This window comes from Rhinopithecus bieti, unplaced genomic scaffold (genome assembly GCF_001698545.2).
Source record: "Rhinopithecus bieti isolate Rb0 unplaced genomic scaffold, ASM169854v2 scaffold_64229, whole genome shotgun sequence".
NCBI lineage: Eukaryota > Metazoa > Chordata > Mammalia > Primates > Cercopithecidae > Rhinopithecus > Rhinopithecus bieti.
Genome location: NW_016825370.1, coordinates 1221113 through 1293201, shown reverse-complemented (window position 1 = coordinate 1293201; position 72089 = coordinate 1221113). Strand labels below are relative to the sequence as shown.

At 36.4% G+C, this 72089-nt stretch overlaps 1 protein-coding gene across 1 annotated transcript; it reads left to right on the top strand.

Annotated features, from left to right (window-relative positions):
• Positions 1-23772: 23772 nt before the first annotated feature.
• Positions 23773-68327, top strand: DAOA (D-amino acid oxidase activator; the record flags this gene model as incomplete). The annotated part of the gene is given in 8 exon segments (XM_017862988.1): positions 23773-23800; positions 24521-24550; positions 24553-24616; positions 30344-30487; positions 46822-46871; positions 46874-46980; positions 54416-54538; positions 68199-68327. Coding segments are annotated over 8 exon segments (675 nt in total), but the record flags the coding sequence as incomplete, so codon positions are not given.
• Positions 68328-72089: the final 3762 nt, after the last annotated feature.

Below are 72089 nucleotides of genomic sequence, written 5' to 3'. Positions count from 1 at the left end.
GTAAAGAGAAAATATTAAATTAAACAGAAACTAACTTCTGTGTAGACACTTTCTTCTCTTCTCACTGTGTACACATTTTATCCATTCACTGAGCTGCAAGGCCCATTGCCAAGGTGCCCTCCACAATCCTGGTCTCACTAATGTTTTTGAAGGTGGGAGGAACTATTTTTCTTGTTTTACTTAATTCAACACTTTAGTATTTGCTCTCATTTCTCTAAAAATCATTTCCATGTTCTTTGGTGTATCCTCTCACTATTAATCTAACTAACCTCTTTGTGGAAAAATATACCTTGTAAAGTTTTTGTATCTACCACAGAAACTACAGAATATCTGATCCACGGTGAATCCTCAGAGAATGAATGTTGTGAAGAAATAAAATATCTGTCACACCAGACCACATTCTATCTATAATTGTTCCAGAAAGTTTTTGTTAATATCACTTTTCCCATACTAAAGTTATGTAGAAGTATGTATTGGGGAGAACAAAATCACAAGGCTTACTGGCATAATTTTTTCACAGGTAGGAGAAAGTAAAATTGTCCCCAGCATTAAACAAACTGAAAATTAAATAGAACATCTAATACTTAGTAACATTCCATAGGTTCAGTAGACTCTACCTTATTCTTTACGTGCTAGGTTTCCACAGATATATGGAAAATATGGTTTTTAACGTCATTACTTAAAAGTAGTTGGAGTTTGAGCTTGGAGTTCAGCAGGCCACATACTAAAACCTACCAGATAACGAGTCTTCTCCTGCATTTCTCCTCTCTGTAGTACAATAGCATTGGTATTAACTCAAGCTTGATGATCACCAGCACTTGGTAGTAATTCAAGGTATTCAGTATGACTCAAGTCTTTTAAGAAAGGTTCCACCCAAACTAATGGAAGCAGGGATTATCTCAGCTTTTCTGTATTACCAGTCATCTAGAACTGAAGAACTATAAATAATTCTGTGAACACACTGCATAAAAACATCACTGTAGTGTACGAGAATAAAATTGCACTTTCTCTGTTGATACAGTGTTGATCATTAAGGTCTCCTAAGGGTAATTAAGCAACACTAAAATAATTTTTTGGAGAAAACCAAGGAATGTCCTCATTTTTTTCCAACCATCAGATAATAATGATTTAGTTTGGCCAACAGCAGACAGAATCCTGACTTAAAAGATGCACACTATTAAGATTATATTTCACACACATGCTGTTCATGCCTTCTCTTCCTTCTTCTTTTTGTCTTCCTATTGACTTGAAATCTGATGAAAAAATCTGCTGCTTCTCTGGTCTCTTAGTCACAGGATTATCTCTCTTTCAACCTGTATAACAAGGCCCTGCTATTGGGGACATCTACCAAGAGAGGCCCTCCATAAGACAGTGACCCATACTTAAAGACTGGCAACATTTGAATTCTAGTGATCTTTTAAAAACTGAATATATGGCTCACGCCTGTAATCCCAGCACTTTGGGAGGCTGAGGCAGGTGGATCAACTGAGGTCAGGAGTTCGAGACCAGCCTGGCCAACATGGCAAAACCCCGTCTCTACCAAAAATATAAAAATTAGTCAGGCGTGGTGATGTGGGCCTGTAGTTCCAATCACTCGGGAGGCTAAGGTGGGAGGATAACTTTAGCCTGGGAGGCAGAGGTTGCAGTGAACTGAGATTATGCCACTGCATTCCAGCCTGGGTAACAGAGTGAGACCCTGTCTCAAATAAATAAATAAATAAATAAATAATAAAATAAAAACTGGATATGAACAATTTTAATACGTTAAAGATGACAATTAGATTGTCGTATTTTAAACATAAAAAATTATACTATTGAGAAAAAATTTAAAAATATTATTTGAGACTTAATTCTTAACTATTTGGTCAGAAGAATAATAAAGGAAGTAAGTCACCTTAGCCTTCAGATATAGGGAGTATTTCTTAGTGGTGACAAGTTGGCACTGAATGCATTTTCAAAATAGAAATCCCAAAATATTGAACTATGGCAGTAATATGGAAAACAGAACACAACTTCACAATCTGTTTTGATAAGATACACTCTCTTACATATAGTTTAATCTAGTTTGCATGGCTTCTCATAAATGTGTATTTAAAGAATCAATTTAACCATTTTAATATAACCTTTTATTTTGATTTCTCTTTCTCTTTTCCCTCTACATATTTCTTTAAGGCATGTGCTATAATATATTCTCATATATTAAACAAAAGGCAAGTGAAAATAATAATATGCTAAGATATATTTTATGGTGTAATGCAGAAAAGAGAGAGAATGCTTTAAAAGTATTCAGAAACCAAACCACTGCTGAGTATTTCAGTAATGACACACAATATGTTTTTTCAGACATAGTCCTTAAAGCAAATTGATGACAGAGCACAGGCCCATGGAATTTGGAAAGATACACGAACCGTATCAACATCAATCTTCTCCACACCAGACCATCCTCTAAAGTTTCTTTACATTTTAACTTTGTGAGTTTCTTGACATTGTAGCAGCCACAATTAAGCTGGTGATGGTAATGTTATTAAAGTTATGGCTATGGAATCACCTCTCAACTAAGTTGAGAAACAAAACTGGGGAGTTAAGTGGCTATGAAACTCAAATGTCTATGTTTATTTATTCCCAATGTCATCTTCAGTCATGATCAAAAAGAAACGAAGCAACTGTATGCGGACAACCAAGTAAGTCCACTCCTATATCCATCCAGCTCACACTCTACCTCTGTCTCCACTCATCTTGAAGAATGTTTAGATCTAGAAGTGATAGCTGTGGTCTTCCTGTCCAAGTATTATTATTATTATTTATTTATGCCTTTATTTTTGAGACAGAGTCTTGCTCTGTCACCCAGGCTGGAGTGCAGTGGCATAATCTCGGCTCACTGCAAGCTCCGCCTCCCGGGTTCACGCTATTCTCCCGCCTTAGCCTCCCAAGTAGCTAGGACTACAGGTGCCCGCCACCATGCCTGGCTAATTTTATTTTTTTATTTTTTTTTATTTTTAGTAGAGATGGGGTTTCACCATGTGAGTCAGGATGGTCTCGATCTCCTGAACTCGTGATCTGCCCACCTTGGCCTCCCAAAGTTCCAGGGTTACAGGTGTGAGCCACTGTGCCCTGCCCTAAGTATTAATTTTTTTAGGAAAAAAACACAACCAAACAAATAAACAATCCCTTCACAGTTTTATAATCCACAACTCTTATGAAAAAGTGGTATTTAAATATAATACTAACAACATATAGACTAGTCAAGATATATAAAGAAGGCATTTGTTCATTTATTCATTGTTAGCTCATACTTAGTCTGGGTAGACAGTGGAGAATGAAGGAGTTATTTCCTCAAAAACTTTGCAGTCTGGTGAGGAGTAGATGAAATGATCATTAATACACAGGATAGTAAGTGATGAGACACAGCCCTGAACTGGGTTCTATAGAAAAACAGAGGCGAGGATTTAAATCACCACATTGACATTTAATATGAAAGGAAACAAAGCCATCTCTTTTCCAATAATGCTCTAGGTCTTCCATAGAAAATATTAGTTCTCCAATACTGCCTCAAGTACAGTGAGAGCAGTATCTATAGGTAGACATTGACCCAAACATTCTTAAGTGACAGTTTACACCCTGCTGAAAAACGAGCATTTGATCTGGTAGATGGTGCACTTGATCTAGTGTAGACATGTAATTGAGGGCAAAAAAAAAAAAAAAAAATCAAGCTAAGATACATGGAAGACTCAGAGAGGGTTAAAAATTATTTTGTAAGAGTTTTCTTAATCACAATCACTCTGTAGGGGTAGCTAGTAGTAAAAGTGTAAGTGGTTAAAATATGCTTCTTACATTGCTGCTTTTTTGCATTTCTCTCCCAGCTTTTGAGGTCCCCTCTCCTCTGCTCCCCACAAGTTCTTCTCTCTGACAACTCAGAGCTGTCTGCTCTGGTATTCCACCCAAGCACATTTTCCTTTTATGCCAAAATAACTTCTCTCCATCAATCACTATAAAGACTTCTATTTCCTTAATGGAAATTATATCTGATGTTTGAAGAAAAGTAATCTGATTTTTAAGCCACTTCATGCTAAAATAAAGGTGACTTTTCTGTGAGGCTTAAAATATTCCACAGGGTGGTTGCATTTTAAAGAGGATGCTTGTGGACATAAATACATTTTTAACTGGAAGAATTTCTTCACAGAGGTCAAGAATGACTGCATTGCAGTGGCAACCTGATGTCTGTAAACCGGCTTACATTTGGCTACAGGGAGGGCACGTGTGTGGCCCTGCCAATGTCCTCCAATCCATGAGCTCATGATGAGACAGCGCTAAGCGTTCACTCAAAACTTGTTATGTATTGTTCAAACTAGGGTTGGAGTTTTTTGAAAATTATAAAGCTTTTGGTCTTTGTAAGGAAGTCAGCATTTCTGAATATATTGGGCCTGGCCACATGAATGTCCCTGCTGAACAAACTCTAGATTGTCTTTTTTAGGGGTGGGGGGTCCTAACACAAACATCAGATTCAGTGAAAGCTAAGAGGACTCAAAGAATTTAGAAACACTAATACACTCCTAGTAATGGTTTATTACAGTGAAAGGCTGCAGATTAAAGTTAGCAGTGGAAAAATGTACATAGGGGAGGGTCCAGGAAACAGCAGACACAGGCTTTAGTTCTCTTCTTCCATAACATGTAAGTGAAAAGACCCAAATGCAAGTTATAGACTGTCTTTTAAGATGTTTTTCAGATGCCAGCTGCTCCCACAAAGTCACCATAGATCAACTGCGCCAGAGTTGATTGTTCTTTGAAATACGGAAGGAAGCTTTCACAGTTTTAAACGTATGGCCTTTGATTATAATTATGTATATTCTTATTTTTTATCCTATGCTGGAGTGAAAGGTCCTGAAGGCATGAAATCCAATTGATTCATCTTAACTTGCTACCATCTCTGCCCTTATTCATGGCAGGGGGTCCATCAATATATGTTAATGAATATAAGAATATAATTATCCTAATTTTTTTTTTTTTTGAAACAGACACTTGCTGTGTCCCCCAGGCTGGAGTGCAGTGGCACAATCCCAGCTCACTGCAACCTCCGCCTCCCGGTTCAAGCGCTTCTCCTGTCTCGGCCTCCCGAATAGCTGGGACTACAGGTGCATACCACCACGGCCGGCTAATTTTTTGTATTTTTAGTAGAGATGGGGTTTCAGTGTGTTAGCCGGGATGGTCTCAATCTTCTGACCTCGTGATCCGCCCGCCCTGGCCTCCCAAAGTGCTGGGGTTATGGGCATGAGCGGCCTGGTCCCCTAATTTCTTTACACCAATCTGTTAATAGAAGCTCTATTAAACATACAGTGCAAGCTGTTAAAATCTATCTGTGACAAAAATCAAATGGATGATAGAAAAGAAAAAAAAAGGACTAGAAAATAAATAAATAAATAAAATAGTAAGGAAAAGGAAAATGCTAAAATGAATGATGTAGAAGGATACTTTGATTGAGGAAGTCAAGGTCAATCAGGTAGTTGAATTGCAGCAAAACTTCTTTCAATGCATTTCTTCCTCTTCTACTTACCTTTCATAAAGAAAGAAAACTTAAAGCATAAGGAAGTCCAAAATGTAGGCTAAGGTCCTCCCTGTGACTATATAAATGCCCTGGGAAGAAGGAATACAGTATTCGTGTCCTTAATAGTAAATGGTCAGCTCTTACCAAAAGAAGGTGAGCAAGTTGGAAGTTGAAGACACACAATTTGAAAAGATTTTACCTCTAAACCAGGCTTAGAGAAAAGATGGTGACAAGTAAAAGTTATACATAGTTTAATAGTATACAAGATTTTATTATTTAAACTTCACTTAAGATAAATAATAAACATGTTTGATTACTTCCATCAGTCTAAGAAAAGAAGATTAACACATCTTCAACTTTTTGTATATGTCATTCAATACGAATGTTTCATGTCCTTCATGAAATACACTAAAAGTAGAAATCTAAATGATAAAATACATGGGGAATTAACATTAATTAATTATGGTATGTTCTTCAGAAACAACATTATAATAACATCATTCTAACTAAAGGATAAAGCAATAATATCTTCAAAATTTGGATAAAGCCAAAGTGAGTGAAATTTGTTTCAACGTTTTAGAAAATTTGGTTTAATACCCTGAGATACAGCAATTTAAGGATTGGGTTTTCAGTTTAATATATGCCAATACTTGGCTTTAAAGATTGTCAAAATAAGAATTAATAGAAGAAGTTAATCAGTAACTACAATTATAAAATCCCTGTGTTAATTTTCCATTGCACTTGGCAATTTTTCAACCCTGCTTAACAATTTCATTTGTTACTTGGCTATCAACTTTTAATCTTTTTTGATATTAAACTGTCATTCATTTCCACTGATCTTAAGTTGTTATTTTTTTAACAAGAAGCTTCAAAACCCCTTAATGTTTTAATTTTAAGAATTTTAAGCAAGTTTTAAATATGGACATTTGAGAGTTTTATAAATGACGCATGCTATTTTATAGGTCTTGAATTAATAACCGTAATATTAATTTGGGGTGATAGGGGGTGCCTGCACATCTGTGTTGCAATATCTCTCCTGGATAGCATATAAATTATAACATAAATGACTTTGGTGTATTGAAATGTCTGCAACTATATCCTAGAAAGTTCATTTAAATTATGATTATTAAAATTAATAAAAGTTTGTCTTTACATAATGGTTACATAGTTTTAGGCAGCTATCTAAATACTCTACATTAACCAACTTAGTCCTCATGAGTTCTCTCTGAGGCCAGTCCTATCATTGTTCCTGATTTACAGGTGGAAAAACCACAGTTTGAACTCAGAAAGTTGGCCCCTCAGTCTTGCTAGCATCAATAGCACCCACTGTCTCTAGTGCTCCAGATGAAGCAGTGACACCTTCAGGGTCGCATCTTGTAGTTACCTCCCCTGCTCACCAGGTGCCTTGTGCTATTAAGCAAGTCATTTGTGCCTGGAAACTACTTTCTTTAGCATTTGTTTCCTTTAGTGTTCAACGAATTAAGGATGCTGCATTTATTACCAGTCATATCTTGCAAAAAGCCTAAAATAAAATATTCATTGAATAATTTCGACAAAAATCGAGTGAGTTCCTACGGTGTGGTAGAGGCTGTGTTAGATGCTATCATTTAACTGAACACAAGAGATACAAATCTCCTCTGAGAAAATTATATTCTACCAGATCTGCTTTTAAAAAACCCACATGTCTAGCAGACATCTCACACTATGTACTTTGTTTTATGATTTTTCCTACAAATCTTCGGCAAGGCCTGCTACACACCCGCCAACATAGTTTCTTGGCAACATAATGCATTTAAGTTCGTAGCCATATGCTTATTATGTTCTATTTTAGTCACATTTATAGTGGCAGACAAAAGAGAATGTTTCCCCCAAAGTACTCAGTTTTTGAACTTTCTCTATTAAGAAGGATACCCATATCCATCATAAAGTTTAACACAATTTTGTAAAGTCCTCAATTGAACGTAACAAAATTCTAAACATTGTGATAAACTTGTCAAGGTTTGCTTTACTCGTGATGACTGCTTGATCTTTGCGGCTGTTCCTTCAATCTTTTGGTCACCCCTTTCGGTCCTGTACTCTTTGGAAGGAAGTCACTCTGTGCTGCCCAGGAATGAGAGTTAGGCTCTGCCTCTTTGAAGGCAGGGCATCCACATAGATTATCTGGATTCTTCTGCATGCAAGAATAAACTCTCCCCCATTGACTTATGTGTTCTGTCATTCATTTAAATCAAAATAAATTCAGAAACATTTATTTTGTATTTGGGGTTATAATCTAATACTACTGGTTAATTTTGTTCTGAAAATTTTCCAGTTTTGACTATTTGGAGCTCTTTCAGTTGGCTACTATGCCCTGTGACATACCCCATGTCACAGGGGTGGCAAAAATGTCAAAATATAATAAAATATATTGTTTTACTCTGTTAAGTTGGTAAATATAGTAATAAATACATTTTATATTAATAATATTAATATTTACAAAATACTCTGCTTTGCATAATCCTACTACAAATCAGAGATGGGGGCAGATATACTATCTACTTTGCAAGTTGATTAAGGAGTTTCTTTAAGAATGTTAAGTGATTCATCTCTAATCATGCAGAAAGACCACAAATCTCAATGCATCTTTTAATGAGATACCTTTCCCTAATAATTTTAGAATGAACTCCAGAAACAAGAGACAATCATGCCTGTATTCTCTTGTTATGAGATTCGATAACTCTTTTCTGAATATTTTCAAAAGTAGCTATTTTCAATATTAAATGCATACAAAATAAATTCCTAGCTTACAAAAAGCTATCAAAACAATTGTTAGACATAATTTTCCATGAAAGTTCTAGAGCTAGACAAAAACTCAAGTGTTGCATAATATTTTTAGTTGTATCAAGATTTCAAATCAATAATGGGACTATTATTAGTGCTATACTATATTTTAAACAGAAAGCAGAGACCACTGAACATTTTGATTTTGCTATTATGGAATACATTCCTTCTACAGAAAGGTCTTCTGCATCCAAAATGAGTTCATTTTACCCATTAGTGGAGAAAAACCCATTTTGCCTTTTTTTTGGGTTCATTTTCATCTCAGAGACATAATACAAATCTTGGCCTGCAACATTTCCTGCGGCTTAATAACCAGCTGGACCTCAAGCCATCACCTCCTCTCAGGCAACCATTAGTTCCCAGGAAACACTCTGCCTTGATCATTATTGCATAATTAAGACCATTTTGTATTCCTTTAATGTAGCATATCAATTATTGAGAAGAAATATAATACAGGGAAAAAAAGTGATGGCATTGCTTTATATTTAAAAGAAGAAAAACGAAAATGAGTAATCCTAGAAGTTTATTTTAATAACTGTCCTTCAAAAGAAAACCAACATCCAAAGTAAATTGCTAAAGAGCTTCTTATTTCGATATTTCTACTTGCAGATAATTTGGCAAAATGGATAAATAACAGATAATACAACAAAGGGGACATTTATCCTCAAGGAAATTTTACAGAATGTTGCCAAACGTTGGTGCATGTAAGCTGCAGTGTCGGGAATAAACTTCAAATTCAATTTAAGTAGGCAAGCTAGCAGCCGATGGAATATTCACATAAAATCCTGAGCCCTTTAATTACAAAAATTCAAAGTAGACCTCTTCCCCTTTGATTTCCTCTTCATTATAATCAGTGGCTTTATTTTGCATAGAAAAGGTGAGTAGAGAAAAGGGGCCCTATTTACCCACACGCATCCTGTACAACAACCACCTCTGATGATTCACCCCCCGCCCCAACCCAGAGGAAGTCAGAGAGCAGGTAGATAAAATATAGGCGGTTAAATTATTCACATACTATTCTTAAGCAACAAGGGATATGAAAAAGTGTGAATAGTCTGTTTTGTTGTTGCTGTTCTTATTTGGGTTTTTGTGGATGTTTTTGTTTGTTTGCTTGTTTTGAGAAGGAATTTCACTCTTGTCGCCCAGGCTGGAGTGCAGTGGCGCAGTCTCGACTCACTGCAACCTGCGCCTCCTGGGTTCAAGTGATTCTCTTGCCTCAGCCCCCCAAGTAGCTGGGATTACAGACGCTCACCACCACATCTGGCTAATTTTTGTATTTTTAGTAGAGACGGGGTTTCACCATTTTGACCAGGCTGGTCTTGAACTCCTGACCTCAGGTGATCCACACTCCTCCGCCTCCTGAAGTGCAGGGATTATAGGCGTGAGCCACTGCACCAGCCTTAGTAGTCTGTTATTGTAACAGGCTCTGTAACTATCTCCTTTCATAGTTCCCTGGAAATCTTCCTCTGTCAGATGTCTTCCCTCCCTCCCTCTATCTGAACAGGGAACAGGTTGGGAAATGGGATGTCTCCATATGGGCCAGAAAAAGGGGGAGTAGTTGTAGACTGAAATAAGAAAGGAAAAATAAAAAAGAAAGAGAGGAAGACAACCAAAATGATTCTTTTATTTACAAAAGCGGGCATAAGCTTCAAATGAACAGTCTCATTAAATTATTCGATGAGTCAATTCTGGCAACATATACAGTATACACTGTGCATGTTTATATTAAAAACTCACACTCATAAATGTAAAATTCTGGTATTTTTGCTTTGAGTACTGGAAAACAAAAAGGAATTATGGAACAGTGGTTTAGTGTGTTACCAACAAACCATAGTGCTAATGAAAGTTACATAGACTTTTTGCACTGGAATCATCTCAATATTGGCATAGGTAAGGTTACATCCTGGGGGCCTTGGGCCATTTCCAATTGTGTACTTAATTTTTCTGGCAGCTTAAAATTATAAAAATATCTAGAATTAGCTGCATCTTCAACAATGTTTTAAGTTTTATCTAAAACAATCAAAAAATGTTTTAAATGGGACTACACTTCGAGTAGGCATCTGTTAGGTGAAACAGAGTTGCAGCCGCCATTCATGCAGAAAGAGGGCTCCTTTCTTTCCTGTGCTCCACTCTGTTTCCTGTTGTCTCTCTAGCATCTTCCGGAAGGCCACATTTATTCATTTATGTTAGAGCTTGGCCACTGTGCTTTTGTATTTAAAACTGTTGGTGTAGTGTTTAAAGCAGTTTTGTTACAAATCCGTGCAGTAATGGCTATTAAACAATGGATTCTTAGATGGATATTTACTTGTATTATTGCGGCACAACACATTACCTTGTTGACTATTACCGAAGTGTGTTAAATAGACTGTAATTTCTTAATATTTTTATTGATAGCTCATCTAAAATTGCTTTGGTGTTAATACATGTGCTATGAAAAGTAGTAGATAGTTATGAATATTCTTATTTGTTACTTTCTAAATGCACGTGTATTCCTCAAAACTTGGATGCTCAATGATTCAGCAAAACTGTCCAAGGATTCAGTAAAACCCAGTTCCAGGAATGGTAGCCACACACCTTTCCTGCTGGATCAGATTCCATCAGGTGCAATCCAGCCAGTCATATGTGATGATTCAATTTTACCTTTTCCTATCAGTTTCTTTCAAACATAACTGTGAGTTCAGCAGGCAATTTACTTTGCCCTCTTAAACTCCAAAATCACAATCTGAATATCCCCAGCCTATCTCTTAAGACAGCAGAATAATCTACAGCAATCACATGTCCCTCACAATATCTGATTGGATATTCTTGGATCATCTTGACAGCACTTGCTACTTGATTGAAACTTAAATGCTTACAATCACAGTCTCTTCATACTTTCACATTTAACCAGAATAGATAATTTGAGATGTATCCTCCCAATGGTCAATGCTATATTTTAATCAAATGACATAAACAAATAGATATAAACAGATCCATATGGAGCTATCTGTATTGATAAGAATATAAATTATAGGCACCAAAATACATTGCCTAATATTAATGCTTTTCTTTTCTTTCTTTTTTTTTTTGACCCATTATTGGAAGCTTACTATATCCTTCATCAGCATCACAACTTATATTGTGGTGTGCAACCTGGCTTGTCCTGTGAATGTTTTTGGTACACTGTGTTGTCCACCACTGGTGATTCCACCATGTTAAAGTCCAACTCCTTCCTTGAATCTCAACCAAACCCAACATCTTCCCTAGCTCATACACAAATATCATTGCAATTTTATAGTCAACTATGTTTAAGAAATAGAAAAATAGAATTAGAAAGATTCACTGTACTCTTCCTAAAGGGGGCAACCTGTGCATACCCAGACAAGCTCAACGTGTCCAAATCATTTAATTATCAGAATAGATGTGTTGTCAAGACCCAACACTTTCTAAGCACCAATAAGGATTAAGAAAATAGTTCCCTTTGCTGTGCAGCTTTGTGGTTTAATAGAGCCCCATTTATCTATTTTTGTTTTTGTCCTCTGTGCTTTTGAGGTCTTCCCCATAAAACGTTTGCTTAGAACAGTGTCCTGAAGTGTCTCCTCTGTTTTCTTCTAGTGGTTTTATAGTTTCAGGTCTTAGATTTAAGTCCGTAGTCCATCTTGAGTTGAATTTTGTGTATGGTGAGACGTAGGGGTCCAGTTTCATTTTTATGCATATGGAAATCCAATTTTCCTGCACACATTTTTTAAAAAGGATATCCTTTCCCCAATGTATGTTCTTGGCATTTTGTCAAAATCAGCTACCTGTAAATATGGAGGTTTATTTCTAGAATCTCTGTTTTGCTCCATTGGTCTCTATGTGTCTTTTATACCAACACCATGCTATTTTTGTTACTATAGCCTTGTATTCTGAAGTTAGGTAGTGTGATGCCTAAAGCTTTGTCCTTTTTGCTCAGGATAGTTTTGGCTATTTGGGCTCTTTTTTGGTTCTATGCAAACTTTAGGTTTTTAAATATTTTTTCCATGAAAAAATAATGTCGCTACTTTGATAGGGATTACATTGAATGTGTGGATTATTTCAGATGATAAGATCATTTTAATAATATTAAGTCTTTTCACCCATGAGCTTGGGATATCTTTCCGCTTGTTTGTGCCCTCTTCAATTTCTTTTGTCAGTGTGTTTTTGTGTACCTTGTAGGTATATTTTACCTGCTTAATTACATTTATTCCTAGGGTATTTTTTATGGCTATTTTAAAAAGAATCTCCAAACAACCTGTTGAATGGGAGAAAATATTTGCAAACTATTCATCTGACAGGTGACTAATATCCAGAAAATACAAGGAACTCTAAGAACTCAACAGTAAAAGAAAAAAAAAAAAATCTCACAAATCCCACAAATAATCCTATTAAAAAGTAGGCAAAGGACATGAGTAGACATTTCTCAAAAAAAAAAAAAAATGCATAAAATGGCATAACCACTAAGTATATAAACAAGATGCTCAACATCACTAATTATCAGGGAACTGTGAATCAAAGCCACTATGTGATATCACATTACCCCAGTAGAATGGCTATGACTAAAAAGCCAAAAAAATGACAGATACCGGTGAGGGTACAGAGAAAAGGGAACTCTTATACACTGTCGGTGGAAATGTAAATTAGTACAGCTATTAGGAAAAAATACTATGGAGATTTCTGAACAAAATTAAAAATAGAAGTGCCATATGACCCAGAAATTTGACTACCGGGTATTTATCCAAAGGAAAAGAAATCAGTGTTCCAAAGGGAAGCCAGTACTGGCTTGTTTACTGCAGCACTATTCACCATTGCAAAGATATAGAATCAGCCTATGTCTCCATCAATGAACAAACAGATAAGCAAAATGGAATAGTATTTGGGCACAAAAACATTGAAATTGTGTCATTTGCAGCAACATAAATGGAACTGGAGGTCACTATGTTAAGTGAAACAAGCCAGACACAGAAAGACAAACACCACATGTTCTCACTCATATGTGGGAATTAAAAACGAAATGTTGATCTCATGTAGGTAGACAATAGAATGAGAGATGCCAAAGACTGGGAAGTGTGTATGGCTGAGAGTGGGGAATGAAGAAAAGATGGTTAATGGGTGCAAGCATAGAGTTAGTTGGAAGGTATAAGTTATTATTATTATTTTTTTCTTTGAGACAGAGTTTCACTCTTGTCACCCAGGCTGGAGGGCAAGCGCACAATCTTGGCTCACTGCAACTTCCGCCTCCCAGGTTCAAGCTATTCTCCTGCCTCAGCCTCCTGAGTAGTTAGGGTTACAGGCACCCACCACCACGCCTGGCTAAATTTTATAGTTTTACAAATACAAACATTTCACCATGTTGGCCAGGCTGGTCTTGAACTCCTGACCTCAGGTGACCCACCCACCTCACACCCACTACAGGTGTGAGCCACCACGCCTGGCTAGAAAGTACTGTAAGTTCTAATGTTCAATAGCAGAATAGAATGACTAGTTAGCAGCAATGTATTGTATATTTCAAAGCAGTGAGAAGAGAGAACATGAAATGTTCTTAAAACGTAAAAATGCTAAATACTGAAGGGAATATCCCAAGATCCTGATGATAATTACACCTTCTATGCCTGTAACAAAATATCACACGTACTTCATAAATATGTAAAATATTCTGTATCAATAAAAAAATGGAATGATGCAGATAAAAGAAAGAAAATAGTCTGGGCGCGGTGGCTCATGTCCCAGCACTTTGGGAGGCCAAGACGGGCAGATCACGAGGTCAGGAGATCAAGACTATCCTGGCTAACACAGTGAAACCCTATCTCTACTAAAAAAAAAAAATACAAAAGAATTAGCCAGGCGTGGTGGCACATGCCTGTAGTCCCAGCTACTTGGGAGGCTGAGGCAGGAGAATCGGTTGAATATGGGAGGCAGAGGTTGCAGTGAGCTGAGCCTGGGTGACACAGACTCCATCTCAAAAAAAAAAAAAAAAACAGAAAGAAAGAAAATAAATGTATTAACTTGATGCTCACAAAGTTGTGTAATCTCAGTTAATCCTTCTTCATTTCAAATATTGTATGAAAATATTTTCATATACAAATATATTATTTGCCATTTATCTCCTAAATTTGAGACTTTAAACTCTCCAACTGTGGTCTTTTTTTGTTTTTGTTTTTGTTTTTTTGAGGCGAAGTCTCACTCTTGACCCCCAGGCAGGAGTGCAATGGCGTAATCTTGGCTCACTGCAATCCCCGCCTCCCAGGTTCAAGGGATTCTCCTGCCTCAGCCTCCTGAGTAGGTGGGATTACAGGCGCCTGCCACCACGCCTGGCTAATTTTTGTATTTTTAGTAGAGACAGGGTTTCACCATATTGTCCAGGCTGGTCTCGAACTCCTGACCTCAGATGATCCACCCACCTTGGCCTCCCAAAGTGCGGAGATTACAGGCATGAGCCACCGTGCCTGGCCTCCAATTGTAGTCTTTAAAGACTTACTTGTAATATGCTTCCCAGGTAAATAACAGGGAGAGTTTAAAACAAATTCCTACCAGTAAATATTTTTCTAATCTATAAAACGGCATAGCATTTCTTAACTAAAATATAAACGGATCCTATTTGAGCACAGAAGGGGAGAACATATCATTCAGTATATTGATTAGATATTGCAGAGATTTTAGTAAAATTGAAGTTTATTAAAAATATATACAAAATATCAACTTGAAATACATTTAAATGAGATGTACTCTCTCTTAGATAAAAACGATGTTTCTTGCACCCCAAACAGCATTTCCTCTGTTTTAATGGTTATTGATTTCATTAGTGGTGCTGGTCAGTTACATTACGACTATAGCTGAGTTATGGCAACTCATAAAATAACCATAATTGAGAGACAATGAGCTTTCCAGATATTCAGTGAGATGCTTCCTCTTGGCAAAACAGACAAAATTTTCCGGGTTTGGCTGCACTGTTCTTTGTGTTTAGGTATTGACGTTCTGATAACCCTAACTTGGCCTTGCTTAGTAACAAGAAAAAATATCATTTGCCATTTTAATGTAATGAGGTTAGGGGAAGAAGAGAAAACTACGATTAAAAGCAGACCTCATCAAACTACATTAAAATATAAACTACTAAAAGTCTGACTATCTGATAACCAAAGGCGTAAAATAATCTTTTAACATTTTTACTTTGTTTACATAGATATGAAAGGGTGTTTTAAAACCATACTACTATGCAGAGCTGATGTTCATGCACGTGCTGGAGTATGTTCTGATTCGTCAGTCTCCCATGATATTTGCTTGGTATTTATTCCTGTTTCAGGTGTTGAATGTCTGTAATAGCATTCCTGCTTTGAAATATTTTTCAAAGTATAAGAAACAAAGCAACAAATAGGGTGTGATTCCCCCACTTCTTCCCCAGACTCCCCTTCCTCACACAGTTCACGCCACATGCCACTCTCCTGGACTATTGGAAGTACCCTGGACCTTGCCTCCCCACCCCACTCTGGGCTCATCCCGTCATCTCCCATGCTGCAACCTGACAGAGAGTTGCAAGTTGCAAATCTGATCTTGTCACCACCACTCTCCACACTAAATCCCTCTAATGCCTCCCCCATTCTTTTTGGATAAATTCCTTCTGCTTGCATAGCCACATGCTTGTCTTCTTCAGCTTCACCTCACACTGTGGTCACCTGCCTTCTACTCACTCGGGAACTTCTCTCCATTGAAGAAGTTCTTCTCCCCTGTTCCAGGGCTTTCCCGCTGACGGTTGTATCTCCCCCACACCATGTCCAGGTGGCCACCTCATACCACAGATGTCTTCCAACTCCATCAACAATTATTTGGAAAGGCTTCCTTGATCCCCCAATTTAAGCCAGTTCTCTTGATATAGGTGTCTTTCCTTCAGGATAATTATTTACATTTGAATCAAGATATATTAATTAACGTAATTATTTCATATTATCATTTTCTACATAGCATTGTAAGCTCTATGTGAGCAGGGTTCTTGAAACCTGTAAATAGTTTTGATCATTACCGTAAACTCAAAGCCTAGGACAGTGATTACATGGGATAAATACTTAATATGTTGTATCAAATAACAAATGTTTGCCCTTATGTAAGGAGAGTAACCTCTGCTTATAAGTTTTGTAACCTCTTCATTAATTATATGTTTCATTATAAGGGCTGACTCTTGTTACAAACACATTTTAAGTTGTGTCACTGTTGGTTAATTTATTCAATTAAATATATTAATTTTGAAATTTATTTAAAATCAGAAAAATCATGATAATATTTATAAATAACCAATGACTCATAAAAACAAACAGAGTGGTATCAAGGGAATATATCTTCCTGCAAAAAAAGAGCAAACAAATAAAATCACATTTATCAGCTTTTCTATAGAGAGGTTTGTTTTTAAATCTAATTTTAAATTATGATAATAATGGATTTTGAAGTGTTAAACAGAGATCCAAATATAGGTGGTATTTTCCATGCTCCTCAACTACAAAATTTAATTTTAGAGATGGCTAACCATCTATGAAGTGTTATTGGATTAGCATGGTAACAATATTATGAAATAGAGTTTTTCTCACTTAAAATCCCAAAAGGAGCCCTGAACAAGTCATTTTAAAAAACAAAAAAAAAATTACTGAATAATATTTTCACAAGAGTTAAATTAGATATTAAGTATAAATGAAAATCTTCAAACATGTAATATATTAAAGTAACTTTTGTTATTTAAGGATTGCCAATAACATGTCAAAATTATTCTGACTTTAGATTTTAGAAGAATTAAGTAAAAGAGATCAGCCAGGAGTTCTGTGTAACTTTGTGTAAGTTAAATTTCATCTGTGGTTTCCATGTCCAAAATAGAAATTTGAAAGATCCAACAGACCTGAAGACACACACCTTTAAATGGAAAAATGGTTGCTATTTGTTTAATATTTGGTAAGATTTCAAAGTATTGTTTTTTCTTACATCTAAGTATGAAAGATTCCATCCAGACTTTGAAATGTCCTTTGCCCTCATATATGAAAATGTGCACGCATGTGCATTCATGAAGGGGAGAGAAATGATCGATGCTCTAATGAGAGCTGGCACCAAACCCGGAGTAGGCAGCTGCTGTGAGCTTTGTCATTACAATTTTGACGTGACATATGATTTGGGAAATGCTGGGAGCATTCGAAGGCTGCCCCGTCTAGGCCCCATCATGCTCAGCTCCAGACATTACCCCCACCAAAAAAGCATCACGCAGTGCCACATAAACTTATTCAGATGTGTCCAACCTCTTCCATCACGTGGTTACTCCATACAACCTCAATAGATTCTCCGGCACCTGATCAATTTTGAGGCATTCTTTGTCAGTCTAAAGTGGTCAAGAACATGATGGTTACAACCCCTTGCTGTTCAGTTACTTGTCTTGTATTCAGATAGTTTTTCAAAAGAATGAACTATTTTAAAAGGTTATGTTTTATAAAAAGTCACTTGAAAGTGGGATAAGATTTTCTGTCTCAAACCGTTCCTCTGCAATTATAAGTAGCAAAACCTGAAGAGACACAGGTCTTTATACTGACTTTAGACTCATTCTGTTTAGATAACTGTATCACAGAAGTATTAGATCAACAAAGGTTCAAATCATTTCTTCACGAAGTTTCACCCTCCCATCCAAATCCAATGCTCAGCTCTCAAAGTCAGCAGGAGATTTCAATGTAAGCAGAGCAATGATTTTTGTGCCTACAGGTTTTCTTTACTAAGGGAAGAAAAAAATGGTAACTGCTAATCAATAGAAAATCCACCACCAGTGGAACACACGTGTGCTTGCTACAGCAGCATTTGCAGAACCCACATTGAATCTTGAGCACAGAAGCAAAGTGCCTGTGCCCAGAGGCTCCTCCAGACCTTGTGCATTCCTAGAATCTTACGGAGCTATAATCTCTTTTCCATAAATCCCAATTCCAGAAGGTCTTTATTCCTGAAATTGCGTTACAATCTCTTTAAAACCAGATTTGGAGAGATGGTATGTGGAAATGTTTCAGTGAATCCTTGGCTATCTTTACATTTGTTATGAATGTTCCCTATCTTTGATATTTAACACACAAATGGAATTTATTTCCACACATTTGGCTGGCTTAATTCTGGGCAGAATTATTACAAGTGAGAGCTTAAGGGAACTATGGCATTAAAAATGTTATTGGTAACATTTTTGTGTAGACTCTCATGAAGAGGATGTATAGTCTATTTGTGGATGAAGAAGGTGGTGAATGTATGCCTGAATCAATAAGGAGAGAGATACAGAAATGGTTAGATGCTCACTAGGGCACTGTTCATCTTGGGAGGAAATAGCAACAAATTAAATTACTAGCCACTTAGGAGTGATTAATTGACACACTGAAATATTACATACTCATTTAAAGAAATGAATGAATCTGTGTACAACGATATGAAACAAATACATACAGGCCCAGAGACAGACCTACTCGTATGCTGCATAAGCATAGACAAGCATTTAACACAATACACATCACTACTTAATTTCAGAGAATAAGATAATATTAGAATCTATTAGTAACATTTGAATTTGTTTTTAAGAGTATATCATAACCATTTAAAAATAATGAAGGAAAACGAGGAACACGCTATGTCAAGGACAGCTTGTATATTATACAAGCACGGACCTGGTGAACAGGGCGTCTAAAAAGTTAAGGTAGCAGGTGGGAGGTAGAGCCCTAGACACAAGAGAAGAAACTTCTTCTACTGAAGTTTCACTTGATCTGGTCTTGCTGCATTTATAATGTACAATTGCACGATGTAGTTAAAATATTCCCTTACAATGAGAAGATACAACCTTTATAATAAATACAAAATCAAGTCTACTACCATGTGTTAGCTGATTGGCAAATAACACCGCCAAAAGTAAAATAAAATAATGGATAATAATAGTAATAACAATGTGGTTTTTTCTTCACTCAAACTAGCTTCCAATCATTGGAAAATAATCTGTTTGTCTTTGGTGTTGGTAACAAAATACTAATATTGTCTGAATAATTATCCTTTTATAATATTTCTTACATTTTCTTTAACATTTAATGTTTTATTCTTTTCTTAAGGGAAAATGCCTGTGGACTTTAAAAGTCAAGAACTTCAGATAAATACCTATTTTTTAAATCTCAGTTTTAATCGTATCTTTTCACTGGTTTTTTGACTGCTGGCATTTATATTTGCTTTTTGCCTGGAATAATTGCTTCTTATTTAAAATCCTCTGAATTTCTAAATCGAAATATTGGATTACTGCTCACAATGACGGTTTGGAATTTTCTTCAAGATGCACATTTTTCTTTCTTTAACCTTTAAAGAAACGAGTTGAAGCATGTCATGGTATGTATTTCTACAGCAACCACTTTGCTTCTGCAATTTCAGACACTTTACACTGTCTTTCAAGAATAAATATTATTTGAGAAAGAGTGGCGGGGGTAGCACATCTCTCCAGCCTCAAACTATTCCTTCCTCAGGGCAGAATTTCCCCGTCCGGCTCTCTTGTCATTCTCACCTTCTTCTTGTCTGAACTCATCAACATTTCAGCCAAATTACTGTGCTGCTAAGTCACTGGGAAGATCAGGACCCCACACCAAGATGATCACCTTAGAAATGCACAAAACCCTAGAATGGGTAAAGAGAGATCAAATATTTCAGATAGAAAAGTGGGATGTTTTTGTAGATAGGTAGCCTAAATGTCTACTCTGATCAGGAAAACTATCTCAAGCAGAAGTTATAATTTGCCTTAATAATGAATCAAAAAGTGAACGCCAAAGTATCTGCCTTTAGTCAATTTAAACGTAGCAAATGAAATATGACTTAAAACAGGGTCAATCTTGAATACAAAATATCAACTTTCTGAACACATACAAATGTTTCCATAAATATATAAAATGTATTTGTATTTCATAGACAATTAAGGTACAATGTAAACTACATTTGTTTTTGCAAACACCTAAATTTCATTATCTGCCATTCTTAAGAAAAGGAGGTGAAAGAAAAAAAACTTTAAACACTAATGTATAATTGCAATTTTGTTTTAGGCAACTGTGGAAATGGCATTTTTTTTTTTTGCATATTTGTATAACACAATATATGTGTAGCCCACAGCCAAGGGGATTGCATAAATTTTCCCCTGGCATAGCTACTATTTCCAGTCACACCCAAGAGGATATTTTATCTGCTTTGTGTATATATATACACACACATATATATATATATGCACACACACATCTTCAACATTTGTTAACATTAACATTTATTTTGTTTCCTGTTATGCATGTGTATATGTGCTTTTATTTAATAATGTTAGTTAACATTTCCTTTTTCTGTAAATAATGATAGTATAATTTGAAAAGTCTGGCTCAATTCCCAGACTTAGGTCAAGCTAATATACTAATATATTTAGACCAGTTTACTGTTTTACTGGACTTTGATGTTGAGCTATATTTTTTGAAAGAGTATTTTTATGTTGCAAGTTCCAAAAAAGATCCTAAAAAAGACAAAGCCTTGTTTTCTTTTATCTTTAACTGTAATAAGAAGTTGGATCTAATTTTGAAACTCCCACAATTTGCAGCACATATATTTTGGATTATGTGGGAGGCTAAAATTATATTGGGCATGAGAAATTGTTCCTATCTTATTTTCTGGCATAAAATCTTGTTTTCTTTATTGTTTTGTATGTCTCAGAACTTCAGAAAAGGAAGAGCATGCATCCACAATTAAAGAAAAGTAATTATAAATTTATAACATCACAAGTGAACCCAACTTACTTCTCCTAATATTTTTGGTTTGGATATATATAAATATATATATTGGATATATAGCATCATCGTTCTCTTAGACATGAGGTTGAAAATTTCTGGGTTACTGTTGACTTCTATCTTATTCCTACTTTTTGAAGTCCTTTTGTTTATTTTTATTCTTTCTATTATCACAGATTCTACTCATTTTTGTTCCTCTGTAACTATTACCTAAATACATTTGAGTTTCCTAATTGTCTTTTATAATTTACCTTCTTTCCTCTCCAATCTGTCATTAATTTTGAAGCCAAAACAATCTTGATCATAATATTTACTTCATTTTAATGATTTCTCATTGTCTAGTGTGTTGAGTTTGAGGAAGAATGCCGGTGTCCTCTCTGTTACTGCTATATCTTAAAATGACTTCAGGGATTTTTAAATACAGCAATCTCTGGACCATAACCTCGAGACTCTGATTCATTATGCAAGAGTGGACATGGCTCTTTGAATTTCTAACAAATGTCATTGTGTTTTAATTGTGCTAATGAAACCCTGCACTGGCAACCTAATAAAGTAGCCTACAAATAACTGGTACTCAATAAACATTTGTGGAACAAATGAATTATTGATTCTTTGTATGAATAGCTCATTCTCAAGTAAACACCTGAACATCAACCTCTCCCACCCCACACCCTTTTGAATTGTTCTTCATAAAACTTACTCCTGTGTGAAAGCATCTTCTGTGTGTGAATTTTTACTGTCTGCATCACCACACGGAATGTGAGATCCCTGAGAGTGGAGACTTGTTTGTTTTGTTCACCAGTGTCTCAGTGCCTGCAATAGCACCTGGTAAATCATAGGGTCTTCTGAAATAATTTCTGAATGGATATATGAGTGCTAGGAAAAGCCTGAACATGGTAGATAAATGAGAAGTCACCACCAGAACACCAAGTTCCTGACATACAGTTTCAAGGTCCAGCAACATAGTTTCTAAGAGCTAGCTGTTCTCTAGATCAGCTATACAGATTAGCAAGTCTTTTAACTAAGTGTTGAGCAGAGTACTGCTCTGAGATTTAGCACCTCAGTTTTTCAGGGCCCTAAAGACCGTGGATTGCTTCTAGAGATGGACTGTCAATTAGGAAGACTTTCTGCAGTTATGGAAATGGTCTATGTCTGTGCTGTCCAACATGGTAGCCAAGTGTGTGTGGTTATTGAGTACTTGGAATATGGCTAGTGGCACTGAAGAACTAAAGTTTTAATTTCAATTAATTTAAATAGCCTTAGGTTGCTAGGGCTTACCGTATTGGACAGTGCAGTTCTACAGTTATTCTTGTCTCCTCATACTCAAAATTATCTTATGATGCTATCATAACCTAAAGATTAGCCAGGGACCCTATCATGGCTATGGTAGTCATGTCCTGTGAAAAATTCCATTAATGGCATCCACGTTTTGTGATGTGTAGAGCAAAATCTCAGTTTCCCTGACTAAGGCCCGTTCCATGTGGATACCTGGCTTTCTCCCTTGTCTACCTCCCTCAGTGGAGAGTCCGCCTGCTGACAGTGCTCTCCTTAGGTGCCTGTCTCTGGCTGTCCTGGGCCATCTGCACAGAGTCGTGCATGAGCTCCACTGTGGGAAGTCTCTAGAGATGAGCTGAGCTTACCCCACACCAACTGAAGGAGTCTACCTTAGTCCTGAAGATCCCAAGTCATCCTCATATCCCCATGAATGTGAATGGAAGCTGGGCCTGCTCAGAGAATCATCAGGGCTCTTCATTGTGGCCTGGAGCTGACTGCCAAGGAACGCCTAGGAACACAGTAAGAGTGCTGCCCCCAGGCCAGACCAGACTTGAACCCTGCAGAGAAATCCCGTAGGTATGTCTGCAATTGCTCATTTGGGTGCTGCAAACTTAACGTTGTGAAAAATATAAAGACTTACGTTATCTGGTCTCTCCTGGGAAAATATGTAGGTTTAATCATTCCTGAATTTTCCTTAGTTCACACAGATTTATATCCTAAAAATTGGCATTGGGTAGGTATGTCAAGTTATCATTTTAAAAACATAGAAGCTTGAACAAGATATATCACTCCAGTCTAGAATGTCTATATGCAGAGTATCCACAAAAGAACCCAACTTCAAAATTCTTTCATGTCTGTATGTCTTCAACATTCTTTATCTTCAATGTTCTTTCATGTCTAGAATGTCTATATGCAGAGTATCCACAAAAGACCCAAACTTCTTTCATTTAAAGAACCAAACTTCTTTAAATAAAAATGACTAGCAATAATGTAATATTTTACCATTTATGAAGAGTTTAACGGTGACAATATTCATCTTGAGTCAATTTTTCATGAATAACATTTTCATTTCTTAAAATTTGCTGAATGGAAAGCCAGAAAGTAGAGTGAAGCAAGTAATGCGTGTGTGAGTAGTCAGTGGATACATGCATAACAGTGAGCAAGTTTATCAGCTCCTGCATGGGGCAGTGTTCTGATTGTCTTTTGCTGCATAAGAACTACACCCCAAATTAGTGGCTTCAAGTAAAAACTTACTATTGTATATGATGATCCTGTTGCTCCGGGATTTGGAAAGGGCATGGCAGGAGGTCTCATCTCTGCTTCACAAGGCCTATAATTTAGCTGGGAGGACCCAAAAGGCTGGAAAAGCTGATGGGTGCTGATTCTCTCCAGCCTTTTCAGGTAGGCAGCTTGGGGTTTCTTACAGCCTGGTGGCCTCAGTGCAATCTGACATCTGTATGGCAGCACAGAGCCCCCACAGTGAATGTTCCTAGAGACAGGAAGTGGAACATGTCAGCGTTGGAAGCCTGAGCCCAGTATATGGTTCAGCCTTACTTCTGCCATATTCTGTCAGTCAAAGGAGAACCTAGCCAAGGATCACTCACGTTAATGAGGAGGAGACCCAGGCCCTCACCTCTCCCTGGGAGGAGGATCAAAGAGTTTGAATCTTTAATTCCCAGCAGGCAGACAGCTTTCCATTGTTATAAACCACCTCCCCCTCACTCCATCTGCCTGTGCTAATTGTTTGCTCACAGGAATTTGTTTTGCACTGTGTAGAACTGGGATAACTTTGTGCTTATTTTGCAGTTAAAAGGGAGAGGCGCTAGGTTGGAAATTTTTAAAAAGCAAAGGTTTGAAAGCCAGTAAGACCTGGAGTGAACTGTCCTGTCAGTTATTTGCCAACTGTATGACAGCCATTTATAAAAAGAAATGCAAACCTCAATATCCGCATCTATAAAAATAAAAAAAGAAGACTTATCTGGCTGAAGTATTGAGATTAAAAATATGACAAGTGCTAAACCCCACACATATTATGTGCTCCATTGATGTTGCTTATGCTTTCTCCCTTTTGCAGGGTGTAAAGGAATCTGAACACGACTGATTTTTTTTTTAATTTTCAGATCCAGATATACATTGGGTAAAATGTCATAGGTTTTCAAAGGAATAGTCTTCTGAGCAAATCTGAAAACCCTCTAAACTCCATTGCTATGTTAACTCTTTATCTTTATATGAATTTAAATTCCTCTAGAAGTTAGATAAAACTGTGGTAAAGCTACAAAATACTTTTGACATATTTTCTTTTTTTTTTTTTTTTGAGACGGAGTCTCGCTCTGTCACCCAGGCTGGAGTGCTATGGCCGGATCTCAGCTCACTGCAAGCTCCGCCTCCCGGGTTCACGCCATTCTCCTGTCTCAGCCTCCCGGGTAGCTGGGACTACAGGCGCCGCCACGTCGCCCGGCTAGTTTTTTGTAGTTTTAGTAGAGACGGGGTTTCACCGTGTTAGCCAGGATGGTCTCGATCTCCTGACCTCGTGATCCGCCCGTCTCGGCCTCCCAAAGTGCTGGGATTACAGGCTTGAGCCACCGCGCCCGGCCGACATATTTTCAAGAGTAGACAACCTTCAATTAATTTGTAAGATACAGGAATACAATTTTTCCAATTAAAATGCACCTCTTGGTTTCTGGAGTGTTAATAACCATTTACACTTACAGTTCAAACAATGCAACCTTGTAAAACATACAGAACTTACGAAGAGATACATAACTCTTTTTATGAAGCAAACAAGTAAATTATTTTCCTCAATCCCATGATTCACTTTTGTGTAGTGGGAATTTAAGGCAGTAGTTTTGCTTTCAAGTACCAACTTTTCAATACCTATAGGTGCAAACCCAAGGTAGGTCTCACACAGCTCCTCACTCAATAATCTGTTAATGTTTAATTCTTTATTTTTATTTATTTATTTACTTATTTATTTATTTTGGAGACAGAGTCTCAGTCTGTAGCCCAGGCCCGAGTGCAGTAGCGCCTCGGCCTCCCAAAGTGCTAGGATTACAGGCATCAGTCACCACACCCAGTCCGTTAATATTTCATCTCCTAGAAGGTGATCTTTTTTTTTTTCTTTTTTAAAAAGAAACAAATTGCAGCTCCTTCTCTGAGCTTTTCTAAACTATAGCAGACAACTTAAAATCTGACGTGCCAAGATATAACCTTTCCTTAGTTTTCTATCACTGCTATAACAAATTAACACAAATTTCGTGGTGAAGAAACCCACACATTCATAATTTCATAGTTCTCATCAGGCCGACAGACGTCTCACCTGCCTAACAGCAAGGAATGGGCAGCGCTGCACGCATTCTGGAGGCTCCAGGGCAGAGTCCATTTTCTCGCCTGTCCCAGCTTTTGGAGGCCGCTTGCATGCCTTGGTTCGTGGCTCGTCCTCTGTCTTTAGAGCCAGCAATGTTGCTTCTCTGACCACTCTTCTTCCAGCATGCCCCTCTCTCAGCACAGCAGGGAGTCCTTCACTGATTCTAAAGATGCCTGTGATTACACTGGACACACCAGGGTAACCAAGGTCACTCTCCACCTCCAGGTCCTTAACGTTAGTCACATCTCTGAAGTCCTTTTGTTACATAAGATCATATATCCACAGGTTTTCAGGATTAAGAACTGGACATCTTTGTGGGGTGGAGCAAAGAAATTTCTGCCTACCACAGCCCTTGACAGCATAATTAAAACATTGATTTTCAAAAGGTTTTCCTAAACTGAATTTTATTTTGCCTCAAAGGTGCAGATGGTCAGTCTTTGAGTGCCAAGTTTAGATGCTCATCTTATTTTTAATTTCTGACCAAGACTGATGATTACTTGAATATGTTGGCTACCCAAGTAATTTTATTTACTTTTACTAAAGAGGATAATTGTATTTCAATTAACAGATTCTCTTTAACAACAATAAAAAATTACAAATGTTAGCTGAGAGTGACAGATATGAAATAAATTTTAAAAGTCTAATCAATGCCTGGTGGAATAATTTGAGAAGCAAAATAATTAGAAACAATTTTCATTGAAAGGCATGCAGTATGTTAATTTCTTCCACTTAGCCTTCAACAAAGCTAAGGATGTTGGAATGAAAACAAGTTTATTGTCTTCTAATGATGACCATGCCTTGGAACACTCTTCCCTTCAGAGATTTGTCCCTGGTTTGTGGAATCACAATAAAATATTATGAAAATAATTCTGGGTAAACAGGGAGAAGCCAGACATGAAAAGAAGCGAGATCTTGTCCATATATCTGTTTGCATGCAAGTCTTGTTAGTTGTAAATGGACATGAACAAGAAATGGGGAATAGCAGAATAATTTTCCAAGTGTATTTTTTTAATCAAATCAATCCATCCTTACTTTAAAAATTAAAGTAAAATTAAGAAGGCAGCAGACATCAGTATGTTTCAGCATATATACAAGCAGAAGTAGGCAAGGCATCTACATTTTCTGTAAGTAGGAGAGTTATCATCTCATTAGATAGTTAAGCACTATACCATAAGATTCAATAATATTAGTGCTAGGCAGAACACTAAATTCAAAGTAGCTGGAGGACAGAATTTTCCTTACGTTCTCTTGTCATCATCCACGCTTTCTTAACTGCTTAGGTGTGTACTGTTAGTTCCTGGCTGCATTTTCTCCTCTTCAACTTACAAATTTTTCCTGTATTAAAACTGATTCTGCTCTGTCATATTTTATTTGGGCCTTATTTTCTAATAGTGACAATGAGTGTAAAAGAAATTCACATTATCCAATCCTATTTTATTTCTTTCAAGTAGTCACCAAATCCACAAAATGTAAGGCCCAAAATAAGGTGCCAATGGTGAAAATTTTAAACATTTCTGACACATAGATGAGGGGGATATATATTTATGAAGTAATGAGCTTATTACAGGGGACCGAGTTTGATACTTTCTTTGCCTTCACATCGTTGTGAGAGTTTACAGATTTTATAAACTCGAGGTTATAAATTACTTTCCAATTATGGTTTCCCTACTCTGAAATAATTAAAGTCGATTCAAATGGTCTTTTTGGTAGCATTCCTTCTTTCTGTCATAGTACTAATAAAAGCCCTAAATTTGTCAAGAAAAAGAAAACGGAGTATCAAGTAGAATTTTTTGATGCGCAAGGGAACCAACTGAAGAATATTTTTCTAGCAATTGTCTAATTTACTTTCATCATATTTCTAAACATTCCAAAGCAATATTTAATCTTCTGACAGTTGTGTTTTCTCAGTCTCTATTGAATGCAAAGATAATCACTCTATGTCTTTTTTTTATTCCATATTGAGGGTTATTTTTAGTTTTTTATTTCTTGGATGATTTCTTATTGGCTTTTACAATAAATTCCAGCTACTGGATTTTTACTTGGTTACTCTTCCTAACCAAAATTTGATCTACCTTTTTTGTCCCCAGGCTGGACATGTTTCTTAACTGGATTAATCATCTTACTCATTGGAATTTTTTTTTTTTTCAAGAAGAGACCAGAGTTATAGTCTTGTTGTATCTCTAATCAGAATAAACGATCAAGATTAAAATAATTGCTTAAGGATTAGCAAACAGAATTTCTAATATATAGCAGGTATCTTTCTTATAGGTTAAGCAGTCTGTTCTCATTGAAAATGCTATTATTTTCCAGTTTTGGGGAAATTGGAATTTCTCTGTGTAGCCATGCTGGCAATTTGTCTTGGTTTCTTTTAATTTTTTTTTTTACCCCCATGACTAATAATTTTAAAGTGTCTTTGACACCATGCCTTTTTTTATCATTCTCATTTTTAAGTCAACTAACAAAATACCAAACAACATATTCATTAATATTATCTACTATTTATTACATATTTATAAATTATAGAAGTTGGACTGGTAAAAGCAAAATTATTTTAGAAATCCTACATATATAAAATGAAACAGCTCACCCATGTACACTCAACCAAAATATTCTATTTTTATTCATTTATTTATTTTAAATTATTTTGAGACAGAGTCTTGCTCTGTTGCCCAGGCTGGAGTGCAATGGTGCCATCTGGGCTCACTGCAACCTCTGCCTCCTGGGTTCAAGAGATTCTCCTGCCTCAGCCTCCCAAGCAGCTGAGACTACAGGCCCGCACCACCACACCTAGCTATTTTTTTTTTCTTTCTTTTCTTTTTTCTTTTTTTTTTTTTCCAATACAGAGTCTCGCTCTGTCGCCCAGGCTGGAGTGAGTGGTGCGATCTCGGCTGACTGCAAGCTCTGCCTCCCGGGTTCACATCATTCTCCTGCCTCAGCCTCCCGAGTAGCTGGGACTCCAGGCGCCACCACCGCGCCCAGCTAATTTTTTGTATTTTTAGTAGAGACGGGATTTCACCGTGTTAGCCAGGATGGTCTCGATCTCCTGGCCTCGTGATCCGCCTGCCTCAGCCTCCCAAAGTGCTGGGGTTACAGGCTTGAGCCACCGCGCCCGGCCAATTTGTTTTTGTATTCTCAGTAGAGACGGGTTTCGCTATGTTGGTCAGGCTGGTCTCCAACTCCTGACCTCTGGTGATCTGCCCGCCTCAGCCTCTCAGAGTGCTGGGATTAGTTGTGAGCCACCGTACCTGGCCATTCAATTTTTACAATACTGTTTGAAAATTGAGATAAAGCTATTACACAGAGAATAAGAATGTGTGGCCAATGCACTTTATATTGATCTAGATAGATGAAGGATATAGGACTGGAATAAATGGTATGAAATTGGGACTAAGAACCAGTTACAAGACAAATAACATATTAATACAGATGTGATATGAGATTTATGTAGATGATACCAAGAGGGCTTCTAGGAAATTTTCATCCTCTCATACAAAAATTAAATTGATGGGTTCAGAATTTCAAATAAGTTTTTGCTACTTACTTGAAAATAAGAAAGGGAGTGCTATTTGTCATGAAAGTAGGTTATATTACATGATAAGGCATTTAAAAACATTTCGTGGTAAGCTCATACAGATATATCATGAACATAAATCGAAGATTTTACTTGATTAATAAGAGAAACAATAAAATGTTACAACCGATTTGAAGGCAAATTTAAAATCATATATAGGCAAAACTGGTCGATTCACACAACAATAATCCATAGCATTCTCACTGGACACAATTACTTTGCATTTTTCTGAAAGAAAGTCAATTGCATTTATGTCATGTTTTTAAAATTTTACAAAGTTGTAAAATAGCTCAAAGATGATGAAAGGCAGAGAAATCTTGGAAGACTCTGCTAGTCACGTGATTTAGTAATATTTACAGCTCATTTCAGTCTTTCACAACTTTTTCCTGCATTCACTATCACACTCCATTCTCTTTCCACGCCAAAATAAGAGGGATCATTTAACCCTATCTAAGATCTCATAAAATACTAATATAACTTAAGAACCCCTCAAAAAACTACCTTGTGGTCAGCACGGTAGGAAAGGCCCCATGATAGGGAGGAGGAAACTTCCCAACACTTGCACAGGGAAGGGAGGAATGGACCATTTCATCATGAGGTTTGGAGCTTTGGAAAGGCTATGCACGTGTTAAGGCTATGCACGTGTTAAGGTAATCCATTTCATGAGGAATCAAGAACGAGGCACCACAATTAATTTTTTCTTGTCATCTTGATATTTTTGTTTGACTGTAATTAAATGACTCAACATGTAGTCCAATCCAGAGAGAGAAGCCACCCTTCATTTGGGCTTAATCTCAAAACGCAGACATATATATTTCAATTAACAGATGACATTTGAGTCTCTGAGGGAATTTTGTTTTAACCAAAAACCTCTGAAAAATTAAATAAAATGGACAATTCCTACAATCGCTCCACAATCAGTAAACCAACATGTATGTTAAAAGATGTGATAGAGTTAATATGTGTTATACATCCACTTAAACACTGTTGCAGCAAAGGAGACAGAGAGAAGAAGGAAGAGAGAAGGTAACAAGGAAAGAAGGATGGAAGAGAGGGCATGAGGACAGCTATTTGGAAATGGCACAGAGGCGTTTACAGAGATCGTTATATCCTTGGGTCCTTTACCTTCCTCAGCCCTACGCAGAGTATATATCTTCTTCATTTTAAACTTTTAACCAGGAGAAAGCTAAATGCTAATCTTGGAACTTATGAAAGCAACTTCTCTAGGCTTTTTAATATTAGATTATATTTCATGTCGAACTTTTCTCTAGCTCAGAAATCATTTGTCTATTACATAGTAACCATTTTAAAACTTTTTTTTAAAAGAAAGTATCCACTGGCTTCTTCATATTTTCTCTTGCAGTAGTTTTTCTTGAATTTTGTTTTTTATAAAAACTACTAGGAAAGTTTGTTGAATTTTCAGATTTCCAGGCCTCCCATCATCAGTAAATCTGGATCACCCTCAAAATACCCATCTTTGTCAAGCATCTTTGGTGATAATGCTGTGTGCCTCTTTAGAACTACGAGGCTATTGAGAGGGAAATATGTGAAAAATAAGCCTGCCCATACACAACAATAACATGGGAAAGGAACAATGTAAATTTCACACTGCCTGCGTGTGTGTGTGTGTGTAGGTGTTTCAAACATAAAACACTTAAAACTGTTTCCTGGATTATTTTCAACTGTTAGACTTAGTGGTGAAGCTCTACCAAGCTATAATATCTGATGCTATCTATCTGTCTTTTGCTTCTTATGATAATTATTTAATTATCCATTCACTTGGGTAACAGGACTTTTTCCCCTAAATAATGCTGTTATTTTCTTTATGTTAGGCTTTACGAGGATAAGCAAAATTGCATTTTTTTAACTTTTTTAGAATAGTATAAACATTAAGTTTAAAATCAATAGACAAATGTTATTTTTTTAATTGTTGTGAAAATAATTTTTAACCAGATAATTTAATGTCGACTTTCATGTTTTATCTGAGGCTACTTAAATTTGTCATTTACCATATTCTTAAAGTCCTTTAGTTTGCCATGCAACAAAAGTATAGCCAGGCAGCTAGAAAATGGAAAAGTCACTCACTGAAATTATATTTATAGACACAGCAACAGAACTATTACAGAGTAATTCCACAGTGATTTTTAGTCATACTGATGAGCTATCATCTGTCTATAAAGTAGTAGAGGCTATAGTTTATTGATGTGAAGCAAAGTTAAATTTAGATGTGGTCTGTAAGAAGTTATTTCTACTCATTTTCAATCTAGAGTTCCAATCAAAGCTGCCTAATCTTTGTACTACAGGAAAGCCACTTAAATAAGTTCTACCATCTCTAAAAGGAAGCGAAATTATTCAACTTCCCTATCAAACTTTCCTTTGGAACAAGGAATTAGGCAAGAATACATTATAGGTATGATTGCATGAAGTTTCATGCTAGAAGCTTACCTGGCCAGAGAGTTAGACTGTACAACTCTGTAACAGATGGTTTAATTTAAACTATGTATATATTTTATTTTTCCATGTCGAGTATTTCTATGACATCCTATTTATCAGATTATAAAATTTTCCATGACAACTTTTATTATTATAAATAATGAAATTATTTATTTATACTGAATGAATCTTTGATACATTGAGAATAATGCCAATGGGCCTACGATGTTTCCCAAGTCCTTCAATAAATATCTAAACCATATAATTGCAGGCATCACATAGGAAGACAGAAATTGTTTCGATTTGCTAAACATCTTTCAAAAGCTTTTACTCAAAACACTGCTTATTACTAGAAAGTATGTCTCTGTGTGTGTATGTGTGTGTGTGCGTGTGTGTGTATTTTAAGAACATGGTCATTTGTAATACGTAGATGTTGTCTTACTAATGGCACTATTCTGCTTCTTCAAGACTATCTCAAGGCAAAGGGCAATAAATTAATCAATAAATGACAATGTTCTATCAACTTGAATTTTAAAATAAAATCAGATATTGCTACAAATTCATAATCAATTATTTCACAGTGAAATTAATCAGTGTAAGGGTTTGAGGATTGACTGACTAAAGCCAGCAATCATGTGTATCTAAAACAAAATCTGACATGCATAACTTTATAATTATATGAAACAAATCAGCTGCAAGAAAATACTCCAGGATGGAAAAAGTTAAAATTGCAATTACTCTTTTCAAGTTGGAATTGGGAATTGGGGAAGAGAGGAAGTTGGAGAAAAGCCAGAGTCAAAATTTTGGTGAGAAATAAGGAATAGTTGAAGGAGTGTTTTCACAAGTGTCCTTAAGGCTTTGAAAATGTCATTCCTCTTCTGGAAATCTCATGACTTTTAAAAAGTAAAAGACAAACTTTATGATCACTCTGAAATTAAGCAGAAGATTGTGTTTCCCTCTTTGAACACTCAGCTCTCATTTTTTTCTAGACATTCCAAGGTGATTGTAAATGGCACTTTGCACTGTCATTTTAAAAGAATTTCTCAGATATTTGCTGGGCACTTTATGGAAGGAGACACTGAGGTAACGATGTTAAGCTGCATACTCATAGAGAGATAAGAAAGCAGAAGTTAAGTCAGCCTTAGAAACCAGATCTCCAGACTCCTGGGCCTTCATTCTTAAGCCACACTCTCATTTAATATATCCACTGTGGCTTTTACCGTGACAAAAAACGTAATTGGATCCATGAATGCAGAGCTGTGGAGGGCACTATTAGCATTACACATTATCTTTCATCTCGGAATCTCACAAAGCTTTATTAAACTGTTCAAAAAGGAAGTGTTATTGTTCCCAGGTACCTCTCTCTCCCCAAAAGATAGCTCAAGTGGATTTATCAGGTGGCTAAATGCGCGTACTAAAGAGGTTAAATTTAATTGAGGAGAGGATCTTTCCCTTAGGAACACAGAAGCTTTTGTAGTGTTGGTGCTAAAATGGTTCTCTTGTCAGAGGAGTTACGTCTTATGAGATCCTCTAAGCACATTTACGAAAGGAGAGGAACTTGACCACAGAAACTGTGTTTGATACATTTGAGCAGCAAAGTAAATTTTCATTCCATGGCATGCTGTAATGGGGGAAGGTAAAAATATCTCAGATTGATCAACTCCACTAAATTATATTAATCAAAGGCTGTATTTATGAAGGCAAATTAAAGAAAAAATTAGAAATAATCTGGGTTATTTAGGGTGAAGAATATTACATTATGAATCTTTAAGGCAAATTGAAATCCAATCATTTCTTATTTAAAAAGTTTAATATGTAAATACTGTCAATTATATTTAAGACGGAAAGTAAGATGTTGGTAGTGTCTTTATTGGAATATCTATTTACAGAACTAAGGAGGAAAATTGTGTGTGTAATGGCTTCAATTACTCACTTTTATTTTGTGTGTTTTGCATAAAGAAAACTAAGAACTGCACACTAAATTTTATGAATGCACACACACACACATACACACACACACACACACACACACACATATATATATATACAGCCACCTTTTTAAATGGGTGATGATGATAGGGGAGAGGACTATTAAAATAACTCTAAATAATATTTATTGTAGTGTCTCATTCTCATACTAATTTATTAAAATTTTACGTCAATAATTCTCCACATTAATATATATTTTTTCAGGCTCTTTCAGAGACATTTGTACTCACGATTTGGAAAAACCAACAAGAGAAGAAAAAAGAAATTCTTATCTGAAACTTGAACTTACCAAAACTCACTTGTCTAGAAATTAGTCTGGGAATATCCAGGCACTGGAACTTCTCACTTTTTTTTCCTTCTCCCTCTCAACTTCAGTACTGAGATGAGAAAGTCATTTCCAAATGTCTATGTTTTGAATTTTTCAATAGACCAAATTTAGAGTCATATAAAGATATAATAATTAGCTTTCTTAATAATTTTCACCCAGAGGTACTCTTATAAAGAATAAAAACAACAACAACAGCAAAACCTTTTCCTCATTCACTTGTACCAAAAAACATGAGTCTGTAAAAAAAAAAAAAAATTACATATGAGGTACTACAAAATGGGAGGTCCACAGGCCTAATTCTCCCTCTGGGTGATTTATGATGTGGGTGTAAAACATGAAGTGGGTATTTTAAAAAATAATAAAAAGAATCCTTCCTTTATCTCATTCTAAATCTGATGAATGGCTGTAAATAGGGCATGAAATTTGGGGCCAGCCACAGTTCCAATTATCCCTAATTTCCTTATACCCAAGGCATATGATTGAGTTAGAGTACCTGGTGAGTACTCCAGCTCAAAATGTTTGAGTCTCAGCATGATTCCAGTCCCCGCCTTAGTTTCTCCAGGTTCCCACTGATTGGTGTCAAGCACAGTTCCTTCACCCCCTATACAGCCCCCATATTCCCAACTCACCACCCGCCAGGGGCTCCTGTCAGCACCCAGGAGCGTTTTCATAGCCCTCTACTGCTTACAGTTACCTCTGTAAATTGTTCTGAGGACTCCTCAGCAACATTCTGATGAAATTTGTTAGTAGCCACAGGCTAGTGGAAGAACAACATCACTCTTTTATTTTCTCCTGTCTGCCTCCTGTAGTTCTCCCTATAACCTGGTGCCTTACATCTTTCAGTCAGGCTCATTTTGTATAAAGCAGGCCTTTATGTCAGAAGCTGAGACCTCCAACAGATGGAACTGAAAACCATCCTGCTACCAGACCTTGGATCCGGAAGGTCAATCTTGGTGCTTGTTTTTCCTAGAGTCACTGAGGCTCTTCAAGGCTGTGACACCTTATCTTTGGTGCAGTCTATGAAATAGAATTTCTACTCTCCCTAAATTATATTTCCTCCAGTGCAGATTAATTAGTGATTTACTTCTGGGTTACATACCTAAAATATATTGGTTATAAAAATAATCCTACGCAAATGCCAGTCACATAAAAATGAACCGAATGTAAAAATTAGAAACTCACCAGCCATAGTAGCTCATGCTTGTAATCCCACACTTCGGAAGGCCAAAGTAGGAGGATTGCTTGAACCCAGGAGTTCAAGACCAACCAGGGAAACCTAGACTCCATCTCTACAAAGAACTTAAAAATTAGCCAGGCATGTTGGCACATGCCTATAGTCCCAGCTACCTGGAAAGCTGAGGAGGGAGGATCCTTTGAACCCGGAAGGGATTCTTCAGTGAGCCAAGATCACAGCACTGCACTCCAGCCTGAGTGACAGAGACAGTCCCAAGTTCCTGTCTCAAACAAACAAACAACCTATAAACTAAAACATTTTAAAAATTTACTTATGACAGAAAAGCATGATTTATGAGATAGGTATCTATCAAGTATCTACCAGAGCATTAATTCCTAAAAATAGGCACATAGTTTTTTAAATAATAGAATATCGTGAGAGTCATTTCCAAAAAGCGTGATTCTGTGTCTTGAACATTAATTCTTTTGCTTGTAAAATTTCATTAAAAATTTATTTAACTTGTTATGTTTAAGACTTTGCCTCAAGCCAAAATAGAATCTATCATTTAAAATAGTTTTCAAAAGATCTCTACTGTGTAGTATTATTTAACAGTCTGTAATGATAGTTAATACTATGAAATACATTTGCTTTCTTGGTCATTTGTGACCATCCAGTTAGGCAATTATTTTCAGCCAAAGCAGCCCATAAGAAATTTTAAGCTGAGTTTTCTTAGAACAACATCTAACAATATAGCTGCACTTCAGTGAAAAAGGATTGTTTTTTACACAAAAGTACCTTATACAGATGTATTTTTCTAAAAAACCTTTTCTTCAGATTCACCAGGAGGATTACGGTGTATTTCGTTAATTAGAGGATTTCTGCAATTGTGTGGTTTACCGGTCTGTACAGCAGCTTCCCTTAGTACATGTTCAATAATCAGTTGGTATTGAGGAGTGCTGAAACCTGTGCTAATTTCCCAACTGAGCAGAGCAGATGCATACTCACCCACTTGTAATTTTACAAACTAGGACCATAGCAGCTTTTCTCAGGGGCTCATATAAAATTCCAAAGAGAAAGGGCACTCTGTTTTTTTCTGTTCAAGAATAGACTTGATTACACGTTTTGGGGCATGGGGTTTAAAGGAATAGAGGAAAAGGGAGTCTCCAGTTGCCTACATTTAGAGACTAGACCCTTCTCTGCACTTTCCATGGAAGGATAGTGTGAAAGATATTTTAAACCAATTGATTTATCTGGCTTTATTTCTGAGCAACTTGACTCCAGCTGTATTGCAATTAAAAATAATTTTAAAATGGCAGAAACTCTGATTTGTCCTATGCCCCTTCTAAATTCCAGGAGTCTATGTTCCTTGACAGTAGGATTTTGCTTTGCTATTTTGTTATGCCAAACACCAATACCCATGCCTGGCATATAGCAGATGCTCACCTATTTGTTGGCTGAAAAAAATGGGTGATCTTCGAATTTTAGTCAAACTCACCCACTTTTGTCTCTTCATTTGCGTTGCTTTTGGTCTCACAGATTGATGATCTCATTAATTCATGTCTTTGTTGATTCATCCATTCATTCAACAACTATTCACTGGGCACTAACATATACTTACGATTTGTTCAGAGTTCTCAGACTTCAGTGGTGCACAGGACCATTTATCTTTATCTCTTTACCTTCGCTGTAAATTTCTCCTCACCTTTTAGAACACAGCCCCCATCTTACCATTCGAGGTTGCTTCCCAAAACAAGTACGTAGCTTTGTTTCTGTTGGTATTGTTTCTTGGTTTTTTTCAAGGGATTTTTGCCAATCACAATAAAAAAAAAAAAAATAGGAAAGACCGCAAGAGCAACAAACACTACAGAAGTGTAAGAATGCTAGAAGGTCCTATCAGTATTGTCTGTGATCTATAATTCCTGACACCTTTATTGAAAGTCTTTAGGACTTTATATTAGCTTCTTAGGGCTAACATAATACACTATTGCAAACTGAGTGGTTTAAACTAGTTTCAAGCAATTTATTGGCTCACAGTGCTGGAGGGTAGAAGTCTGAAATTAACACACAGGCTGGTTCCCACTGGACGAAGAATCTGCACCATGCTTCTCTCCGGCCTCCTAGTGGTGTCCAGCAATGCACCACCTTCCTTGGCTGACAGGCACATCAGTCAATCTCTGCCTCTGTCTTCACATGATCACCATTCCCTGTGGCTCTGCTCCTCTTCCTAGAAAGACATCAGCAATATTGGATGTAGAGCCCACTCTACTCTAGTATTACCTCATCCACAATGACCCTATTTCCAAATAAGGGCACATTCTGGGGTTCTGAAAATGACATAACTTTTGAGGGGACACCATTGAAACCAGTAGAGACTACTTTCGTGAATTTTAAGAAACTCGTAGAAAGAGTTCACTTCCTCCTACTTTTCTCTGACGTCTTCTTTAGCAGAAGACTTTATAAAATCCTTTATCTCTAAGTACCCCTGAAAATTAAGTAGGTCAGAATAATAGGTCATTTTTCAATGACAAAATATTTTATAACACATAGTATTTATCATTTTAGCACATAACAATTTTCAGCAAGTAGCATCTTATCAATTGAAATAGTAAGATTAAAATTGCCTGTCATTAAAATTTCATTTCTTTTCTTCTAAATAAAATGGATGATTTGAGTTTTTTGGAGGCTGTCATTGTCTAAATCAGTATTTGAATAATGGTAGATTGTGGTAGTGAAATGAGCTATGTAAAGTAGCAGATACAGTGTTTTACCTTTTCTGGCTTTTATAGTACATGGAATTTTACATGTGTTTTTGGTACCTAAGAGTCATTAAGGAAGGAGAGGAATGTCAATGGTAGAAATTTGCCACTTGGTTTTGGTTTGCTGACACCTGTATTAGGGTTCTACAGAGAGATGGAACCAATAGGATAGATATGGATGACAGATACATGGATGGATAGATAGATAGATAGATAGATAGATAGATAGATAGATAGACAGAGTATTTGTTAGGAGAATTGGCTCATGTGATTATAGAGCCTGAAAAGCCTCTGGACAAGCCATCTGCAAGCTGGAGATCCTGGCATGCCATAGTGTGGCCCTGGAAGCCAACCGTGTAACTCTCAGACCAAGATCTAAGGAGTAAGAACTCAGCTATGAGAAGTGGGGTGCTAGTACACTAGTCCTAGAGTCCAAAAAGTAGAGGTCTGCTGTCCAAGAGCAGGGAATGAAGAGTAAGTTCCAGCCCTAAGAAGGAGAAACACACACATTCTTTCCTCTATCTTATTGATCCATCTGGGCCATCAGCTGATAAGATGGCTCTGCCCACGGCGAGGAGGGATCTTCTTCAGTCAGTCCATTGACGCAGATGCCAAAGTCTTCTGGAAACATCCTCACAGAAACACCAAAAACCATGCTTTACCAGTTCTCTAGGTATTTCCATAATCCAGTCCATTTGACATCTAAAATTATCACAGCACCTAAACCAGCCTCCTCTTTGAGCAAGATCTCCACATGTTAACCTAGTAATGTGAACCTCCATTTCAAACAATACTCTTCTTAGTATTGAACTTCTCGGAAACCTTTCTTTACAGGAGGTACAGGTACATATTAATAGGGCCATTGTGTTTTATCATTTTGCTTTATAATAGCTATAGTCTTGGGCACACTTTATTCAAAAGCCAGTCTCAGGACCGGTGAAAATAGTTGAACTAAAGTATTTCATTTGTTACTCCCAAGAAGTCTGGTGAACATGCCATTATCATTCCACTTTAAAGAAGATTTGGGGTCTTAACTTGGTTCTGTTGGTTGTTAACAGTACCACAAGTGAGTAGAGGAGCGAGGATTTGAATTCAAACCCCTATAACTCCAGGGACTCTGGTCTAAACTAAAACACATACCGTCTGTCCCACTCTCTGAAGTGGCTGTTTCATATATGTTTTTATTCATTAAAACTGTAAGCCTCCTGTCCAAGCCCTTCTATCTTGGCAGACATCCTTTCCTCCAAGATCAAAGAGAAAATAAAATCCATAAAAAACAGACTCCCTTAATATCCCACCCTTAGGATCCAGCGTTCAGCTCCATCTGCTCTTATCTTTCCTATGAGGAAAACTCATCCCTCTACCAAACCTCTGGGTATCATCCTTTCTGTGGCAGTGGAAACAAACTATTGATTCAAATTTTACCTCTCCCTGGTATCCTTCTCATCAGTATTTAAATGTGTTCTAGGCTCTAACATCTTAGTAACAAGAATCCTTTACCCTTCAGCTAACAATCTCTCTACTCTCCTCTCTTCCTTTAGAAGACAAACCTTTAATACTTTTTATAGTTGCTGTATTAGTCTGTTCTCATACTGCTAATAAAGATATATCTGAGACTGGGTAATTTATAAAGGAAAGATGTTTAATTGACTCACATTTCCACATGGCTGGGAAGGCCTTACAATTACGGCAGAAGATGAAGGAAGAGCAAAGGGCAGCGGTCAAGAGAGAGAGCTTGTGCAGAAGAATTCCCCTTTATAAAACCATCAGATCTCATGAGGCTTCTTCACTATCACAAGAACAGCACAGGAAAGACACGCCCCCATGATTCAATTACCTTCCACTGGGTCCCTCCCACGACACATGGGGATTGTGGAAACTACAATTCAAGATGAGATTTGGGTAGGGACACAGCCAAACCATATTACTTGCTACCTCTATTTCATCGTTTCTCAATCAACCTACTTTCCTTTGTCTCATGCCTTATTTAACTAAATTCTTTTTCATTAGTCCATAATGTTACTTCTGAATCGAAGTGGTGGTGGGCTCCTATAGTCCCAGCTACTCTGGAGGCTGAGGCAGGAGAATGGCGTGAACCTGGGAGTCGGAGCTGGCAGTGAGCCAAGATCGCGCCACTGCACTCCAGCCTGGGGGACAGAGTGAGACTCCGTCTCAAAATAAATAAATAAATAAATAAATTGTGCAGTGCTATCTCATTATGCTTTCATTTGCATTTTCCTAATCACTAATAATATTAAGCATCTTTTCATATGCATATTCTCTACCCATATATTTTTTTCAGTGGTCTGTTAAAGCTTTTGTTCATTTTTTATTGGTTTTTTTTCTCTTATTGAGGATTGAGGTTTCTTTACACTTTCAGGATACAAATCTTACATTAGATATATCCTTTGTAAATATTTTATTGTGTGCCATGGAGAACTGTCTTTTGATTCTCTTAACAATGACTTTTAAAGAGCAGAAGCTCTTTTTCATTTGTTATTTTTTGTTGTTGCGATCGTTTAATTTTGATGAAGTCCAATTTATCACATTTATTCTTGCATGGATCAGGTTTTTTCCTGTGGCACCTAATACATCTTTACTTAATGCTAATCCACTCAGATAGTCTCATGTGTTTTCTTCCATGAGTTTTACAGTTGAAGACTTCACACTAACGTCTACAATCCAACTTGAGTTAAATTTTAAATGTGGATCAAATAACTGTTGTGTAATGACTACCCAGATGTTCCAACCTCATTTGTGAAAAATAAGATATTGCTATTCTCCCTACAAGTTTTCTTTGCCCCTTGGCCAAAATCAGTTGTCCATATATTATAGGTCTTTTTTTTTTTTTTTTTTACTCTCTATTTTATCCTATTGATTTATTTGTGTATCTTAATGCTAATACCTGTCTTAAAATTATACTTATTCCTATTTTTGTTCTTTTAGAAAAGTGTTACAGCTATAATAATTCTTTTGCATTTACACAGTAATTTTAAATTCAGCTTGTCAATTTCTACAGTGTAGCTTGCTGGGATTACATGGAAGCTATAGATGAATTTGGGGACAACTGACATCTTAAACCAAAACCAAGTGGCAAATGTCTACCATTGACATTCCTCTCCTTCCTTAATGACTCTTAGGTATGAAAAACACATGTAAAATTTCATGCACTACACAAGCCAGAAAAGGTAAAACACTGTATCTGCTACTTTACATAGCTCATTTCACTACCACAATCTACCATTATTCAAATACTGATTTAGAAAATGACAACCTCCAAAAGACGAAAATCATCCATTTTATTTAGAAGAAAAGAAATGAAATTTTAATGACAGGCAATTTTAATCTTACCCATTAAAATGTATCTTTCTGCACTAGTTATTTAGGTAATCATTAATTTTCCTTAGTGTTTTTTATTTTAACTGTGTGAAACTTTCACAAATTTTGTCAGATTTATCTGGAAGTATTTTGTTTTTTTTTTTTTTTTTTTTGCTATAATAAGTACCATTTTTAAAATTTCAATTTCATATTGTTCTTTGATCTTATATCACATGATTTTAATATTATATATTAAATTTGAATTTTGAAACCTCACTAAAATCATACATTAGCTCTTACACCTTTCTGTATGTTTCACAGTTGTTTATGTAGTTTATGATATTGTCTACAGAAAAACCAGCTTATTTCTTCCTACCCAATTTGGATGCCTTTTATTTATTCCTGCTTTACTACTATGAAAGAAAATGTCAATATCAAGTTAACTAGAAATATTGAAAGCAGACAATCTTGCCTTTTACCTGAACTTAGGTAATCTGGGGCAATTATTGGGCTCAATGTATTTGCTTATTTTTCTGTCTGTGGTTGCCTGATGTTTTTTGCCTGTCTGTTTCTTGATGGTTTGTTTTTTTCTTATGGCAGGGTTAGGCTGGTCCTTTTCGCTCATATAAGTCTGAAATAGTCCACACTGTCCTTTAAAATGTTTAATGTTGATGTCAGGATTTCTTCTATTCTGACTAAACATTATCTGGCTGAGGAAAGTTATCTACTTGCATAGCTTTGATTATAATTTGAATAGAAATGACTCCCACACTTATCTCTCTAACTCAAATCTCTCATTTGAATTCCAAAGGCATTTTTAACCACCAAATCTACAGCTCCACATAAAAATTTCACAGACACATCAAACTTGGCATGTCAAAAAATGAACCCATGCTCAACCCACCACTTACTTGGTCCATTGGATTTTGTGTCTCAACAAATGGCATCATCATCTGGAAGAAACCTGGAAGTCAGCCATGACTCTGCTTCCATCCCTAAACTCAGACTTAATCATGAAGTCCTGTTGAGTCTACCACCATAAATATATTTTAAAACCTTTACATGGTTTCTTTCCACTACCCCTCATCTCACTTCCTTTCAAAAATCCCCTGTTTGGGGTTAAACTATATCCCCAAGAAAGATATATTGCAGTCCTAATCCGTAATACCTACGAATATGACCTTATTTAGAAATAGGATATTTGCAGATGTAATCAGTTAAAATGAGGTCATTAGAGTGGGCTCTATTCCATTATGACTGGGGTCCTTGTTGGAAGAGGAGAAGAGCACAGAGGCAGACACAGACGGAGAAGAGAAGGTGAGGACATACAGGAAGAGCACCATGATGATGGAGTGATATGGCCAACAAGCAAGGAGCTCCATGGATTGCCAGCAACACCAGAAGCTAAGAAAAGGACATTGAACAGATTTTCCCCTAAAGCCTTTAGAGAGAGCATGTCCTGCTGAAACCTCTGTCCCAAACTGGGAGAGAAGAGATTTCTGTTATTTTAAGCCACTCCGTTCATGTACTCTGTTGTAGCAGCCTAGGAAACAAATCCACTCCCCTTTCCATCACCTTATTTCAGCAAGAGCCACTTAAGCTCCTGTGTGCCACCAGGTATTGTGCTTAGCCCCTTTACATGCTACTCCAGGCAGGAGTCAGAGTGGTCTCGTAAAAAAGCAAATTGGAATGTGTCATTGCCCTTCTTCAAACTTTTAATGGCTCCTTATTATTTTAAGGATGCTGTCCAGGATCCAAAACATGGTCTAAATGGACCTCAGTAATCTGCTCTCCACCCTTTTCTTCACATGCGCTCACTCACTGGAGTGTTTTCTCACTTCATCAAAGTATTCTAGCCTCCCTTGCTCCTTAGTTGTCCCACACCCTGTTCCCTCTCTTTGGAATACTTTTTTCCCCAAACCCTCCTGCTTCACTGGGTAAATATCTGTATATTCTTCAGATGCCACTGCCTCAGAGAAATCTCTCCAGAACATCTGATAACACAATTGCATGTCTATTTCCGGGCAGCTCTCTCACCCCGTTGACCTATATAGTGTCATATGTGCACCATACAGTGTGCTTATTTGCTTGATTTGTATAATGAGTAAGACGTAGTATAAAACATTCTTTGGATGCAGTATTCATGAATGCTCTCAGTTTCCAGATCTCAGTATCTACTATTTTCTTTCCTCTTTTTTTTTTTTTTTTTTTTTTATTAAGAGAAGGAGTTTCGCTCTTGTCGCCCTGGCTGGAGTGCAATGGTGTGATCCCAGCTCACTGCAACCACTGCCTCTCAGGTTCAAGCAATTCTCCTGCCTCGGTCTCCCAAGTAGCTAGGATTACAGGCCACAACCAAGCCTGGATAATTTTGGTATTTTTAGTAAAGACGAGGTTTCACCATGTTGGCCCAGTTGGTCTTGAACTCCTGACTTCCAGTGATCTGCCCACTTCGGCCTCCCATAGTGCTGGGATTACAGGCATGAGTCATGGTACCTGGCCGCAGTATCGACTATTTTCATACAGCTTCTAATTCTTCATTCTCTCCCCTCTCCATTACAGGTCTACATTTCCAAACAATTCCATGGGTAACCTTAATCATCCAAACCCTAAAACCTCAGAGTATTGGATTACGGTGGTCAGGAATCAGGGTAAGAGGAGAATGGAGGAAAAGGAGAGAGAACAGAGAACCCACGAAAGCCAGAAAAGGGTAGGAAATCACACAATTTTGCCAACTGATTTTGAAAATACCTGGAGTCTCACATATATGCAATTATTGCTCAATTATTTTGCACATGAACCAAATCAGTAAATGGACTGCCTTCTGCTCTTCGTCCATTCCTCACGGTGCACTCCTCTCCTTCCTCAGACGTTTGCTATTGTTCTATACTAAGGCCATGTTCTTTATTAAAAAAGGTGATCTAATTCGTATAATAATATTCTGATGATGGAGCAGGAAAAGATTTGATTTATCCTGTATCTTTATCAGAGCATCTGAGTTCTGTGTTCTGTAAGAGACGGGACTGGCAAAAACTTTTAACATTCACTATCTTTGGAATTTACATTTTAGAAATCATTTCCTCTCCCTGTTACCTTTTCCCTTTGTTCCTACAAAATATACCTAAGTGTGTTAAGGCAGAAACTCTAAAACTATTACAGGAGAAAGAAAAAAAAAACAGTTTGTAAGAAAATAATCAAATGCTAGAGGAAATAAAGTAAATAATAATTACTTGAAGTGAAAACTAGAAAATTAATTAACCAATTTTGAAAATATACTATATACTATTTTAAAATAAAAATCTTACATAAAATAGTGAATTCCAAATACCTTCTTTTGTTTGGGCTAAACATAAAATATTTATAGTAAATTGATCATCAAAGTCCTGTTTCTATAGTTGCCTGATATTATTTCAACATTTCTGATACAGCAAATGGAGTGACCAATGTCAACAGGCAACATTTAAAAAGCCATTTCTTTGAGATTTAGAATACTTTTGCCATCCCTGGGGACATGCTTTGAATCTGGCAGGAACATTAGCTGATCATGCTACTTCAATCTGACAGCTTCAGATTTTTAACAGGGGAAAAAGGCAGAACTAATGGATGTGAATAAGCTTAAAAGCACAGGAACTTATCAATCACTGTAAACAGCTGTATTTTGGGAAGCTAACAGAGGTACTTCTAAAACATAAAAGTCAGTAGATATATTTCTGGCAACTAATAATTTCAATCTGGTCTTCTTCATTTGTCCCTCCTCCAACCCCGACCTGCCTACCTTCTGTTTTTTTTTTTTTTTTTTTAAGTATAATTTTTTTGTCAGCATTGATTAACATGAAAACATTCTCCTCACATGCACCATTCTGCTTTCCAGAAGGAAATAACACAGTATCTAATTTTATGAAAAGATAACTCAAAAGATGAATGAAACAAATCAAATTATTAACGTGATTATAATCGTTTTCATCCCGTTCTGATTTTTGTAATAGAGGACGTGTATACACAATGCTATTTATAATTGGCACATTATTGGGTAATGACTATAACTATTTATCTTTTTGTTCAACCTCAGGCACATAACATCTTACGTATATATTTCAAAGAGCTTGAAAACACAATTATCTGTTTTGCTTTACAATTATTTCAAAATGTTCCACTATTGTATTCCTCCACAGAAGCCTCTAACCCATCATTTTCCAGAACAGATTCGCTTTTGAAGAGATTACTAGTGTGACAATGTTTCAAGAAGCACAATAAAACCCTGTTTCCTCCACTGGAAAAGTGAAAAGCATATTTAATTTTATTCTCTAGCCTTCTAAAGGATTAGGTGAGGATCAGGCCAAGTCATTAGACATTAGAATCCTATGAAGAAAATGTCCTCAATACGGAGTCCCCAAGGATACAGACTTGTTTCAAATACTGTGATGCTAATTTCTCACACTGAGAAGGTACTTTTCAATCAATATGGCTTGACCGTTTGGGGTAGAACTTGAAATGCATCAAGATTAATTTATTTCTGTGCACAAAGCACTACATCATTTGCTAAGGATAATAGGACACATAACACAGCCATGCTCTGATGAACTGACTATTCACCAGGAGAGACAAAGAGTGTGAACACACCTGTTGCATTACAGTGTGGTGGAGCCCGGATACTGTGGGTAGTACTCACAAGACGGTGTGATTAACTCTATTACTTAGTGTGTCCAGGAAATTTGTTGGTTGGAGGTAATATCTGAGCTGGGATTTTTAAATGTGTTATTTTCCTGGTAGAGGGAATAACATTTGCATGTAAGATGGATGTCAAGTTTAATGTCAGGTTTAATAACACGAGGTCTGAAGCCAGCTGCCTGAATTTGAATTCTGGCTCCAAAGTTATTTAGCTGTGTGACTCTGCAAAGGATACTTAACCCCAGTATTTCAGTTTCCTCATCTGAAAATTTAGGTTTAATAATTAAATTTACTCATTTCAAAGCATTCTGTGTTCACATCAGGTTTGAATCAGGTCTGCTGGGCTTTTCTGTTAGATCATATTCCAGCAATTGTTCTGCAGACAGAGTATTTTATCTGTATTTTTTAATTTTTTTCCCCTCAAAGACACGTCAGATAGTTTTCCCCAATAAGTAAAGTCATATAAACCCATTTTTTAAAATTTTCTCAATAAGCTAGACTTGTTTAATGTAAGCCTTACAGAATCTGTGGATAAACATCCTCAATTCTCAGGCAATTCCCACAATTCTTTACGCTTTTTCACAGTCTTTCTTTGAAACTATATCTAAATATATAGTTGTGGCAGATAGACCCTAAGGTGACCCACATAATCTTGACTTCTTGGTGGTCACACCTTTGTATAACCCCTTTTCCTTGAATGTGGGCAGAAGCTGGGACTTCTAACCAATGGAACATAGGAAAGGTGATGAGGCGTGACTCCGGTGATGCGGTTACATTATGCAAGGCTTGGCCAACTGAGACCAGATCTCCTTACAGGCTTGAAGCAGTCATCAGCCATGTTGGAAAAGTACTCATGGAAAGGAACTATGAGAGGCCTCTAAGGACTTCAGGCAGCATCTAGAATGAATGTGGACGTACTACTACAACCAGCAAAAAGACCAGTCATGCAACCACAAGGAATTAACTTCTACCAAAGCTGAATGGGTTTGGAAGCAGACTCTTCCTAGCCAGTCCTTCTGATGAAAATGTAGTCTGCCCAACATCTTCACTGGACTCTGATGAACTCTATGCCTAAGACATGGCAATTACATTTTTCTGAAGATTTGTTACACAGTGATAGAAAGTAATACCACAGGTAATCAAAATCTTCTCTTGTTTGGTAATATTACATCACTAAATTATTATTGAAAGTTACACATACTGCTTTGGGAGCTATCATAATCAGTAAAACAATGGAAATTCAAAAGTCCTGTGAAGTTTTTTGAATAGTTAGTGAATTTATGAGGGAAAATATTCAAGTATATTAATTTATCTCAAATAGTAATGACATCTCCCCTTGCCATTGTTATGGATTTATGGATTTATGTATCTGATACATGTAACATTACATTTTTCATCAATACTATTGATTGACCCTTCCCTACTTTTATAATTTCTAACTATAGTTTTAGGGAGAATACTAATAATTGAAGTATTACTTTTATTTTTTCTATAAATTCCTCTGGAAATATGTATTTCTTATATCCTTTCTAAGGTTATTAACAAAAGAAAAGAATTCTGAATTATAATTCACTTTCCTTCAAAAAATAGTAACTCAGTGTCTAGTAAGGTACAGCAAAAAAGTTAAAAGGACTCATAAGTTTATTTTAAAATACCTACTCAGAAGCAAAACTGACTTTCTATTAAAAGTAAAACAAGTTTTCTTATTATTGTTTTGTTTATTTGTTTTTAGGTGATGGGATTGCATTTGCAACTATCTGGTCAGTAAGTGATAAAATGCCATTTCCATGCACCCACCTGGCCTGTGTGACTGAGAGAACCTCTCTTTTTATTAAATGTGCTTCAAGTTTTAACAACAGACTTTTGTTAGTGATATGATTAATCTGCCTGTGACTGTCAAACAACACAGATGATTTGCATATCTCACCTCAGCAAAGATAGATGCCTCAACTTGGGATGAATTTCAGTTAATTCTTCTAGAAAAAACAAATAGAAAGTAAAGAATGAAATGTCCTGTAGATATGAAATGAAGTCTTCTGCCTTAATGGAATTGTATCATTATGGATAGCTTACTTAGTACTGAGAATGTAATGTTACAAATGAGGCCATTTATTTTTACTCTGATGTATCTGAGACTCAAGTTAAATAAGTTACTTGGATTTCATTTAACCTGATAGGAATACATTCACATGCTGATAGCTCAAAATCAGCACGTTAGAGATCATGGTCAAATGTTGAGTCTTTAGAAGTGACTTCCTGTGATCAAGTTCCAGTTCTATCTCTTACTTTCTCATTGTGTAATCTTGGCCAACTGTCATAATCTCTCTTAGCTTTATAGAGTCTAAGGTGATGTTTAAACGAAACAAAATATTCACAGTGCTTAACACAAAGCCCTCCACATATAAACCGTCCGAACATATTCATTATCATTAGTTTACATAGAACTCTCTCCTATGTAAATTAAAGCAGATTCACTAGAATGTCTTTGTTCCTCGTATTTGTTTTTCAAATAATTAACCAAGAAAATACATTTTACAAGTTTAGCCCATCAGGCTTTTGGTTTTTTCGTTTTATTTTGTTTTGTTTTTGAGTTTCTGTTTGCTTGTTTTTTCCGTTGTTAAGCAGCTTAGAAAAAGCAAGTATTCAATATGTAGGTATATTCTTAGGAAAACTTTAGGTTGATCTATGATTCCATATAAGGTTTAAGTCAACAAATTCACTTTTAACTTACAATTATCCCCCATGAAAGGAAAATATGAAATATGGATACGAGGATAATAGGCTAAATGTCCAGGAATGAATTGGAGTACTGAACTCCAGATTCTCTGTGAACGCTAGAGGAATCAGAGAGCAGTTTCATGAGCTTTAGCAGAAGAGATGTTCACATACCATACTTGGTTATCTTTGCATGAGATTTTGCAGTAATAGAGTAAACTTCTGAGATAGTTCCTTATAATTCCTTAAGATAATTTCTATTCATTCTCTTAGGAGTTTTTGTTTTCTAAAACTGGAACATTAATGGCCGATACTGGGTTTCTGAATAAACAATAATTTTTATCAGAAATATAATTATATATGTAAAAAATAAATTGGTAGTTTTTTTGTGTTCATTAGCAATGGTGGAATCCTAATATTGGACCCGCAAATGTATCAGTACTTAAGACCTATTCAACATTTCTTAAGTTTAAAATTATTCTATGCTGTCAGAGTCTATCTACCAGCTGTATGCAATATCGATATGCATATGCACAGTTTGTACAGTTAGAATGTATATATTATACTCAGACATGTATATTATACTTAAACATACATATATATGTACTAGTAAACAAATATGTAAATCCATATAATCCAAAGATACAGAGAGAACACAACATACATACAGAGTCTTACCTATGTTGGAAGTGTTACTGAGCACAGATTAATTCACACACAAAAATAATGCTACCTTTTAGATAAAGCATAAAGTTGCCACTAAATCAAAATGTAATATTATTTGTCATATTAAATGGTTGTAAGGAGAGATCATTCTTCTATGATAAATATGAGGTAAGCTAATGACAGAAATAATAAATGTGAGTTCACTCTAATGTGACAGCTTCTGGATTTTTAGTAAACTTTAAGTATTGACATTGTGTAGTCTTTTAGGGAACAAAATCTTATCCTTAGAACTTTACATCTTGTGATACTGCTTCTTAATTGCTTCTGTAAGTTTAAAATATTTGGGGAAAGGAACTATAACCATATCTGTTCTTTTATTTCTGAAGTTAATTTTAGTAGCTAATATCTCTGCACTCTTAAAATTAAATAAAAATACACAGAATTAATTTATACCAAAACTTTTGTATTTAGACTGAACACATTTAGAGTAAGAGAGTGTGAATCACTTTATAATTCTGTATGACTACTCAAAAAGAAAGGACACCCAAAATACAGGAATAGGCTGGGCATCGTGGCTTGTGCCTATGATCTCAGCATTTTGGGAGGCAGAGGAGGGTGGATCACTTGAGGTCAGGAGTTCAAGACCAGCCTGGTCAACATGGTAAAACCCTGTCTCTACTAAAAATACAAAAAATTAGCCTGGTGTGGTGTCACATGCTTGTAATCTGAGCTACTGGGGAGGCTGAGGCAGGAGAATCGCTTGAACCCAGCAGGTGGAGGGTTTCAGTGAGCCAAGACCATGCCACTGTACTTCGGCCTGGGCAACAAAGCTAGAAGCTAGATCCTCTCTCTCTCTCTCCCTATATGTGTGTATACACACACACACACACACATATATACACACATATATACATATATATGAATAATTTAATGAGTGGATTACTTTCAAGGTGAGAGTTAAGAAAGGTAATTGAAGTAAACTAATGCTGCTACATGTCATGCTTTTGCATCTAGATCCAGTTTCCATATAATCAGCATTATTAGGCAATAGATGACATATCAGAGTGCTTTTCAAGATTTGCTGAAAAAGAAATTGTAGAGATTTCATCCTCAAGAGATGTATTCCTTATGTTTCTTATATTCTTCATGTAAAATTTTCAAACAAGTCCTCAGGCTCAAATATATGACACTTTTATTTTAGTAATGTATAAATTTAGCAGTAAGAGTATATTAATACCATTATTCTTTATATACATGGATATAATATAATCTAAATGACAAGACCAAGCACATTTTGAAGATAAGCTAATATACTCAAACATGTTATTCATAAAACTATTACATCTATCTATTTTAGATTTCACTCCAGGAATACAATTCCCTGTTGTCTGTTATTTCTACGTATACACTGATTTTTATTGTAAGTCATTTATATACATAGATACATTATATAAATAGGCATAAAAATAAATGATTATATATAATCTTTCTTTTTTTCTCCACCTCTTCTTAATGTATATGTCAGTTTCTCTTTATGTATATATTTTATAAATGCTGGCTCTCACCTTATTTTAGGAAAGTATAATGTGTTAGTCACAGATGTAAGGAGAAGGGGTAAAGAAAAACTGTCAATATGTAACAAACCTGCACGTTGTGCACATGTACCCTAGAACTTAAAGTATAATGAAAAAAAAAAGAAGACTATCAAAGGATTGTTATGTAGGAAATTACAGTCATTTTCTGCTGCTGGATTTTGGTGTAACTACTAAACTTTTCTAAATCAAACTTTATTTAGTTATTTTAATCAAGATAGTAAAATTATTTATCTCATGAATCAGTAAATGAGTTAAAATCTGAAAAATATTTTGGCGCAGCCTAGTCAACAGAAAAACTCAATAAATGCTAGAGGCTGTGGCAGGATTGCTATATGCTATATATTAGGAGTTAAGAGGCACGGTGCTTAATAGATTGGATATGCTACTTTGCATTGTGCTTAGAAGGTTGACTTGTCCTGTGCAAAAATTTATATAAATATAAACCAGGTGTCTCACACTTATTCAGCCTTCAGGGGTGGGTCATGCTTCCCTTTAATGCCTAAATACCAATAGCCCGTGTCCCTTTGTGTATTATGGCAGAAAATCTAGACTTTTATGGGGTTTCTCTCCCTGGGTATTTCTGAGCATCCCTATAAAATGCTAATATGTCCCACAACTTTTTCATAGTTGCTGCTTGACCTTTAGTGAGCCAACCGATTCCAGAAGCCTGTAGCACTTTTCCACACTCAAACTTTGTGGGCTTTTTTGTTCTGACTTTTGTTGAACACATGCTGTCCCATCCCATGGCACAGCACCACTGCTAGGCTGCATCCAGCCTTGGCCCTTACCTCCCCAAATTCAGCTAAAATCAGACTTCCACCATGCATGCCTTTAATAAAAGCTTGCAGGGCACAGAATAGAAATTCATGCAGAAAGCTTTGTATTTATGAAGTTTTCAGTGAATACTGCTGCTTTATACATAACAAGGAAACCCAAAGGCTTGCAACAACAGCCATTCCCTGCTCATGAAACAGCTGGGAAGCTTTTGGAGCACTCTGGGTATGTTGGGATGGGCTGGATGTGGCTCTAGGCCATGGCTTAGGTCTAGGTCAGCTGCATGCATCTTCTCATTTGGGGACCTGTGGTGGCATGAAGAATGTTGCTCTGACAAATGGCAGAGGCACAGGAGGCCAATCCAAATCACACACGTTTACTTAGAGCCTCTGCTCATATTATGTCTGCATAATGTCTGTTGACTGACGCAAGTCAATGGCCAAGACCAGAGCCAATGGCTAAGGAAAACGTGCAATTGACATAAATTCCTGGCGGCTCTGCAAGGTCACATGACAAAGAGGAGACGTGTCAGTCATCCTGTTACAGGAGGAAGTAAAGACGAGCATAGTAAGCTGGTCATCAGGTAGGACTGCTCAAAAACTTCATAAGCTAAGCACTCTCCAAAGGAGTTTCAGTAATGGTCATTTCCCCACTGCCTGCAGTTTTATTGCATTTTGTAAGAGCCAGATTCCTGGTGAAGTGCCTTTGACAGGTTTCTTACTAGAAAGAGATATGTAGTGCCCAGAGAAGGGGAGAAGGGTAAATGGTTTCCTAAAAGAAATAGCCTGCCAAGATAGAATTCTACTAACAACAAGGAAAATATTTCATAATATTTAACAAATTATAAGACATGTTTTATTCCCAATTTTCTCAAACTGCCATGTTCCTGGAGAAAAAAAAAAAAAGGACCTTTCCCTCCCTCTCTTCCTTCTTTTCTTTCCTTCCTTCCTTCCTTCTTCCTTCCTTCCTTCCTTCCTTCCCTTCCTTCCTTCCTTCCTTCTTTCCCGTCTTCCTTCCTTCCCTTCCCCGTTCTGTGTAACCAAATAATCCATTTTGGTTTTTTCCCTCTGAACCAAAGTCACAATGAATTCCTAATCATGTATTCAAGCTGCCTCTATGGAAAAAGGTAGTATTTCACAGGTGTGAAGTGGCAGTCTTTGTTTACTTCCAGTCCTCAATATATCCAAATATTGGGAGATCTAGTCTCAGCCAAGGCTCTCCAATGCAAATACTAGAGCTGCAAAAGTGTTTGCCTAATCTAAGAAACCTCAGAGGTAATTACACAGATAGAATCTAGGAATGGTAGATGAGAACCTAATGATACATGTATGATAACTGCAGAAATTTTCCACTGGTAACTGGAAAGACTTTTGTTGCTTTTCTGGATTTCTTAAGAAATTAGTCCATCCTTAGTCCAGTTACTCCAATGGACAGGCTACCTGCACAGAAACATTTAATGGAGCCACGGGTGAAAGAATGAAGAAAGACCGCATTAGAATTGACAAATCTGCAAAGATTAGGAGAGGCTGGTTAAAGATGAGATGGATGGTACTTCAAGTAAAACCTTAAGACGAGTTTATGTCATAAAGACATGTTTGCAAGTCCTCAGTTATGACCTTGGCAGCTTGGGTTTGTCGGATATGCCAATTTGCATTACCCGAGGGTTTATCGCTCTTTACACTCTCAGTGATAACTCAACTACCTGAGATAGTCATGACGGGAGAGTTTGACAGTAACACACTGAGTCTTAAGTCGAATTTTTGGTAAAACACAATGAAATATATACTAAAAGATGCTCAACCCAGGCCAGGAAATTTAACAAATACACAAAATTGTAATAAATTAAAGACATTTTATTTACATTTTGCTAAATAGTTGGGAGTAGAAAGATTTGTGTTTATGCATGTAGACACTGGGGAAAAAGTCAGGGGTGAAAACGGCAATGATTAAGATGTTTAAAAATCAAGGTCTAAGAATTAAAAGTAACATAAAAATAAAACACTTGGTACAAATGTGATGATTATTAAAATGATTTTTAGTAAAGATTAAATTGTGTTAAGAAGAAAAGTACATTGCTCATGCAGTTATATTTTTTCTCACTCATAGCAAAAAAAATGAAAGGAGAAGAGTGAGTCCTGATGTCATTCAGTATCAGTCAACTCAGTAAACTCCAAGCTAGTTTTGCCAGAATCTGACACACTTACAGGGAAATAAGAAAATCATAGTTTTTGGACCCAAAGCACAGCAAGTGTCACAAGACTTGTTCTTAAAACCTCCTGCATGTGTGTGGTTCAGATCTACCTGAGACTCAGCTCTGGAGGAAGGTAGCCGGGTAGAAAACGCAGAGGCTCTGTAGGAGGCAGATGGTCTCTGAAGGATTCTGCATATGACACTCAGAAGGAGAAACAGTAAAGGAAATCACATATCATTTATTTCACAAAGGCGGCCCAGGTCAAAGTCAGAGAAAGGTACAGTTGAATTGAGGGAAAATCATGGTCTGAGCAAGCAAGAAAAAGTGAGAATGGGCAGTGAGGAAAAATCCAAGAGTTCCTGTGTAGGGAAAAAAAAATCCATTTTGTTCTACTGTCTCCAAAGACATCTTCTTCAAAACTAATATTCACTTGTATAATAGGCCAGATGTTCTCCTTTGACTATATTAGTGGGACACTCTAATGGCTGATGAGAGAAATAGGTACACGGCTGAGTCCAAGTTGAAGAAACGCATGGTTTCTTGGGAAACTTCCGTGGAAGGGGCTGCTCGGTGGAGCCAAGCCAATAACAAGGTAATTTGGTGAAAATCAACAGTTAGTTGTGCCTGACCTCGTGAAAAAATAAAATTGCATAAAACAACGAAAAGGCATAAAACAAATTTTAAAACACAGAAGTGAAGAGGTTGTTTTCCCGTTAATTTTCAAGGGGATAAGTAAAGTGTATTTCTAAATAACAGAATCCAGACTTTTCCAGTCACCTGCAGAGAATGTGCTACATTCCTCTGCTTACAGAGGCAGTGCCAGCCCAGCTGTGTGCGATCTGATGCTTGCACAGCGATGGACATGTAATTTACATCAGACAGGACTGATGAGAGCTTTCACTTGTGTGCAAGAGCGGTCTTCTCCAAACTGTGGCACTGTACTTTAAATTACTATTCTCCTTTGTTTGTCAAAATATCCATGTTCGACAAATGTGTTCTTTGGTCATTTTCACTTCTTGTTCCACACTCTTGCTTTTATGGTTGTGTACTCTCTCTCTCTTTTCAAGTTTTTGATTAGGTTGGTGCAAAAGTAATTAGTTGGTGCAGTAACTTTTACACCAACCTAATAGTTTCTTAAGTGGACTTGTCAAGATGTTTTCTGTATCTCTTTCCCCATTTCTACACAATTTCACATTAAAGTTGGTCTCAAATGATCCTCCTCTTTGTAATCATGTTGGTTTTTTCTCTCCTACTCTAGCTAATATTCCTAAGAGAGAATATCAGTTTTCACAGTTGATCACCCGTTGACTGTGGGTGAAGGGCCCCTGCATTGTCCATTGTGATATCCCATGGCAAATTTTAAAAGTGACAATTTTATTCAAAACCAGGAGAATAATCTTTGTTTTATTTGTATGAAAGTATGACAAAGGTAGGTGATGCTGTACTTCAGAAACTCTTCATGTTTTTATTTTATTTGTTTTTTCCATAGATGGGATGTGATAGCACATCTCTCTGCATGGTGATTCATTTCTTATCTTTAAATTCCATATGACAGAAAATATACTTGTTATAGATCAGCTAGGGCCAGGGACATTCTCAAGTGTGACATTTAGTGCCCACAGTGTGTGGGCACACTTAACAGTTCTTTCCCAAAATTTCATACAGTTTCTTATAATCGTATTAAACATGCTTTCTCATATAAATGTCTAAATTAAAATGAATCTACAATCAAACTCAATTACGAAGAAGAGAATTAGTAAGTAGGATCACTATTTGAAATTAGAAATGTAGTGGATATATATATATATATATATATATATATATATACACACACACACACACACACATATATGTAAATTTTTTTAAATCACCCATGGTGCTTTCTTCTCTGGTCACCAAACCTCAATTTTTCTCTGGAGGAAAATATAACAATATTAATATATATACATTACACTATTTATTTGGCTGTGTACATACATGCGTGTATAAATATATATATGTCCATATCCATATATCCTAGTACATAATATTTAAAAATGATTCTAGTCATTCGAAGTAAGAATTTGTTAGCCCTAGAAAGCAGTAAAGATATACAAAATTGCTTTTAAACTGCAAAAAGTGGTAATTCATACTTAAATGTCTTGAATATTTGAAGACAAAAATTGTCATATAAGGATCCTGCCTGTGCTCTAAAAAATGTCTATAAAGGAGTTTGGTACCTCTTGTGTAATACTGTATGCACTGCATTTTGTTACACTTATTATACAAATTGAAATGAATAATAATTTGCAATTTTACATCCCATGAATATTTTCTGTATTCTCCAGGAGTAGTTAATATGCTAACCAACTTTACTGAAAGGCATACAGATGTGGAAGAAATCTATCTGGGGACTTTAATTATCACCTTGTCAAATTCAAATTATTATCTTGTGAGTTCATTTCCATAAAGTATCCCCTTTGCTGTTCCATGATTTAACATGTGTCTACTTTTAAAAAAATCTTATTTGTAACTATCTGGAGGCTTTAATTCTTTCAAAGAAGATAGTTCCCTTTCAGACTGCGATGTTTACCGTAAAGTATTTGGTCAAACACATTTTTGTAAACACTTCATTTTGGCAGAAGAAAGGTCTGTGCAATGTATCAAGTAGACTTACTATCAATAATGACCCATAAATCAGACTGAAAACTACCTTTTTAATAAATACTGTCAACCTAAAGGGGATACTAAAGTGAAGACATTATGATCAACTCTAAGCTCTAATTTGAAAGATCATCTGTGCTGCATGGTAGTTTATTTCACAAGTTAGAAGATTAGACTGGCTCCAAGAGTAAGAAAGTGGTGGGCCTGCTAATTTGTGCTGATATACGTATCCCGTATATGTATGGGAAATGGGAGTAGAGGCAAAATAAATAACAAAATTGATGTATCTCTTCTCAGGTCAAAGTCAATACATTTTTGCTTAGGGTTAACTGGGGGAAAGGAAAAGTAAAGGCTAATAGAATAGAAACAAGTTCATTCCCTTATTCATTTATAAAGGGATAGAACTCAATAAAGTGATTTAATCATAGTTTATAAAGACTTAAAAATACTTCTTTTGAGTTGAAATTAAATGTTAGTACATGTTTGAAATCACTGGACACCTTTTATATAAAGTTGAATAACAATACTTTGTTTTGACTTACAGGCAATTTTAAAAGCTTTCATTTAGAAGAGTTACTGTTATCAAGGGATACTCTCAATAATTATTAAAATGTGTTAAAGTATATCTTCAAATATTTTAATAAGCATTGCAGCTAATAACCTCTATTATCACCTGTCATGTGTCCCAACCAAAATTTACTGATGAAGGAATGAACATATGGTATGTTTGGCTAACGAGGTGGTGGCAGTGACTTAGCAGCTGAACACATGCTCCAACTCTCAACAGATCCTCATCCAGAATGTATCTCACCTCTAGGGGTCCATCACAAGGCCGATTTCCTTAGGTAAGTCAATGTATTAAGACTAGAGTTTAATATTATTTATTAGAGAGTAAATGTCAGGCAAATACTGTTGTACAAAGGAAAATAAAACGTCCCTTTGAACAGGGTCCCTTAGAACAAGTAGAAGAAAAGACCAAACAGACGTAAGTTAGGAAAAGGCAAATCAGTCAACAATCACATTACTATAAAGCAGACATAACCAATCTGATTATCTTCCTACAACAGAACATTGCTGCTAACACTTCCATTTCACCGGTGCTCTTTAGTGGCCCTGATTAAATATACAATTCAGAAACATATCTTGATATTACATATGTTTAAAGTGATAACTCAAAGTAATGGAGAAAATATTTTTTAAATCGTCATTTTTTAAAATCATGTTAATCGATTAAAAAGCAAACCCAGTATTCTAGAGTACTCTTACGTTAAAATTATAATATTTCTCTTTTCATGGTCTTTACTGGACAGAAAAAATTAATGTCTATTATGTATTACCTGCCTATTCATGATTTTTACATTTTATAAGCTTGTTGACCTTATATTTTCTTTCCTACATTCTTGAGAGTTTGCCTAATTCTCTCAAATATTGGTAGATTAGTTGCTATGCATATTTTCCCCCAACATTAATGGACTTATGAAGATGACAAGAGGAGCCACAATTAATGTTGTCACCATGATTGTAAAAGCCACTATTCTGACTAAAAAGTCAACCAACTCCCCTACAACATTGCATATCAGCTCTTATTTCAAATTAAAAAAAAAAAAAAAACTGGGTTTTTCCAATTTAAAAGTAAATCAACCCCAGAGCACTCTGCAACCAAATTTGTTATATGTTCCAAAAGGAATCTTTATATAAATGTTAAAGAAAACTTTCTTTTTCTTACACTCTTGTGTGTTGTGTTCTGTGTACCTTGCAAATGAAATTCCCTTTTAAAAATCCTGCTAATCTTCTTGATCCCTCTCCTCATTAATTCTATGTCTTTTCCTCTCTCTCAAATTTTCTAGACCCTTATTTAGTTCCTCCATGTTTCTTCTTACATTACTGGTGGGAAAGCCATTATTCCATTGTTTTGCAATACATCAAATACAGTGAATGGACCACAGGTGGAACATCAAACAGAAAGAAGCAAAACAAAGCGAGGTCTACAATCCAAAGCTGTCTGTTGCTGAGACAGAGTTCGAATGGGTCACACCACAATTCTTTTGTGTATAAATAATTTTTCATACTTCCCAAAATCAAAAATAACTAAAAGTATTTTATGGTCATAGAAGAAACTTGAAATTATTTTATATGAAAAAAAGCTGTATATGCATTTTAAGAGCAAAAGGCAATTTTTAGAAAACAGAGGGCAGGTTGAATTCACTTTTTTATACTTCAAAGGTCTAACAATGTTTTATCAGTAGTAGCAGGAGCTCAACCAATAATTGTGTTTTAAAAAAATTTTAATTCATAATTGCCACATGGTAATTGTTTGTAGTGTGTTAAATATACAGGGAAAAAATGTCAGTAACTATTAAATTGGAATAGATCAGGAACCTAGGACAACTTTGGAAATCACTTCTAGTGGGAGGAGATGAAGTGAGGATCAAAGTTTTACATTGTGGAAATTTCCAGGAGCCAAGCAGGACCAAACGGGGTGAAGGTGAAAAGTATGATTTCCTTAACTTAATTTAGTTTTGATAGGCATTCGAGATATGTATCTTCAGCTACATCAGAAACTAGTAATTAGAACAAATGGGTGTGTATACAGCTGAGATAAATAAAAACAGCTGTGGCTGCATCTGAACGTGCAAAAATAATAGAGCTGTCACCTGTGACTATTTTAAATTAAAGCTTTGCTAAATGCAGCCCTTTGTAATTCCCAGCCAAGTGGTACTTTGAGGGCACATGTTGGAGGACAACAGTGAAGTGCTGAATCCACATTCAGAGCAGTCTTAACTTGCAGTTTGCCCCCCATTTCCACTGCTCTTGTGGTGTACAGAGAGCCATTGATTTCTGCCAAATGACAAGCAATCATGCATAAAAATCTAGTAGCAGTGGCACCCGTGGAGTAATTCCTGCTAATTCTTTCCCCAGGCTTCTTTCTGTAAGGAAACCATTGATTTTGTCTTGTTTTGGTAGTTTTCCAAACTGATCTCTTAAAATGAAAAAAAAAAAAAGTTTATATTCTAGACTACCGCGGAGAAGGGGCCCAAATTAAAGGGCATGAAAGNAAAAATGAAAAAAAAAAAAAGTTTATATTCTAGACTACCGCGGAGAAGGGGCCCAAATTAAAGTGCATGAAAGTAGGTGGAATTAATCAAACTTCAAGTTTTCCAGGCAAAAATATTGCCTTGGGTTTTGTTTTGTTTAAGGGGATTTAGGGCCAATGGAGGATAGAAAAAAATACAATTTTTTTTATATATAAGTTATGGACAAAGAATGATATTAAATTAAGTGAATGATGAAAATAAGACTAAATATAACTAATCCTAATTTTATATGAGTTTAAATTAAGTGTATGGTGATAAAACCTCTAGGTAAATATAACCCATTGTAGTTTTACATTTGCTTTAAAGAAACAAGTTAAAAGCAAATATTCTGGGGCAATTCAGTATTTGTGCAATTCTGCAGTAGCCTGATAAAGGACACTTACAAAAAAAAAAAAAAAAAAAAAAACTAGGCTCCGGTGCAAAAGCAAAACGAAAATATTAACTGAGAAAATAGTATCTTCATCCATATGTGCCATGGGATATGAATACATGTTTTGATTTTTAAAATTGAAAAGGAGATTTGAGTCTTGTAGTTTGTCACGATTTCTTGACATTTTTTCCTTGCACCCATGTTAGAAGTGCCACGAGAGTGCTTTAGGCAGTAAACGTGGTTGGGTTCCCTCAGGAAAGGAAGAGCACAGGATAGACCAATGTCAGATAGAAACTGGCTAGTGACGGGTAGAGAGAACAGGCCATTAAAATGCTATAGAATTCACAATATTTCTCTCTCATCTATAATTCAGACATTTGCTTTGACAATTGACATAACTTATTGAGTGATTACTATATACCAGGCATTATAAGAAATTTCTTGTTTATTAAATTCTCACAAAAATCTTAAACGGGTACGATTATTTTCCTCATTGTACAAAGAAATGAAGCTACAGAGACATCACATAACTTCATCATTATAACACAGCTGTTAAGTGGCAGAACTTGGGATTAAAAGCCCCAGGTAAAACTAACTCATGCTACCACATGTAAACATTAAAACAGCAGTTTTCAAAGTGTGGTACCTGGACCAGAACCTTCAGCATCACCTGGGAAAGTGTTAGAAATGGAAATTCTGGGACCCACCCCCAAATCTATGGAGTTAGAAACTCTGAGGGAGAATCTAGGAAATTCTATAGGGGATTATGTTTAAGACTTCACCCTAGACTGCATTGGCATCACAGTGCAAGAAAACTGTTTAATTTAAAAGTATTCACTTAACCCGGTAAATGGCTCCACATTAAACCACATGCCAAGCAGATTGGGACTGTGTACCCATTAGTGTGATTCTTATTCTGGTGAATTAATCGTCATTCCTTTGTAGGGACATAGAGCATTAGAAAGAAAAGAAGATGGTCCTTCAGAGACTACCAATAACAAATACCAAAAAATTCAGAAATATATATTTGGAAATACAATTTATTTTCTGAGCTTCCATTATACTAGATTAGTCATATACTTCAGAATATTTATGGGTCCTCTCTGTCTCTCTCCTTTTATCCGCCTTTACTTTTCTCGCAACTTCTGGAACATAGTCCATCAGTGAACGATGGATGCCATGATTTGCTGTAGCTCCAATGTGATCAAGCCTTGAAAGGATCAATTGAGCAAAAGCAGGAAACCCTGAAGTTTGCAAAAGTCCCCATAAGCAGACAGACCTGGGTTTCAATCCAGAATTCACCTTAGCATCATGAACCTCAATGAGTTGGAGTCGATGGACTTAGGTAACCGTGTATGGAACACTAGAACTGCTAAGCAAATTTTAATTCTCGACACCAAATTTACACATTGTCATAATATTAACTCTAAAAACACCGATGATCAGGAAACACATGCGAGGCTCCTTATACACAGTGTTGTAAATCCTGCTAGGTAGTTAATTCAGTACATATAGTATTAGTTATTAAATGATGCACAAATATTCGGCAAGATTAATGTTTCCAAGTTTTCCCAGTTGTCCACTGGGATGAGATTTAAGTCCAATTTTATTTAATTTCAAATATTCTGTTGCTCTGCCGTTAAGAGGTAGGATCATCATTTGGCCTCTCCTTGGGCCCTTCAGTGAGTAACCATTCACGGGCTGTCAAGTTGGCTGGTTTAACCTGTAAAATTGTTTCAACCGCTAAGATCAGGAAGAGAGATGGGTTTGAAATAATACCCAAGTTCCAATGATGGCTGTAGCTAAGAGTTCATCTTCCAATTAACCTCTCTAATTTGGTTAATATGAGAAATTAGACTTCTGGAGATTAGTTTTTAAAACTGTGCTTAAAATACATAAATGATCTTTCAAAGGCAAGGTTCAAAATGGAAAATAAATTATAACCTTCAGGATTGATTTTTAGATAATTTATACCGATCTCTGCTGAAAAAGGCAAGAGTCAATATGACATTAAATGTATGTACATGAATGGATAGGATACAGCTTTGAATGTGATCAACTTAAAAGCATTGTAAACAAGGCGTATAATTATTTTGATGTCTTTAGAGCAATAACAAAATAATTGTCTACAACATATGAGTTCCTTTGGTATTTTTCTTGAGGGACTATGACTATATCAGTGTGTTAATAGATTTTCCCTTCTTTTCAATGGAGACATCGTATTAGTCAGGGTTCTCTAGAGGGACAGAACTAATAGGATGTATATACAAAGGAGAGTTTATTAAGTGTTAACTCACATGATCACAGGACCCTACAATAGGGCATCTGTAAGCTGAGGAGCAAGGAAGCCAGTCTGAGTCCCCACACTGAAGAACCTTGAGTTTGATATTCAAGGGCAGGAAGCATCCAGCATGGGAGAAAGATGCAGGCTGGAAGGCTAAGCCAGTCTAGTCTTTTCATTGATGAAAGAAAAACTTCAGCTGAATTAATTTAAAGGAATTTAATTGAGAAATGAATGATTCACGAATCAGGCAGCCCCCAGAATCACAGCAGATTCACAGAGACTCCAGGGGTGCCTCATGGTCAGAATAAATGTATAGACAAAAAAGATAAAGTGACCTACAGGAATCAGAAGTGAGGTACATGAAACAGTGAGATTGGTTCCAGCTCTGCGTTTGCCTTGTTTGAAGGCAGTTTGAAGAAAAGCAGTCTATGAGTGGTTGAATCCTGCTGGGATTGGCAACATTCAATCACTGTTACAGTGCATATTATTAAGCTAGGTTTTAAATTTTGTCTGACTATTAAGCTAGGTTACAGTTCATCCACAAGGACTCAAATACAGAAGTACGGAGTCTTTCTCAGGCCATATTTAGTTTGCTTTACCATTGTGATTTTCTGCCTGCTTTATATCCTGGCTGAGCCGGTAGCTGATTTAGGTGGTGTCCACCCAGATAAAGGGTGTGTCTGCCTTTCCAGCCCACTGACTCAAATCTCCTTTGACAACACCTTCAAAGACACAACAGCATCAATACTTTGCATCCTTCAATCCAATCAAGTGGCCACTCAGTATCATCCATCACAGGCATATTTTGTAAAACATTATATTTAAATAATACTAATGTATTAAAAATAGTAATATAGAACTCTCTTGTAAAATAGTAAACAGCACAGACCACTATTGAGAAGAAGTGAGTTAAGGGTCTAAGCTTAAGTCTGGCTCTACCACTCACAAATTGGATTTCCTTATAACTTCTCAGTTCCCACATCTGTAAAATGGTGAAGAACAATTTAGCTCATGGCTTAACTTAAAGCAGGTGTTCCCAAACATTACCATTCATAAAACTCACCAGAGGCAATTTTAAAATGTTAATGCCAGATTACACCCTAAACCAATCAAAACAGAATCTCTGTGGATGGGATCCAAACATCAGTATTTATTAAATCTCCTGTTTCTCAAACTTGAGTACATGGTAGAATATCCTGATAATTTACTAAAGCCTGTATCCCACAACAATATTTTAAGAACACTAATTAGAGCAGTGTTTCTAAAGCTTTAAGGTGCATGAGAATCACTCGGGAATTCTGGAAACAGCAGATTCTGATTCAGCAGGTCTGGGTGGGCCTGAGAGGTGTATTTCTAACCAGCACCCAGGGGATGCTGATGCTGCCGGTTCATAGGTCACACAGCTAAGCATCCAGGGCTTAGACTTCCAGCACAGCCGTCCAGCTGGTGGCAGGTGCGTAGAAATAGGGACCCGCTCATCCTTAATTGATCTCCTTCCATCACACTCTCCACGTGTGCTGTGCCAGCATTATCACCTACTATCTGTTTCATCATAAGAAATTTGGAAAACCCTGGTTTAGATGTTTAAGTGTACGAAATACCTAAGAGGATTACTAGCATATAGTGGCTGTTCAATAAAGTTCATTGACATACATTGACAAGTGTTTGTCTTCAAACTAGAACTGTAATAATCCCCTAATTCTTTTCAACCCTGGACCTGGTAAAGCCCCAGCTTGCCTTCCCCTACTCCAATCACTTTCACACTTAGTGTTTTTTTTTTTTTTTTTTTTGGAGAAACAACACAGGGCAGGAGGAGGTGAGAAACTTTGTTTTTCTTTACTGTTCTTATAAAAGGTGTGATGCTGGGAGCTCTGAGGATTTAGAGGCTATCTGGTAATATCCCCAACTTATTTTATTTATTAAAACCTCTCTTAACAAGAGATTTTCTATAATCAGTAAAAACTCCCAAATAATGCCTCAGAGTTCCAACTGCAATAGTAGTTCCTAGTGAGGAGTGTAAATTCTGACACCTCCCAGAGGATTTCAGAATTGGAAAGTGATAACTCTAATAATCATGAGATTGCTGGTGACAGCTTTACCGTGAACCAGCTCTGTGTCTTGAGATAAATTATATAATTTGTTGAGTTCTCAGTTATCCCATTTGCAAAGTGAAAGTAATAATATCTTCCCTGAATATTTCATAAGAAGAGAATAGAGAAAAAAATAGCTATACAGAGTCTGAAAACTAACAATTGCCATTTTATAATGTGTACTATTTAAATTTAAATCAGCATGACATTTAAATTGATTTCTTCTTGTTACTAAGTATAGCTCTAGGATTATTCTGCATTAAAACGAGTTCCAAAATAAATAAAGGTTGTATTTTAGGATATTTCTCACCCACAATTCTAAGCAGTATCTTTAAATTTAAGTTTTTGTGATTAACTGTTGCTCATCCTAAATAATAACCATTATTGAGTGATTCAACAGAATGCTCCTGTCTTAACATAAACTATCCTTGAAAATTCCTGAGCATTTGAGTGTCTTGCATTCAAACTGCAACTCCTGTTTAAAACAGAGTTAGACATACTGAGTTCTTTACTGAAAGGACAAAAAGAATACAAATTCTCAGAAAATTCCTAATTTTAATGTAGATGGTAAAAGTCAATTTTATAATAATTAACCTGATCCATTAAATTCTTACTCTTTTGAGAAGTAGCACAGATGCAATTTCTTTATTTCCTTATATTGAAATCTTTTTACGTTACTACATCTTTCCAAGTTGAAATAGTTTGGCCAAAGGATCTCACCCAAGATAAAGCATTTCTTTTAATGTTGCAATGACTGCATTCTAGCATTTTTCTCTTTTTTATACCACACTTTACTCTTCTTATCTCTGAAGTGCCTATTCAACAGCTGTGCACACACTATGGCTTCAACAATATGCCATTTTGGGGAGTTTCTGGTGGCTTATAATTTTGATCAACTAAAGCACATCTCTCTCAATTTTTTTTAAAGAGTAAATGATTTTCCCAGTAAAAATCCCACTGTCTATTTCTATGAGCGTTATTATTTTAGATACTTCACATAAGTGGAATCATGCAATATGTGTCCTTCTATAACTGGCTTATTTTATTTAGCATAATGTTCTCCAGGTTTATCATTCTGTTGCAGAGGTGAGGGGAGGGAGAAATGGCAGGTTGCTGTTCAACAGTAACGGTACAGAGTTTTATTATGGAAGATGAATAAACTCTTGGAGTCTGCTGTGCAGCATTGCACCTATAGTTAACAACACAACAGTGCGCATGTAAAAATGTGCTAACAGGATAGATTTCACATTAAGTGATCTTACCACAACAATACTAACAATAATCATCTTTCTGTTGAAACCTTTCTCTTTCATAATGGCTCTCTGAAAGTAGACTTCACTGGAAAATAAACACAACTGACAATTCTCAGGAGACCTGCTTCTAGAGACTCAGTTAACACAGCTGGGAAATATTTGAATGATGTATTATCAGATGCACATCATCAAATATAGTGTAGAAACCGCTTCTCAAGCAAAGCATATCAGAGATAAGTGATGGCTCAAATTCCCAGGAATATGGAAGAGACAGGAGAATACATCCAATATATTTCCCAAACTCACTTCTTTTCCTAAGAAATCATCTCCTTTGGGATGGATGATTACAGTGCTTCTTCAGCTCTCAGATGTGGTACTTCTTACTTCCATCTGAACCTATGCATACATTTATTATATAAATTGAGAACACCTGAGATATAACACAGTGATTTCCTGCATCAAAACCCACAACCTCCCACTGTGGATGCCCCCATAAAGAGAGCCCTGGATGCACCCCTGGCTCTGTTAATTAGCTGCCTCTGCAGCTGGCAATGCCAGGAAATAAGGACAGTCAAGCATCCGGTACCAGCAACTTCCAGGCAGCCGTGCCAGGCCTTGTTCCCTAGAAGCTGTTCTGGTACCCTCACTGTTCTGAAGTTTGAATTGTGCCTGGTTCATGTTCTTGGTTTTCTAGTCTCTCCGCCCATCTGCAGATCCCGGAAGATAAATGAACTCCCAACATCCTTTCAATAAAATCCCTTCTCACTAGTCGGCGATACTTCTTTATGTTTGTAACTAAGAATCCACTTTCATAGAACTAAAGTCATTTCTTAACAAACGACACCAGGGAAGGGGGCAGGGGGCCATCGGCTTTCATCTTGGTGTCCTTAAGCAGGAGTAAAATTCAAATCAAAGCATTACATTTCAAAAACGTGAGAAACAAAATTTCTGCACCCCAGCAAGGTCCCACATAGGTGGCAGTTCTGTCTGATTCCTCTTCCCATGCTGTTTCAGACAGAATACCTGGCACATAGTAATAGATCATTAAATGTGAGCAAGGATGATTTGCAAACCATCTATAATTTTGCAGACTTATACCTGATACAGTAGCTTCCAGTGAAGGCTGTAAATCCTGACACTCTAATTATACACCTTTTAATTTTTTCCCAACCTAATCTCCCACAATTACAATTCTTGCGTGTTGGATAAAGATTTGAATTTACATTTCAGATATCAATGTATTTTTTTTTTTCCTTAATACTGGATGTGTTGATTGAAGAGCTAAAGTTGCTCTACTTGGCTCTATTTTCTATTGACAATTGGTACCTGGCAGAAATAGCAGAGCATGGTCGTTCCATCCCTACGGAAATAAATGTTTGTAATTACAACAAAGCAAGAATGCTGTTCATAAAGCTAAATAGTAACTAAAACAATAAAAATGCTTGCCTTCCAGCTAGTCGAGGGATGGATAACATAAGAAGTTATTGTAAAGCGCTTTTGAAATACAAAGTTGAAGGGAATGTTTAAATAATTTCACTTGCATTACTTAGATTCCAGGGGGAAATTTTTGTTTCAATAATTTCAGGAACTTCCTGCAGCTTCTTTTAACCACGTCACATTAACATAGGTAGCAAGTGGTTAATTCCTAACCCCCTAATGACATTTCTTTTTCTAGAATTCCAAATTTCCATTTCCAATAATAAAACTATTAGCAAGTGATGTTTCAATGTGCAAACTTTCCTTTATTTTCAGGTTCCTAATATATTGGGCTTCTCTTAAAAGCTAACCTGCAAGGTGACAATTTTCAAAGAGATCTGCACAGAAAGGTCCAATCCTTTTCAAGTTTCTCTCTTTTAGTAGTTTCCCAGTGGTCAGAGAGATAAGTACTCTGTCAGAAGCAAAGTTGTGGGAGCACCAGGCTGGAGCAAAGGGCACCCAGGTATTTTATCTCATGCTCCGAGCTCCGCTTATGTGGGAGGAGAGGATGCTGACCCACTAAGCTGGTGGTATTTGACTTCCTGCATCACCAGTTCTTCTTTCTCATACAAGCTGTTAGAAAATAAAGACATAGTGCAATGTTTCATGCACACTAAAGATTTATCCATTTATGCTACAGTGCAAAGTTTTTTTTTCTGTCACTTTATGGTTCATTTATTTAGTTTAATGTCCTCATTTGCAGAAAAAATGCAGAAATGTGTATTTAACCACAGAAAAGATTAAAGTCAAAACTTAAATTAAAAATGTAATTTTTTGATAATCTGTTTTATTGTTAAAAGTACCCTCAGTGTTCCTGTATGTGTAGGGATAATTATGCATGGCACAACGCTGTGTGTAGACACCCTGTAGTCTCAATTAAATATTGTAACTACTTAATGAAAGGCAATAGGATTTTTGCAGTTAGTAATTATGACTATAGGCTGGAATCGAAACGCTCTATTCACCCTCAGACTGCTTAGTAAGTCAGAAGATAAAATGGTTGTGGCTATCATGTCTTTAAAAGAATTTTCATGATCACAGAATAATTGTAGCCATGACAAAAATTGCCTCGACGAGTGTGTTTCAGGAAACGGCATCGAAAAAGCTGTTTGTCTCCTTTGCCACGTTTCCTTAGCTACTCGCCAGCAAGAGGTATTATTTGAGAGTTGAATTATCAATAGAACAACATGTATTGTAGTTACGTTTGATATAAAATTAAAGCCCTTCTTTTGCAGTCTATCCACTGGCTTTTAATATTTAAAGTGGCATACTAATAGATAGGTTGGATTTTTTTCATAGAAAATAAAACAATAAAGATAATGTTTAAAGTAAGTTTAAGCTTAAATTCAAGATTAAGGTTCTTGGAAATTAAGGAGAAATGAGTGAACAGTAAATTTTTATATCTTTTGTCTGCATAGTTAATGATATGACAAATTCATAGTACATCATCCTTATATTTGAGAAAGCAAAAATAAGTACTTTAAAATAGGGTTTAAACAGCAATTCTTTTTATTAATAAGATATAGTTGCTCACAAAATCTCATAGAATTTTATGGTTTGAAGCACCCTTCAAGTATACATGGTCCAGTCCCATAACCCATGCCTGAAACTCTTTGAAGCTAATCACAGAATAAAATGTTGCTTCCCAAAACTTCCACAAACAGAAAAGAAAATCAAAAATAGTAGAAGTTTGGAGAAACAAATCTTTTAATATCCAATTAGCTGTTTAATTAGTATAGCCTTTAAACTCTTTTTTGATTTACAATTATCTTTTGTATCATAAGACAGAAGTCTCTGAACTCATCCAAATGACTCTACCATTTTGATAACTGAATAAAGGATGGCTCTGTCCAAACATTTGACTCGATAGGTCTGTGTAAACAATACAGAATAATCATGATGCTAATTTTTTATGCTAACACTTTATCGCTTCTCTGTTGTTTGGTAAGTTTATACTTGAACTTCGTATTTCTTACTTAGAAAAAAATGTTTATTTTAATTTTCTAGGAATCTAGGTATCTTTTTTATATTTCTAATCAATTCAGAACATATGCACATGTATTTATTCTGTCACTCTAATCAATTCCCACTCTTGAACTTACAGCCATGAACAACCTTTTGTTGTGTGTGTCTTATTTTCTCAGTTATTAATCTGTTGGATTCTGTTAGCAAGATTTTCCCACCAACCACGTTTATTACACATTTTCTGTGAGCCCTTGTATACACAACAAAAATTCAAACGATTATATTGTGATCCAGGAGATTAAAAAAAAAAAAACCAAAAATCAGAGAAATAAATTAAAATAAGAGACCAAGTGGTGTAGTAGAAAAACTCTAAACTAGATGTTGGAGCATGACCCCTCTTCAGGAATCAAGTCCCTAGAGCCAAAAGGAGGAGAGCAGGGTCCCTCAGTCATCTAGGAAAAATATAGTCTGGAGTGACCTGTGCTCCTCAAGAGGATGTGAAATGACGTATCCTTGTCCCAAGCGCCTTTTGAATATTCTTTTTTGTTTGTTTTTGTTTTGTGACAGAGTCTCGCTCTGTTGCCCAGGCTGGAATGCAGTGGCGCAATCTTGGCTCACAGCAACCTCCGCCTCCCAGGTTCAAACAATTCTCCTGCTTCAGCCTGCCTAGTAACTGGGATTACAGGTGCCTGCCACAACTCCTAGCTTTTTTTTTTTTTTTTTTGTATTTTTTTTTGTATTTTTAGTAGGCACGAAGTTTCACCATGTTGGCTAGGCTGGTCTTGAACTCCTGACCTCAGATGATCCCCCTGCCTTGGCCTCCCAAAGTGCTGGGATTACAGGTGTGAGCCACTGCGCCTGGGACCTTTTGAATATTCTTAAGAGTAATATTCTAGAGCTGGATTTAACAAGGACTGGTTAATTTTGGGCAAATCCCTTAAATGAGACAGAAGAATCTCTCTCCAATTCTGATGTCAGAATGCTAATGTCTGTCAACCCTACCTCTTAGGATTATTATGAGAAATATATAAGATGACTTTGGTGAAATTTTCTTGTGAGCTATTCATGCACTCTATGTGCAAAGAATCGTTAATAATAAGTGTCCAATAAGAGAACTTTAGGTCTCACCTTCCATTAATTTAATGGAAATACGGGATATTAAAACATAAGTGAAAGATGACTGATTTCCTTCAAGTTTCAGATGAATGTGAATGCATTCCAGATTGAATGGTTTATTTCACAAAGAGAATAAACCTCATGTCAAGCTTTGCGTGCAATCAAATTTCAATGAAACATACTTCTCCACAGTGGATGAATACATTTTTAAAGCTTAGTGAGATGCAACTTACAATAACTACAACTCTTTATTATAGAAACAGCTAAAACCCAATAATAAGCATTTATATATTTAGTAAGAACATCATAGTAACTTAAAAATAAATTCAGGGAAAAGACAGATCCAGCATGGTAAACGTAGAAACAGGAATAGAATTACCTGTCAATGAAACAAACATGGAGGATAAATAAAAGATTTCAGCCAAAGTAGACAGGACAATAGGAGCCCTGTCCAGTTTCCAGCCAAGGAAATGACCTGGTCTAATAGGATTTGATATACCTCAGTGAGACACCCTTGCCTTTAATTTCTTCATTTCCTGCCCTCTCCCCATCCCCAAGTTACAGAGTGTGTTCCGTCACTTAAAGTGGCTGGAGATGGCTTATTTTTATTTAGCTTTCATTATTTGCAAAGCATTCTTTTTTATAGTAAGGCTAGAGGGCATTCAGTAAAATTAATGTATTTCCAAAAGTATCATTTAATCAACTTTTAATATTGGACTATTTATAAACTTCTTTATTAAAGTAAAATAACTATGTTCTTAATGTTTATGTAGCCTGGAAGATGAGCAAAGATAAAATCAGAAATCAACTTTCTTACCTCCCCGCTACCGATTGCCTCCTTAAAACCACCCCCACTTTGAGGGGCAAACCCCTGTTACTTACTGAAATACAGAGCAATTCTCATAATGTATCCATTCACTCCCAGGTAACAAAATATCCTCTAATCACCTTTCCTCGTGAGAATTGTCTCCTTTACTGGTTGCAATTATGTGTACTCCATAACAATCAAGATGCCAACCTGTGATCCAAGTTCTCGTCACAAGTTTGGGTCCACTTTAATGAGCAGGCACCTCGTAGTGGACTTTCTTCCTATTTCCAGGTCTGAGTCTTCCATCGCTTCATCATACACCCATGAAACACTATGACTCATGGAGGACTGAAGTGAGAGGTGTTACAAAGAAAGGCAGAGCTCGGCACTAATAAAGTTATTGGCATGCCCCCTTCTAAACTGTTGCGTGATTCCTTTGAAAGTAATAGGAGGTTGGGTGCTGAATTCTTCAGGGCATCCTTGGGGGTTAAGATTCCTGACCATGAACGGTTATCCGTCATGTGCAGTTTTCCCAGGTAGAATGAATCCCTCAGCCTCAGCTATTCTTCTGAGGCTGGTCTCCACCTGGGATCTGGGAGGACGCACTTCCAGCTGCGTCCTGCAGGGATAGCCTCATTGGCCAGGGCCTTCTTTGACAAGATCTAAGATAATCCCAGGCTAAGCTTTGTCTCACAGTGCCCACCACAGAGTGATAAGAAAGATGCAATCTGGCCTGCTATCCGGGGAATACAATTATTTTCAGGCTATAGCCTTCTTTGGTTTTGCTCTGGGCCTCTTCACAAGCCTCTCATCCTTTAATGATTTTCTGGAATAAATCTGACACTTCTTTGTCCCTGTAGGTCCAGGGATGCACATCGAGTTGTCTGTCAGGGAAGGGGAAGAAAATGAGCACTCAGCATCCATCCAATCTCTCCAACGGGAGACCGCAGCTCTTCCTTCATACCCTTCAGGGGGATGCTGAGCCTAAGGCCAGGAAACCATTTTGGACACCGCTTTGCAAGTCCTGCAAAGCAAGTCTGTGC